The 51,528-nt window shown below is 41.8% G+C and overlaps 3 protein-coding genes across 6 annotated transcripts; 2 read left to right on the forward strand and 1 right to left on the reverse strand.

Moving 5' to 3' along the window:
- The first annotated feature begins 363 nt into the window (after nucleotides 1–363).
- On the forward strand, nucleotides 364–6,292 carry SIRT5 (sirtuin 5). Its single transcript, XM_084508978.1, has 9 exons — nucleotides 364–507; nucleotides 748–886; nucleotides 1,827–1,960; nucleotides 2,745–2,970; nucleotides 4,005–4,092; nucleotides 4,800–4,853; nucleotides 5,263–5,386; nucleotides 5,920–6,035; nucleotides 6,136–6,292. The coding sequence occupies exons 2-9, from the start codon at nucleotides 772–774 to the stop codon at nucleotides 6,209–6,211; spliced, it is 933 nt and encodes a 310-aa protein (XP_084365104.1). The 5' UTR covers nucleotides 364–507; nucleotides 748–771; the 3' UTR covers nucleotides 6,212–6,292.
- A 206-nt stretch (nucleotides 6,293–6,498) lies between these two features.
- NOL7 (nucleolar protein 7) lies at nucleotides 6,499–10,679 on the forward strand. The gene is made up of 8 exons (XM_084509303.1): nucleotides 6,499–6,744; nucleotides 6,835–6,895; nucleotides 6,983–7,032; nucleotides 7,146–7,174; nucleotides 8,052–8,136; nucleotides 9,064–9,185; nucleotides 9,262–9,339; nucleotides 10,322–10,679. Exons 1-8 carry the CDS (start codon nucleotides 6,548–6,550, stop codon nucleotides 10,381–10,383), a joined length of 684 nt encoding a protein of 227 aa, XP_084365429.1. The 5' UTR covers nucleotides 6,499–6,547; the 3' UTR covers nucleotides 10,384–10,679.
- A 237-nt stretch (nucleotides 10,680–10,916) lies between these two features.
- Nucleotides 10,917–50,297, reverse strand: RANBP9 (RAN binding protein 9). Of its 4 annotated transcripts, none has more exons than XM_084509300.1 (14): nucleotides 49,529–50,297; nucleotides 41,307–41,418; nucleotides 29,765–29,817; nucleotides 28,104–28,271; nucleotides 25,016–25,038; nucleotides 22,883–23,067; nucleotides 22,027–22,139; nucleotides 20,571–20,679; nucleotides 19,023–19,213; nucleotides 17,258–17,405; nucleotides 15,337–15,458; nucleotides 13,096–13,247; nucleotides 12,297–12,408; nucleotides 10,917–11,901 (listed from the first exon to the last, which is right to left on the reverse strand). In XM_084509300.1, exons 1-14 carry the CDS (start codon nucleotides 50,049–50,051, stop codon nucleotides 11,771–11,773), a joined length of 2,142 nt encoding a protein of 713 aa, XP_084365426.1. In that variant the 5' UTR covers nucleotides 50,052–50,297; the 3' UTR covers nucleotides 10,917–11,770. The 4 variants fall into 4 exon arrangements, with proteins under 4 accessions (XP_084365426.1, XP_084365424.1, XP_084365427.1 ...); XM_084509298.1 differs by having other exon boundaries at nucleotides 15,385–15,458; nucleotides 49,529–50,192; XM_084509301.1 differs by lacking the exons at nucleotides 10,917–11,901; nucleotides 12,297–12,408 and having other exon boundaries at nucleotides 13,104–13,247; nucleotides 15,291–15,458; nucleotides 49,529–50,192.
- Between the last annotated feature and the right edge of the window lie 1,231 nt (nucleotides 50,298–51,528).

The following is a 51,528-nucleotide window of genomic DNA, read 5'->3' on the forward strand; positions in this document are numbered from 1 at the left end:
CTGTTTTAGGAAACCTTGAGCTGCTGATGGCACAAAACTCACAGGGGAATAGAATCACAGAATGTCCCGAGCTGCAAGGGACCCACGAGGATCATCGGGTCCAACACGGGCATACCCCAAAATTCAGACCATATAGCTGAGAGCACAGCCTCATAGTACCGCCCGAAATCTCAGGTGGGTTGCCAGGGACTGACGGGCTGTGAAGCTGCTGCGGAAGGGCGAGCGAGGCTGGGTGCAAGCAGCCGCTGTGCCTCGGTCCGTGGCAAACCGAGCTAAAACCAGCTCTCCTCACCCCAAATCCGAGCCGGCGCGGGGCCGCCCCTTCCCTTCCCTTCCCCGCCCGGGGCTGGAGGCGGAGCGGGGCGGGGCGGGCCGGGGACGTGCGGGGCCGCACGGCGGGGCCGGGGCCGGGCCCAGCGCCTCCGGGACTGGGGGTACCGGGGGTACCGGGGCTCTGCTGCCGCCTGATGAAGCGAGGGAGGCAGCGACCGTGAGGAGCCGGGGACGGTGAGCGCCCTGCGGTGGCACGGAGCTGCCCCAGGGGGAGCCGGAGGCAGCGCTGAGCCGCCCGGCTCAGACCCTCGGGGGCTTTTGGGGTCGCTGCTGCGGTAGCCCTGCAGGCAGGAGGGACGAGCAGCGGAGCTGCTGAGCCTCCTAAGAAAATAATAACCCGAGTAGCGCTTGTGCCCTGCGCTTCACGGAGGATTCCCTGAGTGATCTGCTCGTGTTGCCGCTGTTTCTCCGCAGGTGAAGCCCCCGGAGGTGACACCGATGAGTCTCTTCCAGGTAGCCAGCAGAAGGTTGGTCTCCCCGGTGTCCCGCGCTCTTAAGCCTCCTTCTGCAAAGAAACAGCAGCTTTGCTTGGAAATGGCTCGGCCTAGCTCAAGTAAGACTCGTGTTTGTTTGCCTCGGTCTCCCGAACAGATCACAATCAAGCAGAAGCTTGATTTAAAACTCTAGAAAGTCTCATGTCATAGACAAAGCCTGCAGTTAATTCAAAATGCCCAGGGGAGTGTGGAGCTGGTTTGGTTTTGGGCTGCTAAGGTTTATCTCCTGTGCCTACAGACTGTACAGCTGCACCCCTCTCGCGTAGCTGCAGTCAGCGCCTTGCCTTTGACGTGTTTATGTTTAATATTTATAACAAATATGCAAATGTATGCTGCTTTATTGCATTTCCTTTTCATACCCCTAATGGGCAATAAAACTCAGCTCTCGTTTCTTTGGACAGGAATTATGGAGGGCCTCGAGCATGGGCAGCAGCTCAGGGGCAGGGTGTTGGGTAACCTCAGAAGCCTTGTTTAGTCTAGTAGTAAAAAAAAAATAATTACTGTATATATTTTTAAACCTGAAGATGCGCCTTAACTTGAAGTAACCCCAGGTTGGGGCTGACCTGCTGGAGAGCAGCTTTGCAGAAAAGGCCCTGGTGGACACCCAGGAGACCAGGAGCTGCTGAGGAGCCCTGGTGGCCAAGGAGGTGAACATCCTCCTGGGTGGAGTGAGGTGATCCGACCTGAGCTGGGAATTAGGTCACCTCGATTTTGAAGGCTTCAGTTTAAGGCTTCTGTCTTTCCAACGCTCAGTATATCCCTGGTTCAATACATGTTGCCCTATTGGGTTTGCTCCTGTATTTTTGAGGCCCTCCAAGAAATGCCTGTCAAAATCCAATATACAGAAACTCAGAAAAAAAATGGTATTTGGAAATTGAAGTCCTGGCAGGTGCATGCAGAAGCCATTTCTGGATGCTTGTTGCCAACACTGTCTGTATGGCCTCTTTTGTAAGCATTTAAGTGTCTGAGCAGCTGTTCATCCTTCTCCCCCATGTCCAGATATGGCTGATTTTCGAGAAGTCTTTGCCAAAGCGAAGCACATAGCCATAATTACAGGAGCTGGTGTTAGTGCCGAGAGCGGAGTTCCCACCTTCAGAGGAGCTGGAGGTTTCTGGAGAAAGTGGCAAGCACAGGTACGTACTCACGGCACTGCTGTGTTTTTCCATCAGTTTTTCCATGGGAGTGTGAAGAGTCAGAAGAAGCTAAAAGTGTTTTTTCGTGGTTTGGTTTATCAGCCATTTGGGGAAAAATGAAGTTTTTGCAGACAGCTCTGGGTCTTTCTACTGTCCTTGTTTTCTTGCCGCCTTGCAGCTTAGCTGTTTGCTCTTGTTTGGACACCTCAGTGTTTTGCTGCCTCATGGGGCCCTTCCTAATTTAAAATCTTAAGAAACTTCTACCAGAATAATAAAGGGCAGTACCAAAGATACCAACTAGTTTTCTTTTAATGGTGACTTTAGATTTTACAGGCACATTAAAGAGATGTTAGGCTTGTAATTTGGCCTGTGCTACATTTAAACTAAAGCAGAAAAGAAATTGCTAGCACAGGAGGTGCATCTGCACAGCGCTGAGTTTTATGGCTGCTGTGTGAACGAGTTCTGAACGCCCCACGTGGTGCGTGGGGAAACATCTCATCATCCTTTGGCCCGTACTAACCTCCTCGGGGCTCGGGGGCAGCACAGAACGAGGTCCCAGTGTACTGTGTCAGGCCCTATGTGATGGCCAACACGTTATCTCCTCTTGGTAAGATACCTTGGCTCGTGGTCCTGGTGGGACGTGGCTCATGACCTTTATTCCTGTCACTGCATCTGGGTACAAGTGGTCTGTGCCTGTCCAGTTCTGCAGGGCACAGCCGAGCTGGCAGGGCACGGGGCTCTCTCACATCTTCCTTATCGGAGCAACGTGTTGCATCTCTCTCAGGAACTGGCCACTCCGGGCGCTTTTGCACGCAACCCTTCCCGTGTGTGGGAGTTTTACCATTACCGCCGGGAGGTGATGCTGAGCAAGCACCCCAACCCCGCGCACATTGCCATCGCCGAGTGTGAAAAGCGGCTGAGCAAACAAGGAAGGAGCGTGGTGGTCATTACTCAGAACATCGACGAGCTACACAGGAAGGCAGGCTCCAAGCACCTCCTTGAAATTCATGGTAAGGATCAGCTCACCTGGCTGCCACGAGACAGGAAAACTTTGGGGAGAAGGAGCGGGATGACTGCTAGGAGAAATGAAACTTGTCTTAACTGCATGCTAGTGGTTATCGGTTTATTTGTGGTATCACCCTGTTCTCTTTTGGAAGTTGTTTTGGGCTCTTCATACCCCCATTTATTTGTCACTGGCCTTTTTAATGGGTTCTGACCCACACAGAACTGGTTCTCCCCTCCCACCTGCTCGGGTTTGCCTTACATCCACCTGAATGCATGCGGAGAGTGAAACCTGGCTGATGCTGCTTCAGAAAGGGAAAAAGAGTCTATCGAGGGCTTCACCACTGTGTGGTGGCAGTGGTGTCACAAATAAAAGGCCTCTGGGCAAGAGCTGTGCTGCCAGCCCTGGCGCTCTGCCCTCTGTGCTGCCTGCCGCTTGCCCTCTGTCCTGTCCTGTCCTGTCCTTGCTGCCTGTGCTTCGCCTTCCCGAGGAGGAGTGGACTGGAAGTGGCAGAGGAGCATGACACAGTTTGTTTATTTACAGTTGTGGGTCCAGTGATAGATCCTGGGGTATAGTTACATTTTGATTATTCTTATTCTTTACAAAAAGAAGCTCCACAGCACTCATTACTAACTCTACAAACATTTACAGGTATACCATTTGGGTTTGGGGAGTTTGCATTAAAAAAAAAAGTGGCGTTAACCAGCATGTTATTACGATTATTCTTATGGACAATGTTTCTCTTTTAAGGGAAAAAACAGTAAGCAGAAATCAGCTCCTTTGGTAATATTTTAAGGAATGATTTTCCTCTCAAAAACTGCAACTCAGCTGTCCCGGGCTGCAAACTAAACATGTGTGCGTGCGCTGTGCAGACAGCGCCTCAGTTGGAAGGCTGCCGGGTTGCGACACCTGGTCCTGGTCGTGTGTGGGTTACCCACAAGCCAAACAAAGGCCACTGGGGATAAACATCACCACTTGCTTGTACAGCCACACTTCAGAGCACTTGTGTGATCCCTGATGTTTCCTTTTTCTGTGTTTCAGGAAGTTTATTTAAAACTCGCTGCACCAACTGTGGAAATGTGACTGCGAATTACAAGAGCCCGATATGCCCAGCACTGGCGGGGAAAGGGTAATACACCTACCTGCCGTGCAGGCTTCCTGTGCTCTGCACGCTGCTGCTCAGGCTGCTGCACGCTTTGAGAACAGCTCTTCGCTCCCATCCTCTTTGTCTTCCCATATTTAAAATCATGCGCTCATTCCTTGCATCAGGCTGTCATCGCTGTAGCATGTAACAAGATTGTCCTCTTCTGCGTCTCTTGAGCACCTAGTAGCTCTTGTGCTTCTACGCATCAGTGAGATTCTTAGGATTACAGGTTGTGAAATGCAGATGTGTGAAACAAAAAGGAAGGAAAAGCAGTTCCCAGGGTTTCTTCTTAAGTTGAGGAACAGTCCTGTGGGCTCCTGCATCCTTTTTCTTTCACTGTTGAACTTAAAAAAAATAAAATAAAAAAAAAACAGGGAGGGGATGATAGGCATAGGTGTAAAGTTTTAGTCCCTTTAGTCCCTTTGCATTTCACCATATCTTAGATAGCTTCACAAATAGTTGTTGTGCTCTTGTCAGACTTTGAGAAGCTGATTGCAGCTCTGGGATAATTCTGCACAGAAGTCCGCCTGCCCTGTGTGTGGAAGGCTAGGGTGGTAGGAGATGTTTAAGTTGACTGAAGTTGCAGATTCCTTGATTAGAGAGTGTGCCTTAGGGAATACCAAGTTTTTAGTAATACATGAAGTGCACTCTCTTTGTGTGATTGAATAAATATTTCAATTTTGTAACCTCAGGGCTCCAGATCCAGATGTAGAAGATGCTTCAATTCCAGTTGAACAGCTTCCTCAGTACGTATTGATGACTTTATTTTTTGCTATTAATTCTTCATACGTGATGCATCTCAAAGTACTGTTTGTGTCATTCTGGAAGGACACAAATTCATTCTGCGAGATAAAGAGACACGGCTCTTTGCCCAGAGACTGAGTCTAAATCTAAACCTAACGTCTGGGGTCTTCCTGACAATAGGAGTGGGTGCTGGAAGGTTACCGTGATGCCAAAGGGATTGCTTGTTTGTGTTCTTGAGCACTGAGGGCAGAACACACCTGAAGTCATGGGCTTGGTTGCGAGTAGTAGGAGAATTGTAGTAAGAAACTAAGGCAGATGTGTCCAAACGAGAATGAAAACCATTCTGCCGCTGTGCAGGTTGAAATGCCCGCATCAGAAACATCACGCCGTACCTCTGTGATTTTAAAACAGGTGCGAGGAAGACGGCTGCAACGGCCTCCTTCGTCCCCACGTTGTGTGGTTCGGTGAAACGCTGGATCCTGACGTCCTCACGGAGGTTGAGAAGGAACTGGACATGTGCGACCTCTGCTTGGTGGTGGGTGCAGGTCTCATAGCCTAGGAGGTTACAGCGGGGGGGGCTAAATCCAAGGGTGGCACTTCTTGGGTACAGGAGATGCCTTTGTGCTTCCCCAGGGGAGCTGTAAGCCCCCGAGAATTATTTTGATGATCAGTTTTCTTTTTAAAAAAAATTACAAAGTGTTGTAAGATGGTAGTGCTGCTTTTTTATTACATGCCACATACATTTTGCATCACTGACCGAAACATTTGCTTGGAATATTGTATGCCACTCACCAAATAATCTCAAGTGATAGAGGGGACGCTTTGTTTTGCGTTCCAGAAAGTAGTCTGCCATTTGGGGCATTAAAGCTGTAAATGAGGAGAAAACAAACAAACGTGAATCCCAGAAAAGCAAACAGGCTTCTTTGGGTCACATCAAATGATTTTTGATTCCTACACCACGTCAGGTAGCTAAATGTGCAGTGGCACTAACTGTACATCTTTCCCCTCATTTCTGTAGGGCTCTTGTGTGCTTTAGGGCTTGCTCATGGCTTTTTGACGCCCCTGCAGGTGGGAACCTCCTCAGTGGTGTACCCCGCTGCCATGTTCGCCCCGCAGGTGTCCGCCCGAGGAGTGCCGGTTGCGGAGTTCAACATGGAAGCCACTCCCGCTACAGACAAGTTCAGGTAAGGCTGGACTGTTAAAAAAAGAAGACAAAACCCCTCCTTTTATTATTTTTTTCCGAGAAGGCAGCCTGCCCTTCTAACACCAGCTTCTCCCTTGCAGGTTCCACTTCTCGGGCCCCTGCGGGACCACGCTGCCGCCGGCGCTGGCCCGGCACCACAGCGAGATCATCGCCTGAGGGGGGCCGGGGGGTGTCGGTGTGTGTGTGTGGGTGCGAGGGGGGACGGCGGCTCCACAATAAAGGCGGCAGCTGCCCGCAGCCTCCCTCTGTGCTGGGATATAGCCGGGGGAGGGCTCTGAGGGGCGGCCGTTGGGCGCGAAGGGGCGGCCGTTAGACGTCAGGGGGCGGCCGTTGGGCTCTGAGGGGCGGCCGTTAGACGTGAGGGGGCGGCCGTTGGGCGGGAAGGGGCGGCCGTTAGACGTCAGGGGGCGGCCGTTGGGCGCTGAGGGGGCGCGGCCAGGCGGCGGAAGGCAGCGGCGCTTCCGAGGCGGGGCCGGGCGGCCGCGTGCGGCCATGGTGAGGCGGCGGAGGAAGCAGCAGGAGGAGGAGGAGGAGGAGGAGGAGAAGGAGGAGGTGGCGGCGGCGGCGGCGGCCGTGGTGCCCTCCCCGGCGGCCTCCGATGGCGAGGATGCCCCCGAGGAGCTGTCCTTCGGCGCGGCGGCGGCGGCGGCCGAGAGCGAGCGGCAGCTGGCCGGGGAGGCGGCGCGCAGGTAGGGCCGGCCCGAGCCCCGCTGCCCCCTGCCCTCCCTTTCCCCGTCCCCGTCCCCTTCCCCTTCCTGACGGCCCGGCCCCCCCCGCAGGCACCGGGAGCTGCTGAAGGAGAAGCGGCGGCGGCGGCAGGAGCTGTTCGTGGAGCAGAAGGTAACGCCACCCTCACACCCCATCCCTCACACCCACAGCCCGGCCGTTAACGGCTGCTAACCGCCGGTAACGGCCGTGTGCCCGCAGAGGAGGAAGCTGCTGCCCGAGGCGCTGCTGCAGGAGCTGGCCGCAGGACGGTGAGGCTGGGGGGCAGGCGGGGGGTCACCCACGGTGCCTTCCCCGAGCCCTCTGCTGGGCGCTGACCGCCTTTCTCCTTCCTTCCCTCCTCCCTCTCTCCCTCCCTCCGCAGACCGGAGAAGCCCGCTGCAGCTGAGCGAGGTATGCTGAGGCGCCGCTGGGCTGCTGCCAAAGAAAGAGAGCGGGGTTGAGTGGTGGTCGTGCTTAATCTTGATGCTAGTGCCCTCTTACAAACGTTTTTTGTTGTAGAGTGGTTTCAGGTAAAAGATCTGAGGTCTTTAGCGTGGGCAGCAGGCAGGTGTTCAAACAGAAACAAGCAAGGATGGCCAGAAAGATGGTAACTTTTAGCATTCATTTAAGTTATAGAAGCTATTTAGATAGAGCTCTTAGCTGCCTCGATACTTTCTATAGTTAATGACACTTGTAAAAACTAAATAACGTTTTTCAAACCCTCAACTAGAAAATCAGACACCAGGGTACTCCCAAATGCTGCTTTCTAGCCCTCCTCAAAGGGGCTAGAAAGCTCCCTCTTACACTACACAAAAATAAGTTGTAGAGTGTTCTTTTAATAATGATTCTCTCATCATGATGTAGATAGCTGGTATAACTGTTGCTACTTATTTTTTGTTTAAGAAAAATAGTTGGTGTATAACAGATGAGCTCAGTGTGGTGTTTTGAACGCTCAGTGTCTGTGGTACGCGTTTAGTAGAGAATGAAGCTCTTCGCAAGCAGTGCTTAGCTGTTGTGTAGCACTGGATTTTTGTCCTGTGGTTAATCCCATTTGTTGTTGTTGATGCCAAGGAACAGAAAAAGTGAATGGCTCAGGATGGTGCTCCTTCTCCTCCCTGTAACACACTTAGCTAGCTTTCACTAGCCAGAGGGTCTGAAAAAACACTTGTTGGAGTTAGCTTGGTTCTCAGTTGGGTTGTTGTTTTGTTCCTGGTTGTGGTCCCTTTACTGCTCTTGATTCATAATGTTCTGGATATTTTTTTTGTTGTGTCTATTAAATTTTCTCTAGACAAGCAGCCTGGCAATAAGTCTGAGAAGCAGAGCGAAGGCCGTGTGCTCAAACAGGTGAAGCAGGACAAAGCCAGGGGTGCCAGGTATGCCAAAGGGGAAGGTGTGGGGCTTCTGTCTTGGTGTGACAGCACTGCTTCCCCCAGTCACAGCAGAGGTTTGGCACTTGGTGGTGTTGCCCCTGCTCGCTCTCTCACAGAAACAAATTTATGTGCTTAAATTCCCTGTTACGCTGCTGTACTTGTAAAAATATATCTCAACAGCAGATCTTATGACGTGGCTTCCAGGTAGGTACCTTTACCCTGCTGATGTACATGGGTGCTGGATTGTTTGCTTTTCTTTAATTAAATTAATTGTGGCTGTAGATAATACCATGCATGAATTTTTTTTAAGTGCTGTATTTAGGAATGTAATTATTAGCTCCGAATTTATTTGCAGCTACTGGCGAATGAAACTAATTTTAATGCTTAGTAAAGGTACACAAGTCAATAACAGAGGCAGAGCTGAACTCCTAAAAAAACATTCTGGGCTTTATTCTTCTTCCTTTATCTTGTTCACTTCTTGCTGTGTAGGTACAGTTACAAACATGTGCACAGGTAGAATTAGTGTGTGTGTGCACATGTATACTTTCTTGATTCCACTGGGCAATACCACCTCAAACTGGAATTTTGAGAAGAATCCTGTCTTTCCTCTCTCACCTGGTGTGAGCTATCCAGGCCATCATCAGCACACCAGTAGAGGTTTTGCTGTGTTCTGCCTCACATCCACTTGCTGGGGACTTAATTGCTGGATTTCATTCTGTAGCGGAAAGTTGCAGGAGCTTCTGGCAGGACCAGTTTGAGGCTCGCAGTCCATTTATTATTATTTTTTTAATACTGCTGCAAAGCTTGGCTGATCATCAGAAGCCTGTGCAGACAGCTGCTGTGCTCAAGTAGCAAAATACTGACTAGAGGGTGAGTGTTGTTCTGGGTGCAGTAACTATGCTAAAATGATTTAAATCTTTCTTTAAATAGGTCAAAAGGAAACTACACAGCTATGCACTTAAAAGATCAGAGCTTAACAGGGCTCCACCAACAAACAGCCAAAGACTTCGTGTACAGCCATCTCTATGGCCCAGGCACGAACCGAACAAGTGGTACGCAGTTTTCCTTAAGTTTGCGTCGAGGTTTGTCTGCGTTAAACCTAGTAATTTATGCTCATCTCCATTTCAGCAAATGAATTTTTTTCCCTCGCAAACAAGAAAGATCCAGTTAAAAAAGCTGCAGTTCAGTTTGTGGACAAATCTTGGGGTAAGTGTAAAAAAAAAAACAAAACTGAAGGTGGTACTACTTTATGCAGATATCGCTTGAATTATTTTTTCTAGATTTAAATAAGTTTTTGCATGTTACAGGGCTGTAGCTTCCTACCTTCTTATGAGAAGAAAGTGATAGTAAAGGAGGGGAGCAGGATGGTACAGCCTGAGTGTGCCTAATGAATGCTTTGCTGGAGAGAGCCTGTAGGACAAGCATAAGCTCCCTTTTCATACAGTAAGCAGCAGTCTCAGGGTTAGAGCTACGGTTACTTGTTGAATTGGATAATTCTTACTAATTCTTACTTGGGGGTTTATAGCTTGAGCTGCTGAAGTCATTTCAGATTAAGATCTTTAGTTTCCTAGCATCCCTGCTTAGTGAGAGCAGAGGGCAGTAGTGCCCCTTTGTCCCTATAAAAAATGGGCATTACCAAAATGAATGGGGACAGACTTGGACACATCAATCCTAGCCCACCTTGCCCATCAGTCATAGAATTTGCTTCTGTGGCAATCACAGTTTGATATCACATTGTAGGGATAGGACAGAGGCTAATAGCTTTAAACTAAAAGAGGGAAGATTTAGATCAGATGTTAGGAAGAAATCCTTCACTGTGAGGGGGGGGTTGAGGCCCTGGCACAGGCTGCCCAGAGAAGCTGTGGATGCCCCATCCCTGGAGGTGCTCAAGGCCAGGCTGGATGGGGCTTTGGGCAACCTGGGCTGGTGGGGGGGTTGGAACTGGGTCATCTTTAAGGGCCCTTCCATTCTGTGATCATGAAGATCAGAGGAACATATTAGACTCAAGTAGCAGTCCTTAGTCATCAGTGTTTTTCACTTGTGCTTTGAAAGTAAAAGTGTTATCAGCTTTCCCCTCAGTTCTCCTGTCTTAAGCTTCAAATGTTGCAGTAATTAAATACATGGCTGCTGGTTACAGAGCTGGACATGGGAACTGCTTACAGCCTTACTGTTTTGTTTCTGTTTTAAGGGCTAGAAAAAAAGCAAAAAGCAACGAAGTTTAAGAAACACTGGATTTCAAGGAAGATGTAAAGTACAGCATGAAGACATGCCATCAAGGACTAGGGCTAAAGATTATCACCACCTGTACATATGTAACAGCTGTTGTTTTTCTGCCCCCTTCTCCATCACCACTGCTCTTTCAGCAGGTACTGATCTTTGTCCCCATTGCCCAGTGTTCTTTACCTCCCCCTTTCAGAGCTTACTGGGGGCAGCTAACGAAGCACTGGGTCACAGCAGGGACGGGGTGACCTTCAGGGGCCACTACAGCTGGGCTCAGAGCTGGACTCCATTTCATGAGAGAATAAAGACAAATGACTTTGTACTTACCCTTCTGGATGCTGCCTTTCTTAAACCCCTCCAACTGCTGGCCGTGCTTGCTTCATGGTAAGAACACGCTCAGCTTTTAACTGTCAGCACTTCAGCTGCTACGGTACGCTGATGCAGTGCAGTAGGAGCACAGGGTTGACCCCTGAAGCACCCTGCTCAAATCAGGCCACATTAGAAGCACTGGTCTAGGATAAACAGCTCAAAGAAAGTGTAGCATACACGTCCATGCTACCTCGTATGTAGAAGTAAGTTTTTAATGGCTGGTTAATTATGATATCACTACATTTTATTGCAATATAGTACTATTTAAGCACTTTTAAAAATGCAAGGTGTACAAAGATTAAATTAAGACTGTAAATTGACTAAATATTTGGTTTTTATATAAATAGGTCATAACCACACTGTGTTGACATGTAATACTGTTATAATACAACAGTTAAACTGGTGAGTCTACACAACAGAAGCTGTCTGTAGTTAAACAAGGAAACAAAGTTGAAAAGACCATGTTAAAACAAAAAAAACTACTAAGATCAACAGGTTGGGATTGTAAGTAGCAACAAACATATTCACTCAGCTCCTGAGTAATTCAAGTTTTACAGTACACATTAAAAAATATCATTTCTTCCCATCAACACTATATATCCAAACCATCAGGTGTTTATGCATTTTGCAAATTACATTGATTGAACTATGTAACAATGGGGGTGGAGGTTGGCGAGTCATCCTGCTTGACGTTTGTCTCACCCATATGCTAACACATCCATGTTTGCTATCCTTCCGTCCCGCCACAAGGTAGCAGGATTTTTGGTTTGTTTTGGACAATCGTTTAGAGGATTTGTAATTGTCAATTTGGATGGCTGACGTTATCAGTGATATTTTCCACTCTTAGTTGCCTAAGAGGTATAAAGATGGAAATTTTCTCCTAACACTAAGTTAGAAATCATTTGCATCATGCTGTAAACTAGGAAGCAACATAAAGCGACAGACTTGTCCTTAGTACATAATTAAAATCCCAAATTCCAGTCAGCAGAGCTGGTCTACTTTCCATGTCGAATATGCCACAACACCTTTCAGATCTTCAAATGCATAGCTAGTGTAGGTAATCTTCCACTGTGGCAAACGCACAGGATCCAATTCCCGATCGAGCCATCAATCCTAGACACTGTGAGGCTTGTCCCATGGCGAGGGCAAGCGGCGGTTGCTTTGGCAGATTGTGAGTCTCTGAAAGAGGATTCACAATGGCAGTTTAAATACCTCATTAGTTTTCATGATTTTTCATGTACTGAAAACAAAATTCCTGTATTTTCATGCAAAGCTTACCCTTACAGTGATATAAAACAGGAATAAAGTGACATTTTGAAATTCCCCACCTAGCCCCAATGTTAAAAAAGCCCATTTTTGCTTGGAGCCAACCAGACGGGTATTACATCTGTTGCACTAACACCCCCCCAAAACTCTGTCCAGCCAGCAGAGCATGATTGCACTGCCACCCCTCACTGATCCCTCAGCCAGCAGCCCAGTACTAAACCCAGCACATGACGCAGGGTGAGCAGCAGCGCTGCCGTTCTTCAACAAAAGGCACAGGGATACCAAACATGCAAACCATGAGGCCTTACCTAGTATTGCACTATTAAGCACAGAGCACACAGGTTCTCTTTGTATCGGGTCAAGCTGATTTCCAACAGGGCTGCTCCAAGGATCCGAATATGCAAGTAAACTAAAAGCATCCTGTGGAAAGATAATTAAAAAAAAAAAATCATTATTGCATCACAGCTATATTCTGCTAGGACTATTTTCTTAACACATTTTGACTCAAGACTCCAAAGCGAGAAGACAGTTGTTTTATAAGACAGATTTTTACCTAAAAATCCTTCATCAGTACAAAGGGATAAAAAAATCTAACAGAAGTTGTTTTAAACAAGTGGTGCTTTTCCCAACAAAATTACTTGGAAAGATAAAATCAGTGTTTTAGTAAGTGGCAAGAAAAAAACAGACTGGAAATTGTAGGCAGTCAGTCTTTGGTAAGGGAATTATTTTCCAGGGCAGCCTCAAGTCAAGGTAAACTAATTATACACGCTGAGCATACTAAACAGAGCACACATTTCTGGCACCTGCACCAATTCTCGCTGAAAGCTGTACTTTGATTCCAGTAGCCAAGCTCCATGGTCAGAAATAAGAGAAAAGGGATGTGCCAAATTCAGCTCTGCTCTGAATATTACAGCATGAAGTTATTTTCCCCCATGAATGTGCTACACAGACAAGATGGTGCTACCCACCGCTGACTGGAATGCTTAAGCTTCTGTGACTTTTGTCTGAGAGAAGCAAAACAATACTGTTAGGCAGCATGCTGTGAAAAGTTTCCACTGGGCAGCATGGTTGTTCACCTTACCACCACAGTTTCAGGATTAAGCATACCTTGAGCATTTTCTTATTTGCTGTGTTTTTGCCACATTCTCTTCTTAGCTGCTCACTCATCGCTTGCAATTCTCTTCCAAAATGGATCATTCTTTCGATAGCTGCTTGGCTGCCACCGCACAGTTGACGCCTTAACTGACTTGAATCTACTTCTGCAAAAACGATATCGTCATCATCACCACTAATAAAGAGACAAGAAGCAAGCTAGGGATCTAGGTGCACTGATTTCACTTTAAAACCATCTGCCTTCTCAGGGGGAAAGCATGTAGGGCCACAGATCTTGGCAGACTGCACTCCTGTGCTGCACCCTGTTAAACTGCTCCTTAATTAACAGTATCTTGGAAGATTTACTTAATGGCAAAAGCCTTCCACACATACTGCTTTTTTTACAACAAATTGTATTAAACTAACTGGGACTATAAACCAGATTTTACTGAAAAAAAAAAATAAAAAGAGCCCCCACATTCTAGCTACCTTTTAAATTCTTTGTCATTGGACTTCTTAAAGATAGGCCAAACCCTGAACCAGTAAATTAGGATAAAAAGAACTAAACCCCTAGCTCCCATGACAGACATTGCTGTTTAGAAGGTACACAGTCCTTGTACAAAATACTAGCTTTATGATTTGAACATCTCGGGCTTCTTTTGTAATGAAATGGAACATTGCTATCACTTTCTTTACCATTTGGTACAATAATCCCAAGTACTACTGATTTTAATAGGTATTCATGCAGTTTTTGAATAGTAAATTAACCCTTAGCTTCTCTGAAAATTCTGCCTTTCTTAAATTTACAGCTAGAGATACCTGTAAAAAAAAAATGATTTATCCATTCCTTGCTATTTTTCATCAACAGAACTGAGTTTTGAAACAAAATTTTGTGCCTACTTTATATGACATACACAGCACTAAGGAAAATGTATAAATATTTCAAAAAGCAGAACAAAATTCTCAATCTGATGCCATAAACAATGTGGTTTGAGGAGCCACGTTCCTTTTTACACAAGGTGAAGCACCTGCAAGTCTTCAAGCAGCGGTGCTTGTTGCTAGCTGCAGCCCAATCTAGGGCATCACTTTCCAAAGGCAGAAAAACCCCTCTACATCAAAAACCAAAGCACACAAAAAGACAAAAACCACCCCTCTCTGCTCCCTGTGCAGCTGCTTCACGTCTGTCACAGCAAGCCTCTGTGGTCAAGGCTGCAAGAGAGTAAAGAAGTGTTTTGTTTTTTCTGTCAGAGAAATGAGGCCTTGTTGTTACCCAGTTTCAGAGCATAATGCAGCAAAACAGCCTGGCAGTTTGAGTATCTCCCCCTTCAGGGCTGAAACAGAATTGGATTTGCTCTGGAACAGTTGCGCAGTATTTACCAGCAAAGCCACATGAACCAGCAATGTCCTGCGTTTTGTATTTCACTTAAGCTCCGCATTAACCAGTGTCTGTTTAAATCGATGGCTTGAAAGCACGGTTCTGCAAATGCAGAAAGGTTGGGCTGGGTGCTCCCATTTCTCCAGATGCATGCAGGAATAACACCCGCTGCCCAGCCTCCAGCCCGTGCTCTCACTGAAGTGATGTGGCTGCCTTCAGCACTACTGGGCAGGGACAGTCAGTGCTGTACTGGCAGAGTAAACGCTCTCTTTTTAACTTGTGCAGCCACTCAGAGGGTACTCACGTACCCACTTGTCACTAACATCAGCAGCTAGGAGTGAACATAAAGCAGGCTAAGTAAAACAGTTACTTTTTAGATCATATTATGTTGGTGGAATTTTTTTTTTTTTTGTTACATCCCAGTTTCCAAATATAGCTCTTTTCCTGAGTACTCAGTACTAGCATCATCACCATTCTTTGTACCCTGTCTAAGTGCTCTGCAATTTCTCCTCTTACTGTTGACTCCAAAGATGCCATCGAGAACCACGAGTGCTGAGAGGACTGGAAGCAGGAGAAGCCACCTGCCAGCCCTAGCCCAGGCACTCTGCACAAGCAGGGTACTTATTCTGAAAGGTATTTCCTTAAAAATTGATACTAGTTCAAATATCCGTGAGTTACTACCACTTTCCCCTGGTCTTACACCGATAGCAGACCACCTAAATCAGCAGTTTTAAGATTCACATATCATAACAGCAGAACAACAACAACAAAAATTAAGGTTTGAGCTAATATCCTTAATTTTCAAGTTGGGAAGCATTGCAAGTAAAAACATAACCTTGTTGCCATCACTTAATAAAAATGTAAGAAATATCACTGCAGACCCATTTCTGTGTCACATTCTTCCATTTCGTGATCATGTTTAGAACTACCATTTAGGAAGCCATTGGATGAAGTCTCAGCAACCCCATTGGAGTAGTGATCTGTTTCCATGTCTACATCATTGCTGAAATGAGAGGAATGAACAAAAATTGGACTCACGTTAAAGAACTTGAGGTTATCTTCCTCACAACTTCACCACAAAACATCCTTATCTTGCCCACTGAAACACTGCTTTTAGATATTACCAAGGTAGACCAAAGCAGCAGGGAATTTTTAAGGTTCTCCCAGCTAACATTAGCATTCAGTAAAAACAACTTTTTCAGATGCTGAAAAATGGAACGTGTCCACCATTATAGCAGCAGTAAGCAGTGTAACACTTTCTAAATACACAGCAAGAAGCTCTTGTTTAATGTACCTGTACATACAAAGAGGTAGATAAAAATGCATTGAGGAAATACACTATTTCATGCCCCCCTCCTCCAATTTTATTTTATTTTGTTTTTTAAACACAGTTAACTAAATATAAACCCTACTTTGAGAATACCATATTTAGGTAAATATTTCTCTCCAAAAAAAAACTCACTCTCTCAATGGAATGTCAGAGAAACGGAAGAAAAATTCAAAGCAAATATCAAGAATGTCACGACACTGAGAGGAGATTCAGAGGCCAACTGAGAGCATGACACTCCACAACACACTTAGCTCACAGCGGGTCACAACGGCACTTTTAGAAAGTGCCAGTGTGGCTTTGGGGGCTGACCTTTCCTGACAGTTACATCCTATTCTATTCCCATTCTAAAGCCTGTTTTACTTTGTCACATTCTATTCCCATTCTAAAGCCTGTTTTATTTTGTCACGGACAACCTAAAACCTTTCATGAGAGCAAAAAGATTTAATATTAAAGTTTAAAAGACCACCTCCAATACAACCAAAAAGTATTCAGCTTCCCCTGAAAAAAACAAGAAGTGTTTCTTTTAACCAGGCAGCTCCGCAGCAAAGGAACTGTCCTCATCTTGTGAAAAATCCCAAAGTTGCCTGGACTCTGCCAAGCTGTTTGGCAGAGGTGATCACTGACGCAAATGTAAATTGTGAAGCTAAAAAGGAAATTGTTGCTCTCACTTCCTCCCCTCCCCAGCCATCACTATCCAACTGCAGTTTGTTACCTCCATCACATCCTAGTTGGTAGCTTGGGGAATGCATCTTGGACAACACAGCCAAGTACTTACAGATTTCACAGGAACTTAGGTCCTGCTGCATCTGTGCATCCCACAGAGCTTAGTATTTACACCCTGGTTAATATTTTCACTCTTTGCACAAGTGACAGGTGGCAGGCAAACAGTTCTTTGTGTCTGTGTGCAATGAAAGAGATCCACACCTCATACACATCCCAATTACGTTCACTTTGCAGATAATGCCTCTAACTGGAAAATATCTGGAAAACTTTTAATTGCCTACACTATTTCCGATGCCATTCGAACAGTACAGGGTAACTCTGCGAGGAATAGGGGCACATTTGTGTTACTGCTCTCCAAAAATATACAATGTGCTTTGAGGAAGCTTAAGTTAACATCAGTGGTTTACACTAAAGTCACAAGTGCCAGCGAGCTAGTTAATCTTCCCTGTACAACTTCAAAGTAGCCCATAAATAGCTACAAGCAAGGTAATTTATTTTTGTATTTTATTTATTGCATTTCTTTTAACTGAATGGGAGAAAACAGCCTATTGAGCTGAAGAAGTTAAAACAAAACCAAAGTGCAATCACAGGGAAGCAGCATTGCTCCTCCTTGGCACCCTCCACTAAATGCTTTAACTATCCTTGGAGGGGGGGCGGAAATCAAACTCCTCTGAAAACTCTTCTCTGTAATAAAAGCATGTGGACAATGTAAACCTTAACGTAAGTTAGAAGCATGGAGGTTTATTCACCTGGAATAGCTGTTAACCTGCTGCGATCTTGACACATTTATGTTGTTGAGCTCTGGTACATTCAAGCTGGTGGTTGTATGTTTACTGTGACAGTACGATTGATGCGCTTTATTTGATATTACTCCATTACTGCAACTACTTTCAAACCCTGAAAAGAAATTTTTATAATTGAAATCATCGACGAACTTATTTGTAAGCACCTAATTACACAAGTGAAATAAGCACGGCTTAATTGTTCATGGTTGCTAAATACTTCATTTGTCAAGCAAGCAATCCTAAATAGTTAGCTTCCGTGCTTCAGGGACCTGAGACTTCAAGGCTTCTGCAGTGCAGAAGTGCATTATTTAACAGTGCATTATTTAACAAATGCTAACACATAAAATAAAAGGGTTTTTGGTTGTGCATATACACCACTAAAAATATAAAAATGAATCAACATAGAATCGTTTTTTAGAATGGAAAGATTACTTCTGAAAGATGTGAAATATCTCCTCTAGGCCGCTTAATCATTAAGAATGGAAGCAGACATGCATCTTTGTAATTCCTTACTGCATAATTCTCTTGATAAATACACAGTAAAATTCAGTGTTGAAAATGCTTCACATATTGCTACTCAAATACAACCTCCCTCCTTCCCCCATATAATTATTTTAATTGCTAATATTGTGCTTTGCTAAATAAAATTACACCATGCTGTGAAATTCTGATGTCTGGCTAAAATCTCTTCTGACCCTTCTAAAATATAATCAAGAAACTACTATTTGAAGCAAACATGTAATTGGCAGCTCCATCAAGCCCAGAAGCAAGAGCTCCCTAGTATCTTCTAACATAGAAGCAGGTCACAGGAAGGGTTTATTATTTAAAAAAACAAACAGACAAAACCAAAACAAAACTAACCAAAATAAAAACAACAACAAGCACATGCCACTTTCTGCCATTTGGGAAATTCCAAATCTCAATGCTAATAATACCATTCATCAACTTGCTTATTAAATATCGCCTCTGCTTTCAAAGTAAGAAAGCCAGAGGTACCTTCTATAACACATCCCAAGAAGCACTCCAAGAAGTAACTCAAAATCTGAGCATAACACCACACATTCAGCAGCAGCTGGTATTCTGGTGGCTGTGCAACACTGGCTTCCTACTCAAACCTACCAAGAGGAAGAAAGAAAAGCCCCCAGTCTGCTCCGGTTTGGATTTAAGAACGAAACAGGACTGAAAGTTGATGGCTTCCACCTGCTGCCAAAAGAGTCTTGAGTTCAAAGACGACACCACCTTCAAGTACTATTTTAACATGCCCAATCTCCTCTCCGTGTTTGGGAAGTTACTGGGATCTCTCCACAGGCACTGGGCAGCTCTGAACATGCAGGGCTTCCCAGTGAAGCTTTACCACCAGTCCAGACTCTCAGAACCTTTTCAGCTACTCAGAGTGAAATTCGGCTGCCAGAAGAAAGTAGCTCTTTTGTGTTTTTGTTTTTTAACCTCACTTGACCACTCAGTTTCTCTTATTTCCTACTGTTTCTTATTTCCTTTCTTATTTCCTACTGCACATTTTATATATGTGCTTTCCATTTCCCCAGCTGAAAATAAATTAAAACTATCATTCAGTGCAAAGTGTTCAGTCTCAACCCAACTAAAACAAACTGTCTATCTGCAGGTTTGATACTTGTAACTTCTCCTGAGAATTCTCAGATTTATAGAAAAAATCTTCTCAAAATTATAGAAAAAGCTTGAAATGTGTGAAGTGTCCTCCACATCAACTTACCAGAGAAGTGTGTGCTGCTCCCTTTGCCTGTTGCCAAATTGTGAATGTTCATTCCATGGCTAGGGCTCATGCTAGGACTACTAAATGATCGTGGGCTAACAGGGTAACTATCTTGAGATTTTGGACTGTGGCCTCCCAGACACCGCACTTCACTGTCTGTACCATTCACCATCTCTATAAACTGGCGCACCCTAAACAAAAGACAAAGAAGTTAAGCCAACAAAACAATTAACACATTTCAGTTGACCAGTGATTTTAGCGTTAAATATACAGTCTGACTCAAGGAAATGCTGGGTGTCACTAACCCAATCATCAATAAGCTTGGAGTATTCATCCAAAATACAAAACTACAGAATTTGTGAGGGAGGAGAACAGGAATATTATCCTTTGAGGATAAACTCTGGCAATAAGTCCTCAAAGTTCAGAGAACTAAACTGTATTTTTTTTTTTTTTGTTTTAACTGTTCTGTTTTATTGGCAGGGGCAAGTTTATTTCTCGAGAAGGATACACAGTTCTGTTGTCATGCCAATCATTCCTCTCAAAGTAAATGAGCACATACTTTCACTGCCTGGAACAGTAAGGATTAAATGGTAACTTTTAACATGAAACATTTGCACTGGAGAACAGTTTAAAGCAAGATCACATACAAACCTTCCCTTTAGAGGTGGTTGCTCTTTGTCAATTTTATTTTAAATGAGGAGGTTTTACTATGAACTCTGATGAAGCTCACAACTACCGCTACTGTTTTAGGCTTGGATAGTCTTAATAGAACAGGCAGAATTTAGCAAGACAGATTGAGAAAAAGAAACATACACTTAATATTATAGAGTGAGGTCTTACACCAAAACGTTCCCATTTTATGAATTCTGTGGTAAGTTTGCAGCACTATCAGGTGAATTCTGTTCAGCACTTGAGTGTGACAGACTTGAAATACATTTCAAGTAAATTAATTGACCATAAAAATCATAGCATTTTGTTTTTATAGAAGGAACAGATTTTTTTTCCCCATACTCAAACATTATGACATGATAGAAAATTCTGTAGGATCGGTGCAGGTGGCAAGTGCCGGAAGGTGAAAATTGCATGCCTGGGAAGCTACAAGAAGTCTTTGGGATTACCGAATTTCCACAGGTTTCAAATAAAGTGACAAGGAGTGGACCAACTCATTTTAAACTGGTCTTTAACGTCAGTCAGCCATCTGAAGGAACAGACCAACTTATTCCACGAGACTTTTAGCTTTCTTGAATATTCATCAGTTAACATTAATTTTTACGTAGGAGAAACTGATTCAAATTCACTCCAAAAAATATAAAACTTAGTTCTAGAGGACAAGTCTACAGCAAGATGTGAATTATGCTGCAAAACAGGACCTTGATGACAAAACCTGGTTAAACATGTAGCAAATAAGTACAGCATAAAGAAAAAAACTACACAGATTTTCTAAAAAATGCTGCTTAACTGTTTTTGTGAAAACTTTAAATAACTGTCTAGTCTCAGAAGGTACTTGTGTCATCTATAAACACACATCTGTATAATTTGAAGACTCACTTTAATGCAAATAAGAGATTAGGATTTCTTTCTAGTAAACTTGGATACAACTGTTGTGTTGTTTCAATGGCTTCTCCCATTCTTCCTGCTAAAACCAATTTCTGAATTCCTGTTCACCAAAAAACAAATAAGAGATTAGGATTTTCTTCTAGTAAACTTGGATACAGCTGTTATGTTGTTTCAATGGGTTCTCCATTCACCCTGCCAAAACCAGTTTCTGAATTTCTGTTCACCAAAAACAACAGTTAAAAGGACAGCTTACGGATTAATACATGTAAATTATTAAAAGACACTGCAATCATTAAGTGGTTTTTTTTTCTAATAGAAAAAAATAGTGTAAAGAAAAATCATGCTTCCTTAAAATGCTCAACAGGGAAATCGAAGAATTGCACTCCTCCTACAGGTATTCAAACAAGTACTCAGTAAATACTTTTATTTCCAGCATATAACTATTTTGTACTCAGATTGCTCGTTTAGAGCTAGATTAAGACTGCAGACACTTATGTGATTTATTTCTCATTTTCATAGCTTTATCATAAGCACATACCAAACTATTGTCACCCAAGAAAATCCAAATTACCTCCCGCTCCCAGAGGTTCGATTTTGAGCAAGAAACATAAAATTTCGTCTCCCTTACCTACAAGGCATGCTTTAAGTCAGGTTACAGTTGACTAAACCTTTCCACAACAGTCCCAGCAGCTTTAATTAATGCTTCTGTTGCTGTAAGCTAGCACAAGCCTCAAACAGTCTCACAGCTCTATCCACCAACAGAGAAATTGATCCAAATGAAAAAACAGCCCAACAACCAGGTTATTTTTCCACCAGAGCAGTTTCCCCATGTGGTGTGTCATGCAGACAACCGTTGAACACAAATGCTTGCGTTCATACAGCAGGAATCTAAATGAATGGGGGAAGGCACTGTCTTAATCAGGCTGCCAAACAGCCCAGCTACAGCAAGTTAGAAGTGAACAGTATACTGTTAGTTCTCCGTGTCCTCTTCCCCCTCACAACCATGAACTGGAAAAAAATCAAAATTTGCTCTAACTTATCAAGCATTCTCTAACATCTATCCCTTTTCATAGTTGAGATAAAAGTCTAAACTTTTGTCACCTTTTTTTTTTAATTCTTGTTTGTGAGAGCTAACAGTCAGTCACAAACACTTCTATACAGACATCACACACATTTGCTTAAGACAGATCACAATTTTCCATTCAAGAAAAGGACAACAGGTAATTTATCACATCCTACTACATCAAACAAATTCCAAAAGTATTAGTGCAGAAGTTCATCTTAACCAGCTGTTCATAAACGTGTAGCTTTACATGAAAGCAAAGAACTGTACTACGAAATAGTGCTGAAACAAAATTCTACAAGGAAGCTTAAGAGAAAGTTTTATGCAATATCTGATTAAGGGAGAGGGGGGAAAAAAAAGATGTAACGTGCTTTCCAGCCTTACTTTGTCTATTTTTAATGGAAGCTAATTCTTCTAGCACAGTCTGGTCTGTGGACCTGGCGAATGCCTCTGCTGTTGCACAGTATCCATGGTGAACTAAGTAAGATGACACCATTCTAAAAATAAACAAAAAGCAGGAACACTTATTAAATACAGGTAAGCAACTGAGAACCTCTTGAACATGAATCCATCCTGAAAAAAAGTGACTGAATTGAAGAATTGCATTTGAAATTCTGAAACTTCAGTTAAGAGCCACTATCTTCAAACAATACAAAACCGACATTTTTTTATGATATTTTTTAATACGATTATTTATGAACCAAAATTGAGTCAATTAAAATCCTACCTGCTAATGAAGTTTCTTAATTGCTCATTGCATACATTGAGGCACAGTTTCTGCACATTCTGAAGTGAATTTTTGTTTTCACTAAGAAATAAACAATGTGAAGCCACGGCCATCAGTTCTCCATGTGATGTGTTAACAAGCCACAACCTAACCTGGCGTGCCAAAAACTGAATGCAAATGGAAATTTCCAGAACCAGCCATTATGACTGTGGCAATTTTTCTAAACAAACCAGCTTAAATTGGATAGATGAAATCAGAATGGAAGATTTATACTTTTTATAAATTCTTAAGTAATACCACAGATATCTGCCCTGAGAATCATCTCTTCCTGCTCAATTTCATACATACTTATCAAGCCTGCTATGTCAGCAGAACTCTGTACTACTTTTTAATATTATCTGTGATTTTTTTGTGTAAGAAAACAGGTATATCTTAAAGACCTATGAATTAGATAAACTGTTTTTTTGTTTTGTTTTGTTTTAAAAAAAAAAAGAACAATATTCGAAGTCTTACTTCTGAATCATTGTTTGCCATTCTCCTTCCCGATCTCCTATTGGAAATCTGTCAATCTGTGCTTGAATTTTGGTTCTCCATTCTCGCATATAGTCTTCAATATCAAATACAAATGGGTGTTGTCCAAAATTAGCATCCACAACTTCTCCTGGTGTCTGAAGCCCTACTGTAGGGTACAAGTTTGGCTGCAAGAAAATTTTTTATTAGTTCTTTCCTCTTACACTGAATTCCCCATATTTTTTTTCAACTCTGTACTAATATCCCCAGTGCTAGTAGTGTGAAAAAGCAAATACCTCTGGATCATCTGTCCAGTAGTTAAAGCAACTTCTACCAATCCAGCAATACAATGACTGATTAATTTTATCCCAGCGGTCACCATTTTTTATTTTGAAATAAGAAAGCCTTAGTGATTCTCTATGCACTTTTTAAGCTGTGCTAACGTTTACAACTTTTGGTTTAAGTTTTACAAAATATTCAATACCAATTTTTAAATGATTTTTTTTTTTTTTTAAGACCAGGATTAAAGTTTCTTTTAAAAAGAGAACAAAAATTAAACTTACAAAGTGGGCCATTTTCCTTTTGGGGTGAAATACTTAAAACATCGCTGAATTTTAGTGGTAAGAACTGACAGGATAGAGAACTCATTAGCCTCAAAGTCCAAGTGTAGCGCCTAAAAAGAACTGTAACAGTGCATTGAAGTTCTCGTGAATTCCTGGACTTGTATCTACAAAAAGACTTTAAAGCATTTATTGTTGTCTCAGTTTTATTTTCTGCTTAGAGATTAGGTCTCAATGCAAATTTGAAATATGCCAAATATAAGAAAAGTAAAACCTGCCTGTTGAGATTAAAGTAACTTTCTTAAATGCAACTAGCGTCTCAGAAATGGCAATGCAATCTTTTTTCTTTTTTTTTTTTTAATTTATTTTTTAATATACCTACATCATATTTACACTGTAGTCAATGGTGGTATGGTATGACAGTATGCTGATCTACAGAACTGCATACTAAGTAAGTGACAGCTGTGAGGAAGACTTATCATGATGTTGACACATCAACATGCAGGTCACTGGAACGCTGAAACCCCGTGAAATTAGCTGTTAAAACTATGCCAAAGCCTATCTTGCCTCCTCTCCACCCTGGTCTTTTTTTTTTTTTTTTCCACCCTTAAGTAAATCTTGCTTATAGTGTTATCTAGTCTAGACTAAGCAACAAAGCAGAGTCTCAAATCTTTTAATGAGATGAAAACAATCACTTCTAATGAGGAGGGGTCCAGCTTTTTGCTTCAGATTGAGATGTCAGAGATCTCTTGTGTTGGTACCACAGGCTAGCAAGGACCCCTGCTGGCATCACACAGATACAGGAAAGTGGCAGCAGCTTACTTGTAGCACCCAACACTGCGCCCTGGGTTACTGGCTTTGTTTTTAATATCTGTCCCCACTCCCCGTGGTCATAGTTAACAGTATCTGGCCAGATGGAATTGTGTCCACACGCTGTGCCCTAACCAGATTAGACCAGAAACGAAGTGGATGAGAAAAAGCAAAGTAAGTGCAGTACCACACCTGCACCTGTAGCACAGGGAACACAGTGACTTTAAGGAAGGTACAATTCAAATGACCAAAAAGAGAGAAGTCTTCAAGTATCTGCAGCTTTCTTGAAGAAAAAAAATGCTTTGATATGTTTGATTTTATGGAGTGAACAGCATATAAAAAGATTTTTGAAAGAATTACACTGACCACTGGCTACCTAAGTAGCCAGCCTCTGGGCATCTGACAGAGCTTCACACGTATAACCAATGCTGGTGGTTTAATGAAGGTTGATTTTTGTATGTAGGGCCTGCATCTGTCAAACTAAGGATGTAGTAACTAACTGTATCTACAATTTCCTGGTAAAGTTCCACTAGAACTGTTCAAACATTGAAAACCTGAATAGGAAAACCCCTGTGAAGTTTGGTGTAAAAACGAAAAAGCTTTTTGCTTCAATTAATAAATCACTGATATGATGAGCAGTATCTGGTATTAAACTGGATAAGAGGGTTATCATTGGATTTCCAAGAAGCACAAGGTAAATGTGAGTCACGTTTAAACATCTGTTTATAATACATAGGAAAGCTGTTTGAAAATGCACTTATCTTACCGGTAAGTCTGTGAAAGCGATGCCTGTAACAAAGAGAAAATAAAGATTAATGTCTGGGTTCTAGTCACATTTTCTCAAGTATATCATTGTATGTTTAGAAAACTCACCCAAACTGTCTCAGAATTAGCAGTTAAGTGTGGTGACATCCATGAGGCTTAGGTACAACTGATGTGCTTGAATAATGAAGGGCAACACTTGGCAGAGAATAATTTTCATTCAAAAACTCTTAGTTCGCCCTTGATTTTTCACAATAGGGCCTAAGATTTAGCAAGCATCATACAGATACACAAAGGAGCATGAAAATTCTTGCTATGGATTAAAATTTACAGGAAAGAAAAACATCTGAGGATTTTTTTTTCCTCACTTGCATGTCTTAATACTGAGACATCAAGGCTTAGCAGTGTCTTTTCTTGCGTGCTATTACTTTTCTTTCTAAGTAGGCATTATCTTTACATGAGTAGCACATGACTATAATACTCCAAACCAGGCTGGAAAATGTTTCGCTCTAATCCACCCCAGGGCGTTTTGGTTTTTGAACAGAAGAGCTTGATATCCTGTTATATAATTAAAAGCATCTATCCACCCATAAGACCAGGACAGTGATTTTGCTGTCTCAGGATTAGAGAAAAATCTGACCTCTATACACTTGAGGAACTTCAAGCAGATTAAGGGGAAAAAAGCTTTCATTTAAAAATAAATAGGAGGAAGTCTACTTCTGATAGCCAAACGGTGAAAGTATTCCATAATTTTCTTTCTTGTTGAATTTTTTTTTTTCCAAGCACATAATTCAAATCCACTTATCCCCTCAAACTTGTATAACTCCCTATAACACCACTGCCTTTTCAAATTTAAGATTAAAACAAAAGCTTTTAACCTTTTGTATTAAATTCCATCCCTGTTTTCAATCTCCATTCTTCACCAAGACTTCAAATCTCAATAGCATCTGGAGCTCGTGCATCTTTAATACAAAAGGATGATGCATCTAGTGAATCTTGTCACATCTCAAAGCTATCATTTTTACTTACTACCTGTTCACACCCTAATTTTTGTTATTATTATTTACGTATTTTTAAGTTACAACCGCTTTTTCTGTTTGACACATTTTGACATCCAACTCATCCTTTTCCAAAAGGATCATGGCAGTTTTTAAGATAAAAGACGATCATTTGACAAATACTTTGTGTCTTTTTTTCTTTTTAAGTTGGTTAGTTTTGGGGTAGCTGGGGCATTCCTCATCCAATTCAGGTTTTTCACACGCACAAATAATTGCTTAGCCCTTTCTGTACTGTCAAATCCCAGGCTGAGCCAGAGATTTCCAACACTCTAGTTACCCCTGTGGCCCAGAGAAAAAAAAATAGGTGTCCTTCACATTGCAATTCGATGGAAGTCCTGGACAACAAGCAGCAACAACTCAGCAAGACAGCCAAAATTTCTGGTTTGTTTTTTTCCCCCTTCACACACAATCAGAGCTCCTCTGCTCACCAGGCTAGTGCAGCCCACCACAGCAGAAGAGCTGTCAGGTTTCCTTCTGGAATCCATGAAGCATTTATCAGATTTTCTGTTTGAGAGGTGATACTATACTGGTCTCTCCTCACCTATACCACTCTGTTCTTTTCTTTAAACAGATTTTAATCTTTTGGAGTGTTATTCAACAGTTGGCCTAATTCAGTCTGCTTTAAGACTTACGCTGATAGAGAAGGTTCTACCCCTTCCCACTTAGCTCTTCTATGCACATGGCCACAAGAACAGTCAGAAAAAGTGTCTCTGTGTTTGATCAACCACCTGATCTAACTTACCTGTAGCCATACTGTTACTAGCTCCAAAAACGGATGAAGGTAGATTACCCTTCTTAGCTTTAACCAAGATTAGAATCAACTAAATGAGCCCTTATCTTCTGTTTTGATATATACCTGAAACAGGGTGAAAACCAAACTGCTACAAAATGGATGATTCAATTGTATATAAATTCACTCTGCTCAGAAGAAATATTAAATCACGATAGAATCACAGACAAATTTTCTTAGAAGTGACCTCTGGAGGCATTTAAGCCCAGCTCAGAGTATGGGGGTAGTGTAACTCCCAGGTTAGATCTGTCTGCTCAGATCTGAGTAAACCTGTAGCCTTGTTCTGAGAGACAAGAAGAATTTGAACCCTGTTCTTCCCCTTACTACTTTCCAAACCTCCTATGCACTTAGAAATGTGAGAAAATAAAACAGTGCCTTTAAGGCTTCATAATCTCAATAATCTCTTATTTCAAGCTAGCTTCTCCTCATCTTTTCACGTTCCTACCCATGACAAACAGCTTATTTCCTCTTTGTGAGCCTTAGCCCTTGAACCCTCCTACTTCCCTCAGCACAATTTCAGTATCTCTTCATCAAGTCCCAAGCCCTTACTTTCTCCTTAATGCAGGAAATAGATTTTTCGTTCTGTTCTTGCAACACTACTTATTTTTGCTCATTAAATTACATAGTTACTGAACTATTGTATACATATCATTAGAAGTTTTCTCTCTAACCCCCTTGCCATCGTCAAACTCAAAAACTGTCTTGCAGCGTTGCATAATGCTAAACTCTACCACAAGTGCCTAGTGGACTTAATTTTAGCACAAATTTGTGGCTTTATCCCAACAATGTAGGACTCCAAACTGAGATCCAAAATACACTGTTCTCCAAGATACCTATAAAAATAATGCTAGCGTGATACAAGGTTTTAGTGAAGGTTAGGTTTTCCCCATACAGCAGAAATTTTAAATATATCTGTTCTCCATTTCTCTGATTCTCTAACATCCATCACCTTGTATTACAAATATCAAATATTAATTATGGCCTCAGGAGCAGATTTCAAAACTGCAGATCCTGCGGAATGAGATACTGTGGCAAATCCTTCCACATTCACAAAGCATGTTAGTGCAAGTGACGTGTAAGAAGTTATTCTTCCCAATTCTTTAGTTAGTACATAGATTACAAGATTATTGAAGTAAATGTTCAAACACTGCTCCTAACACAAGGAGAGTTTCAGATTTAAAACACACAGGAAGCATCAAATTTACAGACGTAATGCTATAGTTAAAGATAATGATCCTCCATACCCAAGCTATGTCCGTTCTTGGTGTAGAAGCAGGTATTATTGATAAGGTTGACACAACAACCAATGACATCACCCGTAGTAAATGTTGGACCGTAGGGTTGTCCGGTTCCAGAGGAACAGAATGAATGTCCATCATCTCCATGGTAACCATATGAATGTTTATCCCAACCTACAGAACAAAGCATTTGGAATTTAGTCATTTCCTTTATCACAAAATAGTGGAAAGGCTAAGCAGAGCTAGCAAGATCTATGAGGTTATTAAGATTATTTACTATGTTCAATTTTCTAAGATTTCTTACATAACTAACAAAGCTGATCCTGTTTTAAAAAAAAAAAATGACAGCTTCTTTTATCAAAATGGCTGAACAGGTAATGCCATTTGTAGTACTTAAAAGGCAACACAAATTCAAAAAACATGATTTTGCTTTAAGCAAACACGCAGAATCATCAACACCAAAAATAACATCAGCTGCAATGTTGAAATTTCAAAGCTGTCTGTAGATCTGACATGTCCCAGTAAAGCAGTGAAGATCCTCCTGTTCTCCCTTTCATCTTACAAAACTATTGTAACCATATGTCATAATCAAATTCTTCCTGGCTAAAACCCAGATATGCATCTCTGGGGAAACACATTTCAACTCCTGATTATTCTTAATGACTATTCAGCAGCAAACAATCTCTGCACAATAGCAGAGTCTCTAGACTATAGAGTCACTAGCTTTGCTGCTCCTACGAAAAAAAAAAAAGATAATGAAAAATCATCAATACAGGTGAAAGTCACAGCCAGCAGGCAAATCATTATGTATGCAAATATGGTGCTAATTTTGTAGGCAAAGAAGCTTCATATTGTTGCACTATTCTGAAGAGAATTCACAGGAAACAATTTTAGTCTGAGTTCATTTTAAAACATCTATCTACACTTAATACTCATACTCAGACTTAATGCCACCCACTAATAATTCATTACCCTTAGGTGAGCTAACAGCATAACCAGGACTTGCTGTTATCATAAGGGTTTCTTTCTACCACAGCGTTTGGGTGAGAAAATAATGCAAAAGAGACAGAATGCAGACAAACACAGGTCAATTCAACATGATTTTATACTTGGTGAATAGCAACAATTTAAAAAAAAAAAAAGGCTTTTTTTTTTTTTTTTTTTAAACAAGACTGGGTCCCTGACAATGTAAGGCAATGGAAGAGTCAAAATTGTGCTATACGTCCCTAATAGTAAGGTTGGAAAGGTAATGGTATGGAAAATGACTGGAGAGCTCGTTTCATGTTTGGCAAGGAAGTCTTTACCTGAACTATTCATCTTTATCATCACAAACTCAGTTTACAGAGCAAGAAAATCTACAGCTTCATTTTTATTGAAACATGATTAAATTTTTAAAATGTATTTGTTTTTTAAACAGTACCTGCAAAACATTATCAATAATGCTAATAGCTGAGGCCAGTGGTACAGGAGCAAATACACAGTAATATGATAAAAAGATAAGCTTTTTACCTGCAAGTTTTACATAATACAGATACATAGATACAACACAGAGATGAACACTATGCTCCCTGGTGCTTACCAGAACCATTTTGTCAAGCTCAAGCATATTTCAAACCAAAATTAACTGTATCAGTAACTTACCAAATGTAATAAGTACTAAAACGTACCTGGTAACCTATTCATGTTCACACCCTGTGCTGAAAGCCCAATTCCCATGTAACTGTAAAAACAAAAGAACAGAAGAAATTTACATTTCTTACACAAATGCAGTCATATATATGGGATGCTGTCAAGAAACATTGTGCTGATTAACCATACACCAATTAAGCAACTAAGAGGTCCTTTAATACTGGCACAACAGCAAAGGAACTGAACAGAAAAGTCATTCCTGGTATATACTGGTTTACTATAGACAGAATTTCTGTCTCTGAAGGGTCAGAAAACTTTTTCTTTCAAACATCCTAGGTTTTCTATAGAGAATACTGATGGTAGCCATAAAGTTTAGAGCATGAATGAAGAAAGTGGCCTAATCACATTTTCATTCAATGTACCTAGTCAGTTCTACAGGTAATCTGGAATGAGTAACAAAACCTGGAATGAGTTTACAAAATACATGGAAAACTGTGCATAATTTCAGTAGTAAAATCCATCTTTGTATGACACTTATGGAAAGTTCAAACAAAAACATTAAAAGTCTGGGTCATGGAGCAGAACACTATCTCAAGAAATTTACCAGTAACGCTATTTAGCTGTTAGAAATCTGTTGGCAAATTGAAGAGGGAAAATATCTTTGTTCTGCTGACCACTAACCTCAAGTCTAAACAAGTTATTGCTGGGTCATTCAAGTCCAAAAAACAGCTTTACAAAGAGCAGCTTTAATAAAGTCAGTGTCCAGTACAATTTTTAACAATTTAATAGCAAATAATTTAAAGTCAAAACGAGTGATTCCCTCCTTCCCCCCTCCAATCACACTATTTCAAGTTGGTGAAATCAGTTTTACTTCTGTTGGTTAATCAAAAGTCACTTCACGACCAAGATGACTGGAAACCAAAAGAACAACACAATGAAAAGCTAGGCTTTTACTAGCACCCCCAAAACAAACTAGAGATCCTACCAACTAAAACAAACATCTAAACATAACCCAAACTTAACATTTCCTAAATTATCAAAATATGCAAATCATTGTGGCACTAGTTCAAATTAACACAGATTTGCCATAAAGTGCTGAATAAGCTGTATAAAAAAAAAAATATTCTACCATGCCACTTTGAAATAGTTTACAACAAGCAGCATAACCTTTGTATTCTCATCTAGTACAACTGCAATTTTCATGCAACTATTCTACTAGTAAACACAATTTAATCTGCTACGTAAAATGTTCCACATGAAATACAACCGAGCAGGAAAACACAAAAGTCCTATGATTAATTGTGTAAAAGGGATTTCTGCTTTTCATATCGATCACTTTCAATGGTAACCTTACCTGATTCTGTGTTTGATATTTACAAAGCCCTCCTCGGATAATATTAACTATGATATCCATCTTTCTCAGCCTCCAACATACCAACAACATGAAATAAAACCTCAGAAACATATACTACTGATACCACGTTTAGAGATACTGAAGAGCTGAAGCAAAGGGCAGCAGACAAAAGGATTAGTCTTTGCTGCACACTAAATTGCATCACTGAGGCACCACTAGTTCAGAGTCAAAGCAATCATAAATGAAAGCAACAAGTGGAAAACCATGTATTTTGTTTTAAAACATAAAGGCAGAATTGTTATTAAGGTAGTAGAGAGTTTGATGCATGAAGGATTCTCATGTAAAGACTGAAAATCCATTACTGTAAAGTCTCCTATAAGTAAATTTAAGCCATTTTTTTCTTTAGATTGCTATTGATCACAGAAGGCCTTTCAAACCAAGTCATCTTAAAAAAAAAAAAAAAAAAAAAAAAAAGCCTTCAACACAATACAAGTTTCATTTCAGTATTCTTACAAAAGCAAGATTAAAGTTATACAAAACCAAAATGCTAGATAGAAAGCGATCACCTAGGTAACACTTTGGTACTTCCTATGTTTTCCTTTAGATGATCACAGAATCATCTAGGTCAGAAAAGACTATCAAGATCATCAAGTCCAACCATCAGCCTGACCTTCCCAGTCCTATTGCTAACTAATGTCCCCAGAAGACACTGTATCACCTGAGCCCCCTCCTAACTCAGTAGCAATTGGAAAGATGGACCTACTGTTTAAGATATCCACCAAATTCTACTAAGGCAAGCAAGGACTTTTTGTCACAGTAAGGTAAAGTAAGGGCTTTTTGCCCACTGGCAGTAACCAGAACAACTGATGACACCATAAGGAGAGAGATGTTTACTGTACATATATTTTTCCTAGGATTCACTTAAGACTACATGGAATACAATACCATGCCTCTGATGAAATGTTAATAGAAACGTGAGTGAAATTAGATTAAAACATTTGAACTAATTGACAGACTTACTGCAGACACCTTTCAAAAGCAGATGGGAATGGCTACCATTCATGGTTTGGAAGTTAGCAAAATTAAATGATGAGCAATTAAGCTAACTTAGCATTTGTTGTAGTTGATGGATATTTAATCACATGTTCAACTAGATACAGTTCACTGTAAATTGAGAGTGGAGGGACAGTATCATGACACATAGGTTTTAGCTGCTATAAAATTCACGAACAGAAGTTACATTTATACCAAACTGCTACATGTAACTGCTGTTTATTTTTTTCCTGGGATACTTAACCTTCGTAATTTTAAACAGACTTCTGTTTGCTTTTTGAACAAGTTTAGCTCGTATTCAGGTGCACCCTCACTGCCTGCAGACTTTGCTTCAGTGAGAAGCGTTACCCAAACCGTCCTACATGCCTCCTTAAGGTTCCTACCCTAGGGTTTCAGGATCAGAAAACCCCTGTCAGAGCTACATGACTACATTTTCCTCCCTTAGTCCATGCTAAAAATACAGGAGAGCGGAGGCAGCCACGGCAGCACCGTGCAGGCCCAGGCTGTGCCCAGTCAGTGCCTCACACACCTCCAGTGGTGCTGCCCCATGAAGGGCTGTGTAGGCCGCGGCATGCTGTAATGGCGGCCCTGGGGAGCTGAGGTGCAAGCACCATGAAGAGGGGTGTTCGCCCCGACATGGAGCTCCTTCCCAAGCCAGGCACAACCCAGAGCGTGGTCTGAAAGAGCAGAGAGGGCAAACAACAATGTGGCTCTGGTGCTGCCTCCCTGCCCTCCTCCTGGCACACCTGAGCATGGTGCCTCCACCTCAGGTCTCTGCCCTCACAGCCCAGCAGCAGCTGCGTCAGGAGGATTACCCAAGTTGACAAACAGACCAAGCTGCCTAGGACCCTTCACAAGCAGCCCCTCTCACCGTGCCTTTCGGCCCATCAGCGGCTGCCCATCATCTCACTGAGGAGCTCAAGTCTTACCTCAGCTGATAAAACCATGAGTGACACATAAAACTAGTCATGGACGGCCTGACATCAGCCCAGGAGAGACGAGGGCTGAAACCTGATTTAAAGCACAGCCAAACTAGTATCAAGGAATAGGAAAGCAAGAGCACATACTCTTGATTTTTCATTTCAAATTTTATTTATTCTTGTTCCAGTCCATTAGATATATTGATTGCTATTTTAATGTCTCAGCACATCCTCTACTTACATTTATCTGCTCTAAGTCATACATACACAAATTTTCAGGAACACTACAAAAACTAAGAGTTTAAAATTAAGATTCAATTGTTTACCACAAAGTAAAAATAAATTAAATGCCAAAAATACAAGCGTTATGATATTTTTTTTCCACTAACACTGAAAAGCTTGGGCTTCCCTGCAGTATGAGAAGCACTAAGCTCACAATAAACTCCTCCTTAAGTATCTTCACATTCAAAGACCTAAATTCACATTTTTGCTGGAACCCAAAGTTTCTGCTTGGATGCCTGAATAGGCTGTGAGAAATAAAAAGCAGCAGAAACAAACAGAAGGAAAAAACAGCAGGAAGAGATGGTATACAACTGGAGACTACTAAAATACATGAAAAAAAGAAAAAACAACAACTCACGTAAAAGATGCACTATTCTGCATTTAGCTCTTCAGGAAGATCTTTTAGTCACTGTATGGCAGGCATATGAAATATCTTTCAATCTCAAAGTTGCTAATAATCAGAATTCAAGTTAATTACATACTATTCCCCCCCACATTCCATAAAGAGGGATCCAGAATCTCAAGAACTCAACCAAATTACAGGTACTTTGGAAAGCTCACTAGTGGCTATAGGTAAGTTTAAGTGTTAAATTACCACTTCTCTAGCTTAAAAAAAAAAAAAAGCAATAAATATTCTACACTTTATTTTTAAGGCAAGCAAAATGATTTAGCATAACTTTAAGTAATGACAAAAATGTAACAGCCTCCCTACTACAGTAATGAACAAGCTATCTGCAGAGTCAAATTCCTTCTGACTTTCACGGGGCCTGCGTGTTCTATTAAAGATAGGTTAACTGGCAGAACTGCTACGTCATGCCTTGAAATCCAAGCTACATTGGTGATGATGAAAATAATCAAGCTTGTATCTCATCTCCTACATGCTATAAAGAAAGGAACCTAACACCATACAGCGGTAAAACCCCCGTATCCATAACACCTGTATGAAAGTGACCTGAAAACATCCCAGTATTTTAAATGCACTGAAATAAGTCAGTTACACAACAACTGCCATTTGTTTTACTATTGAGTTAATATCTTAGAAAAGGGTAGAAGTAGAAAAATCAGCAACATCTGTAAAAATTTTAAGACTACATCATCTTCTAAGGGCCTACACAACAGAGTACTAGTTGCAAGATCTTCCTCCTATAGTTTTGTACACTGTCTTTACAGATAGTGCACTATAAGGTCAGAAATCCAGTACAATAAGGTATCTAAATTTCATCTTTAACAAAGCTAGTCTGCATTAAAGTTTTGTAGGAATATGCTAATCCAAGATTCTTATTGTCTGCACAATCATAATAAGATATGAGCTGTTAAATTTTTCTCTACTTAAATGTTTCAAAATATGCCATAGACAGTTTGAGGCTTTCATTTCAAACTGCAAACAAGTTTAATTTTATGGAATGTTTCCAAGGAAACAGTATTTTGAATATGATAAACCCAGGTTTCAGATGAATCCAGTTCTACATGGAGAGGGGTGAAAAAAATAAGTCTGGCAGTCATCTCTGGTAGTGTTCAAAATCGTTATTCCTGTAACATTTCCCTTGTAATTCCAATAATGTTCCCAGAGATGCTGATTTACTGATCTAACCTTCAGACAACCCTCTCAATTCCTGAGGTTGCACAATTTTTGTCTAGCGACATTTCTGCCTGAGCACAAAAGCCTTTCTGGTGACCATGCTGTGGAAAAAGGATAGCTGCATAGACAATAAGATAACGCAAGTCGGTAAGATTATTATCTATGTGCTTTTTTATGTTATTGAACCTTCTAAGAAAGGAATATCTTAAGACTTTGCAAGGAGCAGCAACCAAGAAATGAAGCATTCTCTCGACTTTCCATATTTCCAGAGAAGATACACTTGCTGTTTCATGATCAGACCTCCTCTGGCAGCTGCAGGATTTCAGATGGAGGCACTAATGAAGGAAAGCTACTTCAGACTTTTTTTTGTATCAGATTCTGCTTTATACACAAGCACTCTGCTAGTAATGCCCAAAGACATAGCAACATATAAATAGAGAGAGAGTGAGTGTGCATGTTTTGGTAACATGTGACTGTTGTGGTAACAAATAACTGCTTTCCGAGGACATAACAAAATTACAAAAATAGATCTTAAGACCACACAAAGTTTTTATGTTACATTACTAGCATACAAAACAAATTCAAACAAAACAGCAATTGAAGACGTTCTGTGTTTTGTTTATTGGTTTATGCGTTTGTTGTGAACAAGAACACGGGCATACTGGATGCTAAACAGAAAAGCCAACCTGCTGTGCCAGCAACATTTTTGCAATAAAGCATGATTTCTGTTTAAAGATTTACACATGTGCTCTACAAGACAACAAAGCACTAGGGCTTCAAATGCACATCACTCAAACACATTCAAATTCAGGCTAAACCATAGGTATGGGTGTCATGGAAACAGAAACTTAATTCTGATGGTTATTTGTTTGCTTTGGATAGTTATTTCTTATTACTTCATTCACCCACAGTCGCTCAGTTCTTCATTCACCTCACCACATACACAATGCTTACTGCAAAACACAGCCAAAACATGACTGATTGTATGGACAGTGTTTAAAAACAGCCTAATAATATAATATAATCCTATAGATTCCTATAGCCTTATCAACAAGGCTAGCAAGAAACACACTGATATAGTTGTACGAGTTGCTGTAGTAACATTTTATTTTAGTACAGAACACTGAGAGGAACTTACATCTGCAACAATGCATGTTCATGAAGACCTGCATTGGTACAGCCACACTACAGACTAAACAACCACACACTCAGAAGTGTAAGCTAGCCTATGCTATCTGCTAAATGACTAAAGCCTTTCTAAACCTAGCTTTTTTTTTTCCCCCTTCCAGACAACTAAACACAATTCTTGTTTTCATTCTTAAAAAAAAGAAAGTGTCTGCTTAGAGGATTTTTCATTTTAAGTGTACTTCTTCCTCAGTGGCTCTAAAAGCATGAAAGACTGCCAAGAAATAAATGACATTTGTTTGTATCATTTGCCCACCGCTAGCAACTAACACTAATTGGGCCAGTACCATGACCAAAAGTAGCAATCCCTCCCTACCTGACAGATGCTCATTTCTGCTCCAAGCCCCTCTCTCTCATGCTGCCATACCTCCTCATTAAGCCAGACAGACAGACATACCGACAACTAATCATGCTGAAAAACAACTCAATCTTGAGGCCGACCTTTGGAGAATGAGCTACCTGATCAGGTTTATCAAGCAGTTAACACAAACAGTTACAAACTGGGACAAGGGAAGAGACCTCAGTGAGTGCCCAGACTGCTGCTTCTCGTGGCTCAATCACCACAAAGCATTCAAACCACAGCTTAGAATAAGAATTGGAAACATTCGAAAACCACTGCCCTGACTGGAAAAGGAGCGATTCATTACAAGAATCAACAAGCCTGGGACTGAAATTCCTGCAGAAATGGATGCAGTAAATCACACAAGCTGTTTACAATGTGAAACATCAGGACAGCATTTTGCTCCTGGAAGCCAGGTGGCCAGTGGACACCCTTGATGCAACCCTTTGTAAAGTGGAACTGGAGTATGCTTATGCCCACAGTGTGCCCGAGGAGCACAAAGCAAAGCCCACAGACTCTTAACTGAGAGAGAAGAGACAACTCTACACTGGTCCAGAAGGATGCCCTGAGAAACTGCCACTAACATCTGTACTTCACATTAGCTATGAGAGCATCATGCAACTATCTTTCAGTTCTGTAAAAGCAGGAAATGTTTACTGGTATCTGAAATAAGACGTGGGGCTGTAAGGCATTAGACCTTTACACAAAGCCAGAGGAGTTATACATGTGAAAGGTTAGCACATCTCAACTCAGTAAAAGGCAGCATGAGAAAACTGAAATCAAGATCTGAGTGAGACCGCAAAGAGTCCCATTTGCATATAGCTACCTAGCTAAGTGAATGGCCACCACGGTTGTCATTTTTGGGAAGCGAGGAGACAGTAAGTTTAGTATTGCAACTGATTTCCAAGTCACAAGAACAGGTCCATAGGACTTAGCACACCCTTGCTCTTACCCATTCCTAGACCACTGATGTAGTTTGGTATAATTAAGCCTCCACCCTAGGAACTTGGATGAAACTAAACCCAGAGTTGTGCACAAAAAGCCACATAACGCCTGTCTTACTCTTTTGAGAACTATATTAAGAAATTACAGAAATAGCCTACATACACAACCTCTGGTTCTCTGATAAAGCAATTTCAAATGAACACTGTTATGAGATTAGGAAGGCCTAATTTAAAGCTACAACTATGTCTAGCTGTATGTTTTTAATTTGACTTACACATTTGTTTTGGTTTTAATATGCTTTTATTAACTGGAGATTTCAATAGTGATCCAGGCATAATTTATTGCAGTTAATACTCTTCTTCCTACCATGCCTTCTAATCAGCACCTTAGCACTATTCCCCATACCTACGCCCATTACTCATTGCTGTTATCATCTCTAATTGCTCACATCCCTGTCCATAATGCTTCGCATGAGGCCAAACAAAGCAAAAGAGTATAAAAGGAGAATGTAAACAAAGAGAGCTCCTTAGACTGCAAAAGGAGGCAAGAAATTAAAGAAGAATATTGAAGAAACGCAGCACAGAAAATATTTACAGAACAACATGACAGCTGGTTAGCACTTTTAACAAGAACTAACAAAAAATGTAAGAATTATTTCACATATCTGTACTGTAGCAGCACAGAAAGGATCTTATGACTCTTCATGCCAAACACTGTGCAAATACCAAGACAGTTTTTGTTTGAAAGATATTTCAACCTTTTATTAAGCATCATTCTCACTTCCCTTTTTCTCATCTGTTACCAGCAGTTGTTACACAGCTCTATGGCTTCTCATTTAGTATCAAAAAACAACTTCACTCTTCATCTGCTCTGCAACACGCACCTCCATATCTATTTCTTATTTCCTACTGAGACTGCCTTCATGGTTTCTTCGGTATGTCCATAATGTCTATGATCTTCATAATGATCTCATTATGAACACGTGCAAAATTAATATATTACACACTTTCAAATTCCTACTTAAGACTGTCATCCCCAAATGCATACAGAATTTAGGGACTTAAGTCATTAGTGTAATGAAAACAATTCTGTTCTTAGACAGTTACAACATGCCACACTTGAAGCTATGTCACGTCTAGGCCCTATAATATAAGCAGCTGTGCTCCTTTGGAGGAGGAGAAATCAGCTTTGTGACTGATGGGGAATTAGGAGATATTCAAAATCATATTCCAAATCAGAGCCATGGTAACAAAAAAAAAATAGATCTCCTAGACTAGGCTTTTTGTAAAAGGGTTTTGATGATTTGAGGCAAGTCATGCTATGCAGAGTACACAAACATAAATGCTGCTAGGCTTGCCCATATAACATAATTCACTCATTAAATACTTTAAGCTAAGCTTATAAAAACAAATATAAGAAGTAAATGCCGCTACCAAAGGGAACCCCAAATAAACAGTATCATATTATCCATTGGCATTTATGAAGGTTGCAAGCTGTACTGAAGCTTGCAGACAGACATTTGAGTTGCCTCTGGTAGTCTAGGATTTATTATTTTAAACAATATCATAAAAGAAGTCTGTTGTGCTTCCACAGTGGGGCTCAGGTCTTGAGAATAGATGCTTTGCAACAGTAAGGGCATTTCAAGTAATTGACCACATTAGTTACAAGCTATTCCCCTACAGGTATGGTCTTTGTGAACTCTGTTCCCATTACCAGATGCCAAGAAGAAAAAAATTTAAGACTGTGCACGGACCCAGGCAGGTGATACACAACAGGGAGTGAGAAAGAACTAATAAACCCTATCAGACAAAGTGAGTTCTGTAGACCTTCTTGTAGGTCCCTGCATTATATTCCCCAGTTTACTCACTTCAGAAGAATTTATGAGTTTGAACGCAGCAGAACAGAGAATCACTAAATCCACATTGCATCTAGTCAAAGACCTCTTCATCCTGAAAGCGAGGTCTATCGAGATGGATGCATCCAGTGAGGCTTCACATGTCAGCTCCTGCTCTTCACCACCTGGGTGAAGCTAGGTTTGGCCTTGGCTCTGGTGCATAGTATTCCCTAGCGCCCATAATATCTTATACAAAGTTAAAAAAAAAATGAGCAGGTCCATTACACAGACGACATTTCAAAAAGTGACACTGAAAAAAAAGGTCACAAGAGTGAAGCAAGGCAGTAATGTGTTGCCATTGAATGAAGAACTTTCCCTCTGATTTCTTAAACACTCTTAGCAGGTAACTTCTCAAGTCCAAGCTACATGCACCTCACAATTAACCATTTCAAGTACAAAATCCTGAAATTCTTTACTTGAAAGTGGCTTCCATTTTTGCAGGATTACCCTGATTGGCTTTCTGCATTAGAAGTGATTAAAAGCAACAAATAGAGGTCTAAGGGTAAGAAGTCAAAAGAGTTCAGTAAAATTACATCCTCTTCCCCATACACACGAGCAGCATTAAAAAAACAAAACAAAACAAAACAAAACACATCATTTCAAAAAAGCTTCTAAACTAAATAGGCACAAATGTATTTTGGGAAGAGACACATGCATCACTAGGAAATCACAATACAAATCTCTACTTCACTGTCAGCAACAGGCCAGAATTTTAGGTGCTTAAGGAATGGAAAAAAAAAAAATGTTGTTCCTAAAACTGACAGCAAAGCATTACCTGAAACACTAATTACTGTTGTCTCAATTTAAAAATACTTAGGTCTTCAAAGCATGATAAAAGCAACTGCAGGTTTAAGATCTTTGCTATGAAGAAATCTCCCAGAGAAAACTGTTGGGACAAAACTGGCAGCAAACCATCACAACCACCTATAAAAGGCAGCGGTAATACCGAGAGGCTAATCTTTCAAAATATCCCTGCACAATACCATAAACAACAGTTTGATTACTGTTTTTGACTTACAGAAGACCTATAGAACAGTGGAAAAATGAAAGTAAAACAGCAGCAAGATAGACAAGGAAAAGATAAGGGTACTAAACTTCATTCAAAAAGCTATGAAATATTTTCTGCCAACATTTATTTTCACAACAGGACCTAAGTTTCCTCAACATGTATGTACAGTACTTAAGACAACGTCATTCAAACCTAACTGGAACCTTGAAGCAGCACCACAGTAAATACTACAGCGTATTATTAGAAAGAAGTATTGCTCATATAGGCCTACACAGGCAACATAATCAGTGCCTCGGGACTAAAACACACTTTCTGCCAGAAGAAGTGATAGGAACTGAAGTGCTCTAGCGAAGACCCTATTTGCAGTTAAAGACTTTCCTGGGTAAGATTATGTCTGCCTCAGAGTTAAACTTGGCCATCACCTATGCTTCAACAAATATGTAATTTGGGTGGATTCTGGGAAGCAGCAGTTGTACTCCCTCACCAACTTGTTCTTTCCATTGTGACAAAATCCCTCAAATGACTGGTGGTATCCATTCAGAACATTCCCCTTCATTTTTACTGCTGTCCACTAACAAGTAGCTTTAAGGTTAATTTTCCTTTTTTAAACGTATACGGCATCTGTGAAAAGACTGCACTGCAGAGATAAGCTTGTCTGCTACACACCCTAAACACTTCCCAAAAATTACCTACAGGTCTGTAAACCCACATAATCAAAAAACACCCTTAAAGGTAAGGGCAGGCTCAAATTATGTCATTCAATCCCCAACTCCTCTGTCAAGAGAAAATAAGATGTTGTTATGATATTTATCGTGTACACTGATTTGTGGATAATTAATACTACAGTCAACTCACTTAGCCAAGTATCAGAGTGCAACTTCTCATGAATAATGAATTAAGCTACATAAAAAGTGTTAAGATATGAAAAAAGCACTGATACCAAAGACATCTGCTGACTGAAAGAAAGATGATGTGAGACAGTATTTCAAGTAATAATTAATAATGCATTCAAAGCTTACCCATCTCTTCCCTTACTGACAATTTTGACTTCGAAATAGTATATGCCACAGGCCGCAGGTATAGGATGTGTAGCTCGAACAGAAGCAGCATCTTTTGGAGTTTTTCCATGACCTGAAAAAGAAATTAAAGTAATGAAAATGTATTTTCAGTAACTGCAGAAGGTAAGTCAAAAAGTCCACACACCAACTACTCAAAAACAAAAGGCTAATGAGAGCAAGCAGTTTACAATATTCTAGCTAGCCCTGTTTTTATGCTAGAATATTTTCTTCCAAAATTAAGCTCCCATTGTAGGCACGTGCACTGCAACTAAGCATGCTATCAGAAATTCTGGATATATTACTCTAAAATGTTCTACTATTATCTAGAAGAAAGGTAAGAAATGATGTTTCACTGTTGTAAGTAATAGATCTGAGAAAAGCCTACCTGGCTTTAAAAGAACCGCATGATTTCTCAAATGCACAGGGTTTACTCACTTTTATAGACGGAACAATGATATAACCAAGTTTATTCCAATGCTTACTGCCACCTAGTCTTCAAGTTATTGAAAACATACTCGAATTCGAAAGTCTTTCAGAATAAACATCAATCACTCCGTGTAATGTATGACTTGTAATTCATTTCCACTTGTTGAATGCTGTTGAGGACAGCATTAACATTATTGCCTGCAACTGAGTTAATGTAGCTCCTACTTTTTTTTTTTTTTTTTTTTTAAATAAATCTCACTAGATTTTGGATCTGATACAACAAAAATGCCCAATCCCTGCTCCTGTCTACTCTCAGGCTGTTCAACTTAAACCCAAGAGCCGCTTGCAAGCCACTAAGAGTGATTTTTTCCAAACGCATCCCCCTCCTCGCAGCCCTTTTTTCCAAACACAACTTGGAAGCAGGCTTTTGGCCAGGTGACTTCTTGTACCAGCGACCTGTTCAAGCAAGCCCAGTCTTCCCTGGGCATATCAAAATCCCTCAACTATTGTGTGGAAGTCACGCACTCGATCACAAGACATTAAAAAACACCTAAGGTAAGGTGGAAAGTATACATGTATCAGACTTTGGCAAGAGATATTTCAATAGTACAGCAGTTTGTCCAGGCACAGGATTGTCATAGCCATACAAAAAATCCATGCAGATCCCCTGCCCAGTCGTGACGTGGATCTGAGATGCTGTTTTGAGTGTGCTGTGTGAATCAGTCAGGCCTCAGCACTGCAGCCCAGACAGGAAGGCCTGCTGCACCTGAAATGCAATCAATCTGCATATGCAAAAAAAATAACACCCATCCTGCCAGTGGTGGTACATCCTGCCAGTGGTGGTAACACTGGAATTATTGCTCAGGCACAGATTAAACATCTCATGTGCAGCTAGTCCAGTCGGAGGGCAAGCAAGAAACTGCAGAAAAATGCTAAATGGCCCAGCCAGACAGAAAGACCAGGCACAGCTGACCTACACCACTGAACCAGCTACAGAGCCCTCTAGTGTAAAATGTTGTTCAACCAGCCAACGCTTCTCTGCTGTAGAGCTAGCGCCCACCATCTCTTAACAAATAACATCCCCAGCCAAGGAAATCTCTCCACTTCACTGTGACTGCATTTGCATGCAAAACTTTGCTAGCACAGCAAACTCTTTAGTCATTGAGATGAGGTTTAACCCACACGGGTTTCCTGATAGAACTAGCTTGCCTCAGTGTGTTACTACCTTAAGGCAACTAGCCAGCTGCCTTCATTTTCTGGGTGTGAATGCATTGCTCACTTCAGTATGTCATTAATAAACATTTTACATAAAGATGTTTCGATCACCTCACAGGTTTTACTGTATTAAGCTTATTATCTATCTTTTGCATGCCATTTTCAGAAGTCTCAGATAATAAATAAAGCAGTAATTTACTCCTCCATATGTATACAAGACAGCATGCAATATTTTATTGTTCACCACTGCTAAGTTTCCTCAGGCTGTGTCAACCAAGGCGATAACCAAGTACATGATCTCAGAGCTTCTGTAAGTTTCCTTGGTTTTCCAGTGCTGCTTGCCCACTATTTAGCCACTATAAAGTAGATTATTGTGCTTAAGTATGCAGGAATCCTTCAGCAAAACACCCACCCAAAACTTTATGGATAGAACACAAAACTTCTGACAGATCCCTTTAATCCAGGTAGGTACCTCTGATTAAATGATATTTTAGTTTAAAAATGGGGGAACAGGAAGAGACTTGCTTTTTAAAATGTCCTTAGATTTTTACTTTAAAATAGACTGAAAAGAAGTTCCCTTGGTTACTCTATGCACTTGACAATCTGTGTGGTTTCACTTCGAGTCAGTCTCCTTATTTGGAGAAGTCTTCCACATAGAAGGCTAAAACATTAGCAACTGGCCAAATATTATTGAAAATGTATACCTATTAAGGAGGAGACCTTTTTGTGCGTGTGAAATCACGAAGTGTTTGGAAACAATACCAGTTTAAGATACCTTCTTCCTGAAACTAGTTTCCTTCTGACACCCCGTCCCCAGTCCAGGCAGGTATGTGCAAGGCCACACCATGAACCAGAGTGATTTAACTGCCCTGGCTTTACAAAACCTACCAGATTTTTGAAGCAGCAGATCAGTTCCCTGATCCCGCTGGCAGCCACACACAGCTGTCACAGTGCAAATAAGAGGTCATCACAGGAGCAGAAGTAACAGGATACCTTGCCAGTATTGCCAAACACTTCATGTGGTGAAGCAACATGCTTGGGGAAGTCAGTGCCCAACACTACTTTCATCCCATTAAACACAAAAGACAACCTAAATTTAGATCTGCTGGCCTTTTAATGTAATCTCATATGAATCCCATTTTACTACCTGAGCACGCTGCTGTTATTTACAGTTACTTCCAGTTATTTATAACAGCACAGTTATCAGCATCCAACAGTTGACTCCTTTCAGATACTCCAAATACCTCTACGCCATCCCAACATGCTGGTTGAGCTCTTCAAGCTGTGTTGGACTACACGAGGAGGAGTCAAGAGAAGCTGGTTATCAGGCAGCTTTAAAACACGACAGAGGCTCTTTACACGTCGGGCTGCTGAGCTGCAGAATTTCTTACCAAAGGATGCCAGTGTCCAAGGAGACAACGAGCAAACACCTACAGACAGAATTAACTGAGAAACCACACTCTGCCCAGGATGTCCTTCACCTTAAAATGGCTGGAAACCGAGAGGGAAACACACCTGACATCATGTCACCGTGTTCTCTGGTCATCCGAATCCCCATTTCTTTGCTTTTGAGTACAAAGGAACTCAGACACCCAACTCTGGACTTCTGAATGGTCCCAACTGCCTGTAGAAGGTTACACGAACACTGCCCTGTGTTACCTAAAGCAGAGTTCTTGTGTAGGCGTAAGCTACAGTTCAAGTATTAAAGAGAATACTTTTAAAGCACGTATTGTTTAACCCCAAATATTTATCATTTTCAGCATTAAAATGAGAATTCTGCAAACAGAAGAACTGGAGGGAGAAGAGAAATCGGGTGAAGAAAGCTTGAGCTTTACACAGTAAACCTTGTCATATATATGTTCAATCACTAGAAATGTTTTCTATTTGGTTTTCATTAAGTGTTCAACAACTGTGAGTCTATCGTAAGTAAAGACTTTTTTTTTTAAAAAAAAAAAACATTTTTAATCATTTGCATTCATTTCAATTTAATCATGCGAAAGGACTAATGATACTACTTTTGGTAAAAAAAAAAAAAAAAACAACAATCAATCTAAATTTAAAATTCCACCTACATGAAAAAAACAACTCCGATAAAACATCTTTGGAGAGGAAATCTCAACTTTTATAAACCTATTTTCTGAACCTAAATCTAAGCGCATGGTGCATATGCACCAAACAGAAGCCTGCAGGACTGTCAACCTCAAAGGTAAACGTGTTTATAGAGTTTAAATCCTTAAATGAAGTTTACATAAGCTTAACTGAAGTAATTTCCAACAGGTGGTTCAATTCCTTCCTCGGACGGATGAAATAAAATAGTCAAGGCCTAATCTTCTGTTGAATTCATCAGAAGTTTTTACTGAGACCAGGAAAAAAAAAAAAAAAAAAAAGACTTGTGCAAATTGCTGACTTCGCTTCAACTCTGCCCCCCCCATTTAACAAAGGAAGACATCTCAGAGCTCCGAGGGTGTCCAAAGCAGACATGGTGTACTGTGTCTTACACTGAGTACTGAATGTGCTTCAAGTGTTTTCTGCCAGCAAAATTGACACAAGCCTTGCCTCACTGAATGACAACACAATTATTGCTATAGAATCCCCTTTTGTTTGTTACAGAAGTTGAGAGGCAGAGCTTGCACTGGGAAATAAAATAGAATTCTTTCAGTTTGGCACCAGAGACAGTTCAAAGGCAACTGAACTGTAAATAAGTGTCTGGCTAAGATTTCCTGGCCTGTGACACATTAGAGCGAGTTCACGCAATGGCTGCTTACTCAAAATTGCATAACTTTTCTCAGCTTTCTTTGGACAATCGTCACAAGACAAGTTAAGTGAAGTTACCAGAGGACCTTCCGTGGTTTTAATCACTAATGAATTATTCTGTTTACATACTTCTGTATACAGTTTCCTTCACGGCTGCAGCCTCGGTTAGGTCTGTCTGTATTTTTATCTCCTTATACTACATTGCATAGATTATTATCTACTGGAAACAGCTTGCCTGCCTACTGGAACATTCACACTACACACACCATTTATGAAGTTGTTGTTTTTCCACAAGATCCATGCAGTAATTCTGAACACTGTCGAGATATTTTTACAGATGTCTTACCTTAATAGCTATGTATTTTGAGTAATAAATGGTTTACACACAGCAGACACTGGTCTGACCCCTGTTTCCTTTAGGACTTACCTCCAGCTCAGTGCTGCTAATATGACAATTACATGAGATTAGACAAATTTTATTTTTAATACTGTTTTTCACTTCTCCCCTACATAGACATACCACAAACAACAGTCACAAGGACAGCGTTAACTTTACCAACTTGGACAGCTAACTGGCAGCAACACAGACAGATCCATCCATCCATCTAAAACCAAAAATACCCCTGGGTATGGTCTTTAATGTATCACAGTATCACTAATGCCAATGCATATGCATTTCATAGCCAGATTTTGACGAAGCTTCCTAATCAAGAGTCAGAATTTGTAAAAGTGTAACAGAATTACTCACTGTGGAAAGAAATTACACTTGTTCTGGTAAACAACATGCCTGTCAGTGCAGCTTCCCTTCAACCACCTCCCCATGGAGGTCTTCCTTTTCAAGTAACACTGCGACTCTGAGAGGTAACAAAAGAATACGAGCACTGATCCTTGGGGTTTGTTCACCCCAACAAAGCTTAAAGAGCTGTTATCCTGAAGTGAGACTGTGCGATAGATTTTAAATCTTCACCCCTTGATCAATACCTGGTTTTGTGGCAGTTTTTTGACTTTTAAGCCCTCTCTAGGAGGCCTGCAAAAAGCTTCAGGTCCAGAAATGCAGTACAAAGCATGACAGCAGCCAATGGGTAGAATGAGACATCTACTGCACCTCACATTTCCATACAAGTTGTCCACTGGTATGCAAAAAAATTAGAGGAATCTTCAAAATCGCACAGAGAAGACCATCATTTCTCTTACAAACCAAGAAAATAAGAAGTGTCACTGCTCACAATACACCAGCACATTAAAATGGTGAAGCTATATGAAAAAGTGACTTTGAAGGTGTTTTCCTGATTGTTCCCTGCCTTGACACACCATTTTTTTTCAGAAGCAAGCATCCCCAACACATCCATGGTGAAGAGAAGCACTGATGTTGCCAGAAGTGTCTCCTGTTGGTCACAGGCAAGAGGAGATTACTCCAGAAAAGCAGTTCTATGGTCAGAAAGCTATAGAGGCAGCAGGGAAAGCTTGAGCATGTGTACAATTACCACAATAGCACACAGAACTGATTTTCATTACTGGCTTCTTTGGACAGACCAGTCCTCTCCCCCTTTCCTGGGTATCTTGGTCCAGAATACAACAGATCTTAATCCGCTCCCAACGTGCAATTCACATTTTGTTTTTACAAAGAGGTCTACCTTTCTGTCACAGCTACATAGACTGCAGCACCAAAAGTGTTGATATTCTACCAGAAGACGCTCTGCTTTCTTTTGAGACCTCTACTTGCAACTGATTTGTAGAGGCGACATTTCACAACACTAACCACATTTCTGCATGCTCTCTTCCCTTGTCCTCCTCACTGAACCTCCTGGTTTTCTCCCTTTTATCATATTCACAGGGCTGCAGGATCCAGGGAGCGGAAAAAAGGAAAAGTTTTAGTGCTCCCCCCAGTTCCCAAGTAGCTCACCGCCCAGCCCAGGTACCAGCTCCAGGTGCCAGGCTGGTGGCTGCCCTAACAGCCACCTTCATGACATTACCAGGATGAAAAGATGGACCTCTTAAGAGGCCATTCACTCCCATTTGCAGTTAGGAGAAAGAAAAACCTATTCACGTTCTATTGGCACCTCTCCTTTTCACAGTCCTCTGGGCTAATTTAAGAACTCTTCAACCTTCATCACTTACTATTACTTAAGAGCCAGAGTAAAGGTATTTTATTAATATAACCTACCAGCTGTGCTTTATGCCTTCTGCTAGAGTACCCACAGTACTTCCTATGTTACCCCTACTTCAGAAACATGTGGAGCCTCTTGTAAATTCTTTGAAGGAACAAATTTCTGTTTTAATAGTAAGCAAGAGGTAAGGAAAAACAGAGATAGCACACACAAAGCCTGAAAATATATTTCTACAATGCCACTGGCAGACGAGAGTCTCTAAGTTCTAGTTGATGAACAAAAAGAGTAGATCAAATGAAAAATAATAATTGGAAAAAAAAAAACAAAAAACCAAAAAAAACAGCAAAACAACAAAAGAACTTGATGGCCATAAGGGTATAACCATCCTACTGAAAAAAAAAAAAAAAGCTGCAGCCACTAAGCAGCAGAAAATACAAAATGCTTCTAAAAATACAAGATCTTAAAAAACTGAACAAAAGCCAGGAAACTCAAAGTTGATGATTAAATAACATGTCCTTAAATCGCCCAGTGCCTCCCAGAAACTTGCTCTCTGGCTAGTCATCTGCCCCCTTTATTAGCTTTCTATGGCGCCTTAAACTTTGCATTTTAACAGAGTGCTCTGTATGTAATAATAAAGCCTCTCTATTAAAAAAAGAAAAAAGTCTGAGGGTACATTTAATCCTTTCACGGGAGCCAAATCCTGCCATGTGTTTGTGTTGCCGTTTCCCCTCCTCCGATTAAACAGTAACATGTTTATCGAGATTTCACTTGAATTTCACCACTGTAGACTCCGAGAAAGGGTAATCGCAAGGTTGTTTCTCTCCCCTCCCATTCCGCTCATTTGCCTACGGGCCGACAAAAGACCCAGTTCTTCGCAGCCAACTCAGAAGTGGTTTTGAGTCCCCAGCACTCCTCCTCCAGGCGCGGGGCCTAGCACACCAGATGTGGCGGTGTTTTTTCAGGTCAGCGCGGCCGCCGCCGTTTCCAGGTTTTATGGCATTTCATAACAACCAACACTTACGTTTCTCCTCCTGTTGCCTCTCGCGGATTTTTGCGAGCGCGTAGCGCTGATTTTTATCTCTCCTCCCGGGCGCAGCAACTCCAACCGTGGGCACAAAGTTACAAAGCCACCTTTAGGGACAGGAGCCCTATTGTCAGCCCTTCCTCCGAGCCACCCCGCAAGCCTGCGACGGGTGACTTTTAATTCCATTTTTCACAGTTTAAAAATAAACCTTGTTTTGTTGTGTTGTGTTTTTTTGTGTGTGTGTGTTGTTTTTTTTTTCCTCTCTCTGCTTGCTTTTCCCCTCCCGTCATTTCCGCGTTGCATGGCTTAACGCTGGCTGCTCTAACTCCGCTTAACCCTTGGTTTTCTCGAGGGAAGGAAAGAAAAGAGGAAAATAAAGAGGAAAAAATAAGAGGCAAATAAAGAGGAAAATCAAGAGGCAAATAAAGAGGCAAATAAAGAGGAAAACACACTTATTTTTCCTGCACGTCACCCCGAGCCTTTCTTCTCCTGCCTCGCCCCCCAAACCCCAATGCGATACCTGGGCCGGGGTGGGGGGGGCTTTACATAACAACCGGGGGGCAGGGGGTGGAAAATGGGGCAAAAGAGGGAAAAAGGGGGTTGGGGGGGGGTGGAGGAGGAGGCAGGGGGCGCCTCGCCGGGCGGCCGGCCCTCACCTTTGTAGTGCACCCGCAGGTTGTTCTGCGAGAGGCCGATGTAGCTGAATTTGTCCTTCGGGCTCCAGGAGCGGGGCAGCGGCGTCTCCTGCTCGTCCACGGCCGGGTAGAGCCTCCTGAGCCGCCGCTTCAGCTCCTTCTCCTGCTCGTTCAGGGCCGGGTCGCCGTGAGGGAACGGCGCGGGGACGCCGCCCGCTGCCGGCAGGCCCACGGCAGCCCCACCACCGCCGCCCCCGGGCGCTGAGGAGCCGCCACCACCACCACCACTGCCGGTGCTGCTGCTGCTGGTGCCGGTGCCGGTGCTGCCGGTGCCGGTGCTGCTGCTCCCTGCGGGCGGTGGTGGCGGAGCGGCGGTGGCCGGCGGCGGGTGGAGCAGCAGCGCGGCGGCGGGGCCGGGGCTGGCGGCGGCCGGGAGCCCCGGCGGGGGAGCGGCGGCGGCGGCCGCCCCGGGGAGCGGCGGCTGGGCTTGGGCTTGGGGCGGTTGCTGGGGTTGGGGTTGGGGTTGGGGCTGCTGCCCGGACATCGCGGCTCCCGCAGGGGGCTCGGGGGGCTCTGGGGGCTCGGGGGGGGGCGGTGAAGGCCGGGCCGAGCCGAGCCGGGCCGGGCCGGGCGGAAGCGAGGCGGGCGGAGGGCGCGCAGCGGGGCTGGCTCCTGCCTCGCTCCGCCTCGGCGCCGTGCGCGGCCCCGCGGCTCCTCCTTCTCCTCCTCCTCCTCCTCTTCCTCCTCCTCCTCTGCCTCCTCCCCGAGGCGTGAGGGCGGTGGAGGGGAGGGGGCTGGGCTCCATTTGCCAGCCACGGTCACCAAAATGTCCCGGCAGCTCGCCCAGCACCCACAGCCGGACAAAAGCCAGCTGCCAATATGTACTCCCCCCCCCCCACACACACACAGTTTGGCTGGCAAAAAGTCTCTGGAGATGTGTTTCTTACGTTCGTAAGTGCAGCTGTAAATGGACATCTAGCCATTTTTGACTCCAAAGTGTTTTTTTTTTTTTTGCCATAGGTACTTCCTGAGGCAGGTGTCGCGGCGCACCTGGTGTTGGTGAAAAAATGTTTCACATCGCCCATTTTGAGACTGCCACCATCGAGTGACTGTGCCTTGTACAATCACAGAATCACTAAGGTTGGAAAAGACCTTCAAGATCATCTGGTCCAACCATCCCCCTACCACCACTGTCACCCACTAAACCATGTCCCCAAGCACCACGTCCAACCTTTCCTTGAACGCCCCCAGGGACGGAGGATCCACCACCTCCTTGGGCGACCCATTCCAATACCTGACCACTCTTTCTGAGCAGAAATGTCTCCTAACTTCTAACCTGAACCTCCCCTGGCGCAACTTGAGGCCATTCCCTCTACTCCTATCTCCAGTTACCTGTGAGAAGAGGCCACCCCCCAGCTCGCCATGTTTTCGTGCCAAGACATTATTCACTACTCTGTTTGCTTTTAGCCTGTCATTTACCACCTTGGTAAGATAAATAATCCAAATCTATTAAAACATTACACTTTATAAAAGCCTTTACCCCTCAACATGCTCCTGGCAGAGACTCATTAACATCACTTTTTTTTTTTTTTTTTTTTTTTTTTTCTGAGGCAGGATATACTGCAGACTATTCTAGAGGAGAAAATAAATTCCTTTATGTGGAGGTATTTTAGTACTTGATATTAATCAGTATGCTATTTATTCCTCCAATGTTCTATTCGCTTATTAGCTTTTCTGACTACAGCTTCATGAGGACTTGAGAGAGCACACAGATATTTACATAAATGCCTGGTTTCTGCTTTTCAGTCAATGTAAATAAATTAGAAATTGTCAGATTTAGAAGCAGTACTCATGTTCCTCTCTAATATGCATTATTTAGCATTTTCAATATTGAACTTAATTCGCCATTACGTGATCCATTCTATTTCATTAGGGCTTCCTCATCATCCCAGTCCCCTCTTGTTTTTCTTAACTGAAATAATTATGACAGCTGCAAATTTTGCTATCTCACAATACTGTTC

This window comes from Aythya ferina, assembly GCF_964211825.1.
Source record: "Aythya ferina genome assembly, chromosome: 2".
NCBI lineage: Eukaryota > Metazoa > Chordata > Aves > Anseriformes > Anatidae > Aythya > Aythya ferina.

Bases quoted from the DNA above. Each gene is read 5' to 3' on its own strand.
- SIRT5 (XM_084508978.1), top strand. From the start codon at position 772: ATGAGTCTCTTCCAGGTAGCCAGCAGAAGGTTGGTCTCCCCGGTGTCC. The intron at 887-1,826 runs GTAAGACTCGTG...CCCCATGTCCAG, and splicing joins AATGGCTCGGCCTAGCTCAA to ATATGGCTGATTTTCGAGAA. The intron at 4,093-4,799 runs GTAATACACCTA...TTGTAACCTCAG, and splicing joins CCAGCACTGGCGGGGAAAGG to GGCTCCAGATCCAGATGTAG.
- NOL7 (XM_084509303.1), top strand. From the start codon at position 6,548: ATGGTGAGGCGGCGGAGGAAGCAGCAGGAGGAGGAGGAGGAGGAGGAG. The intron at 6,745-6,834 runs GTAGGGCCGGCC...CCCCCCCCGCAG, and splicing joins GCCGGGGAGGCGGCGCGCAG to GCACCGGGAGCTGCTGAAGG. The intron at 7,175-8,051 runs GTATGCTGAGGC...AATTTTCTCTAG, and splicing joins GCCCGCTGCAGCTGAGCGAG to ACAAGCAGCCTGGCAATAAG.
- RANBP9 (XM_084509300.1), bottom strand. From the start codon at position 50,051: ATGTCCGGGCAGCAGCCCCAACCCCAACCCCAACCCCAGCAACCGCCC. The intron at 41,419-49,528 runs GTGAGGGCCGGC...TTTCTTTTTCAG, and splicing joins CCTGCGGGTGCACTACAAAG to GTCATGGAAAAACTCCAAAA. The intron at 13,248-15,336 runs GTCTGCAGTGAT...TCGTTTTTGCAG, and splicing joins AGAATGTGACACAGAAATGG to AAGTAGATTCAAGTCAGTTA.